The 72,026-nt window shown below is 35.8% G+C and overlaps 2 protein-coding genes and 1 long non-coding RNA gene across 6 annotated transcripts; 2 read left to right on the top strand and 1 right to left on the bottom strand.

The window, feature by feature from the left end:
• Positions 1–18,510: 18,510 nt before the first annotated feature.
• Positions 18,511–20,109, top strand: LOC120092029. The gene is made up of 3 exons (XR_005485885.1): positions 18,511–18,862; positions 19,260–19,329; positions 19,922–20,109. It is a non-coding gene; the product is annotated as an uncharacterized LOC120092029 (long non-coding RNA).
• A 4,777-nt stretch (positions 20,110–24,886) lies between these two features.
• On the top strand, positions 24,887–34,517 carry LOC120091028 (AT-rich interactive domain-containing protein 3-like). Of its 4 annotated transcripts, XM_039048819.1 has the most exons (14): positions 24,887–25,197; positions 25,713–26,068; positions 26,177–26,459; positions 26,553–26,592; positions 26,970–27,022; positions 27,462–27,507; positions 27,978–28,070; positions 32,827–32,934; positions 33,040–33,091; positions 33,193–33,265; positions 33,426–33,492; positions 33,580–33,630; positions 33,952–34,044; positions 34,132–34,517. In XM_039048819.1, exons 1-14 carry the CDS (start codon positions 25,133–25,135, stop codon positions 34,231–34,233), a joined length of 1,482 nt encoding a protein of 493 aa, XP_038904747.1. In that variant the 5' UTR covers positions 24,887–25,132; the 3' UTR covers positions 34,234–34,517. The 4 variants fall into 4 exon arrangements, with proteins under 4 accessions (XP_038904747.1, XP_038904745.1, XP_038904744.1 ...); XM_039048817.1 differs by having other exon boundaries at positions 24,888–25,197; positions 25,719–26,459; XM_039048816.1 differs by having other exon boundaries at positions 24,888–25,197; positions 25,713–26,459.
• A 251-nt stretch (positions 34,518–34,768) lies between these two features.
• Positions 34,769–65,693, bottom strand: LOC120091029 (serine/threonine-protein phosphatase 7). The gene is made up of 5 exons (XM_039048820.1): positions 64,916–65,693; positions 64,143–64,637; positions 60,586–60,732; positions 50,714–50,821; positions 34,769–35,144 (listed from the first exon to the last, which is right to left on the bottom strand). Exons 1-5 carry the CDS (start codon positions 65,477–65,479, stop codon positions 35,064–35,066), a joined length of 1,395 nt encoding a protein of 464 aa, XP_038904748.1. The 5' UTR covers positions 65,480–65,693; the 3' UTR covers positions 34,769–35,063.
• Positions 65,694–72,026: the final 6,333 nt, after the last annotated feature.

Genomic DNA, 72,026 nt, shown 5'->3' with positions numbered 1-72,026 from the left:
CCTGCCAAGTCCCTGGCAAGAGCTAAGGGGCTTCAATCTTTATTCCTTATCCCATCTTCGCCCAGGCTAACGGGGCCTTACGGGGAGAGTGGAGCCTCAGAAGCATTGTTGAGAGGAAGATGTTTGGCGCCCCTTTCATTTCTATCTACAGGGTTATCAAAACCTTTCTTCAACATAGGTGACAACAAGCGAGGCAGAGATGGAAGAGATCGAACACGGGAATAAGAAGTAAGCTCGCCTTTTTTTTTTTATTTTGATAGAGGGGATGGAGAAAGTGGACACAACAGACTCGCATTTTTTTATTTAAAATAAAAAAAAATATATTTAATATATATAAATATAAATATGATAACTAACTTATCATATATATATATTAATTATATGTTATATCAATATAACCTATAGATTTAATATTGTATCACATACAATATAATCTATAGTTTCTTTTATCTCTAATATGGTATTTAATATAAATCACATTTATATTAACTTTAACAACTATGAATCCAATTCATAGAATAATATTTGAATCATATTCAAAAATATTTATTTCCACTCACTAAACTATAATACATCAAATACATTATAATAATTATATCACATATAATTAAAACAACTTAATTATATGATATATAATTAAATCCCTTACTAATTTGAACAATTCAAATTAATCCAAAAACTGGTTCTCAATTAATCCTATTGAGCTATCAAGGGGACCTCATTGACCTATAGCTTGAAGCTCTAACGGTACATGAATAATTAATTAAACTCTTTAATTAAATTATTCACCATCTGTTAACTGTCGAGTACTTCACTAAAGACCGACAGCTGCCTCTTTCGTACTACATATAATTTCTGTGTCCATTGGAAATAACCAATCAACAGTACGATGACCCTTCATAAATTGCTCATAAGTACAGTTAGGCCAAAATAACCATTTTTCCCCTGTAGTTACATCTAACTCCTTAAGTACACTGATCCTTTTAATGAACAATAGATCATAGTCCAACTATGACTAAACCCTCTCGAGCTAGGAGAGGGTATGGCGCCACATTGTCAAGACCTGAAATCAACTCTTAAGGGAGCAATTTATCTACTTACCCGACCTCGGGGAAGGAGTGGATTCCTTCTTGTGTAGTTGTGTTCCCAGCTCCTCAATCAAACGAATCCCCAAAATGATAGGCTTGTTGAGTCGGCAATCTAGCACTCTCACCATACAAATTAAAAGACCGCTCTCATAAGCAGAAGTTCACAACTCACTTAAGATTCAGGGCCTGTTACCTATGGTTATTCTGGTGAAATTTAAGTATCTATGTTATATAATGAGACTAAACATTTCGTGGTCCGATCTTATACAAACTCTTTGTATAGAATATCCCCGCTCACATGTCTATACATGAATGATCAGGATCAGATCATTTGTAGCACTTTACAACAATTGTAACACCTACAAAGCGAGTCATACTCGTAATGTCACCAGGATAAGGTACCTAACCTTATCCATCTACTACAAACCATTTAGGTTATCACTTAAACATAATTCACCTGAATGTCTCTACATACATGTTTAAGTTACAAGATAACTTTGGATATTAGTTTATTGGTTTGTGGTTAATGCAACTAAAATATCACATATTTTATTAAATAGACAATGAGTTTGAATAAAATTTCATATATTTTATTAAATACACAATGAGTTTGTTCAATAATGTTTACATACTATAGAACCCTACGAGATTTAGGACATCAACCCCAACAACAACTTCCCTCCCCTTAACTCTCTCAACTCACGTAGTGAGTAGGTATATTAGTTGGAGTTTTTCTGGTTCTTCATAGTTTTTACAGAAAAAAAAAAAAGAAAAGTGGATTTTTTTTTCTGTGTGAATAGGAAAAACTCCCAAATTGTTTCTCCTTTCAAAAATTTTTCCCATCTCTTCTCCAAAAGTCACAGAGCCCACAAACTCCTGTGATTCTCATTCCAGAGAATACATAAGGCTCCAATTGGTGGTGGCCATCAGGATTTCGAGTTCGCTGCAGTACGTGGCCATTTCAAAGAAAAGGATTAGTGAAGAAGGTTATTCTTCAAAGGTAAGGGCTTTTTGTAACCCTAAATTTCCTTTTCTTATTCAATGTGCATGCTGTAAATTTAAGTTCGATGGCATAATTTTTTCTGTAAAATTCTTTGTTTTGTGAAAATAATTTTTGGAACTGATCCCTGATTCTGCACTGGACCTTCACCGGTTCTTTCATAGCTATGTTATGAACTCAAAGGAGGAAGTTGTTTCATGAAGAGGGAATAAAAACCAAGAAAGAATGAAATTGAGGAAAGTTGGATGCATAGGGGAAGAAGTGGACGCATGAAGTGGTCTAGGGAAAAATGTGATTAAGTATTGGGTAGCTTGTGGCACACCAAGTAATGAAACCCTGGAAGTTGGGCGCATAAGAGGGAAAATGAGTGCATAGTGGATGTATTTGCACACTTAATGTATAACTAAGGGAGGATATCATGCTACGAAAAGGAAGCTAGGGCTAAGAACGAGAAGATGGAGGGGAGTTGGACACATGGGATAATGGAACGAACATATGTGTAGCAGAAGAAAGATGGATATAAAGTACTCTAATTAGGTTAATTTCAAAGAATAAGCATGCAATTAAATTAAGAATAAAGAGAAAGAATTTATACAACCTTTGTAATCTCAAATATTCTCCAAATTAACTCCAATCTTCTCATGAATGGTTCGTAGACCATCAGGAGATTCTTCCTGACTATTCTCTGGCTTTAGAACGAGATGGTGGAATTCGGTGAATGACTAATTTAGAGAGGAAAATATTAAGGATTTTTGTGAGAAAATAGGTTTGAGATTATCAAATAGTCTCATAAAAATCCACTTGGCCAAGAGTTATAAAAATCATAAAACTCTTCTTTTATAGGCCATATCATGCAAAACATGCAAATTTGAGTTTGATGAGAATTTAACACTAGAAGATCCACTAACTCAAAGTGGGATTAATAGGGCAAGTGTCTTCAATTGAAGACAACATTTAGCAATGCCAATGTTGGAATTTTCTACTCACAATTGTTGGATCTTTCCACTAACTTGGTCAAAGGTCAAAGTTTGACTTTCAAAATCCAAAGTCAACAAATATGACTTGTTTTACTCTCAAAGTCAAAAGTCAACCTTTTGACTTTCATTGCATTTTTTACCTAGTCAACAATTTTAACTTCTATTGCAATTTTGACCAATTTCATTTACTTTTAAAATGAATTATAATAATTAATTTTAAAATTAAATTAATATTTAATATTTAATTAAACAATTTAATTAATTTAATTTAATATTAAATCCAACACTAATTTCAATTAATATGAATCCCTATTCATAATCTTGATATATTTAAATCTTATTTAAATATCTCATATTTTCTCTCTCTTTATGTTTAATTCACAATTAAATATTAGGTTAAATATATCGTATACATTTAACGCTTTGTTCCAAAACCCGAATTCAAACACTTCAAATTCGTTTGTCGCTCTGTTCTAAGGTTTAATCCAATATGAGCTAGTAGGGGGACCTCATGGACCTACAGATCATGGACTCCAATGATTCGAGATTAATCGACTAAACTCTTTAACCTAATTAACCACCATTTGTTAGCTACCGTGTCACTCCTCTAAAGCATAATAGTTGCACTCCCCTCACTGTAGATATATTGTGTCCACTCGATATAACCATGATTAGTAAGTTAACCCTTCACAGGTTGTTCATAATAACGGTTGGGTCAAAAGTTGTTTTACCCCCGAGATTACATCTTGCTCCTTAAGTCCCATCGATCCTCTAATGAACAATTGGTTTGTGATCTAATCACTAAATCGAGTCCCTCTCGAGGCAATGAGAGGGTGGGGCCCCTTGTTCAAGATCCGAAGTTAGCACTTAAGAGAACAACCTCTCTACTATCCCTAAAAGCGGGTAGGGGTGAATTTCGTCTTGCACCCTATGTCCCCAGCTATCTACCCGATCTTACCCCTAAATGAGAGGCTTATTAAGCCGACGTTGTTGAGCCAACCCTCACCCATGCAAATCTAAGGATAATCTCGAATAAACAAGAGTTCATAGTTAGCTTAGGATTAAGGTTAAGTGACCTAGGTCATCGCTTTGAAATAGTTAGTGTTAAATAGTAAACAGCGTTATAAAGTAAGAGTGACTTATTTCTTAGTCCGATCTTATGCAAACTCAATGCACAGGATGCCCTCACTCCTCATGTCACTACATGAACTAATCAAGATCACTTTGTTTGTAGCACTTTACAACAAATTGTAACAACGACAGAGTGGGTCGCATCTGAAAGTGTTACCAAAATAAGGCATCTAACCTTATTCATATACTATAGACCGTTTTGGCTATTTACTCGAACTTAATCCAAATTTATGTCACCACATAAAGTTCAAGTATTCATATAATAGTCATGGATCTTTAGTTTATTGGATTTAGTCTTTACAAGTGCAATTTACATATTTAACAACAGTTTTATTGAATAAATGTCAAAATAACATCTTTATTGATAATAGAATATGTTTAACATTATGAACTTCGAGTTTTAAGACATACAACCCGGAAAACTACCACTTGGACTAGATACCCAGTATTTCTCCCACTTGCCCTAGTTCTATCTATCTTGTAGTCCTGGTCCCATTAGGTAACCCTCGAACACTTTAGCCGAGAGGATCACTGTAAAATATCAGTATACAGTGGGCTTCCTAACTGTCAATATCAAATGTTAGTGGCTTGAGTTTCAACTAAACTCATGCTATGGGTAGTTTGTCACACAACCCTCCCACTACATCAAGGCACTCTCAACTCCTAAGAAAGATGCATTTGACTAGTTCTAACAACTCTTGTTATAGGACCAGCTAAATCAACAACACTTGTTGATTTCTGTCACTTCTATGGAAACTTTAACACAATACTAGCTTATCACAAGATTGTGATCTCTCATGTGATCTTCTTCAAGAAAAACAGCATTGGTAGATACAAATAATTTATTTTCTTTGAATAAGTATTCAACTTTTGGGTAGCCTACAGATAGGCATACTTTTGAACAGTGTTCCATTTACTTAAGGTTGTGCACCAACACATGTGTCGGTTGTCTCCAAATTCTAAAATAACGTAAACAACTTTTATGTGTCATAAACAACTTTTACAACCTCTCCATAACTCATATGGAGTTTTAGAAATCATCTTAATGGAAACTACGCTAAAAAAGTATATAGCAGTTTCTACTATATATCTCAAAACTAATTAGGCAACTGAGCATAGCTTACTTATCAACTGAATCATGTCTAACAGGGTTCTGTTTTTTCTTCCCAATAGTCTTACTGAGGCACCAGTGCAGAGAGTTGTGACTGGATTCCATGTTCTATCAAATAGTCCAGGAATCTAAGGTCTATGTACTCTCCACCTCAATCTGATCGAAGTGTCTTAAATGTTTTACCTAACAAGTTCTCGACTTCAGCTTATATACCTTGAACTTATCAAGTAGTTCAAACTTATGATGAGTTTAGGTAAACATAATTGTACCTTAAATAACCATCTGATAAAATATCCATACCCTCCTTATATTTTTTACAATTATCGAACCATAGAGGTCTAAATGCATAAGTTCTAAGGGTTCTTTGACTCTAAGACCAGTTGTCTTCTAACTAGTTTAGATGACCACTTTTAACCAATTTCTTAATCTCATTGAGACTAACGTGGTCAAGGTTTAAGTGCCAAAGATATGTACTTGAAGAAACATTTTGCCTTTTGTTTTGCATTTCAGCCGTTTTAAACATCTTGATATTTAAAATGGCATTTGCTTTGGTTGGTTTTAACATATAAGTTGTTTTCTAGTAGAACAAATAGAAATACTTCTTTTGCTAATGAACACTTCATTTATGTCAAAAGATAGATATAAGATATAACAAGAGATAGATATAAGATTTCTTTTCATTTTGAAAACAAAAAGTACATTGTCTTGTTGGGATTGGTGTCCTAATTCTCCCAAAGTCTCACTGTTTTGTAAAGATACACATTGTTTAATGAATAAAATAAGTGTTATTTAATTCTGGCATTTACTCATATCCAATAAACAAAGCTCCTTGGTTATCTTATGTGAACTTAAGCATGTATATGTGATATACAAGTGGATCATGCCTTGAGTGATAACCTAAATAGGTTTGTAGTATAAGGATTAAGGTGGGATACCTAATTTTGGTGACCCTACGGATATGGCCCGCTTTGTAGAGGTTTGCAAGTGTTGTAAACTACTACAGATGGTAGATCTTGACCATTCATGTGGAGACGTGCGAGCGGGGGTGTCCTATACAAAGAGTTTGTATAAGACCTGAACCACGAGATGACTAGACTTTGTATATAACGTCGTTGATACTAGAGACTTGCATCTCACCTAAACGATCATAGGTGACACGACCTTAATCCTGAGTGTTTTGAGAACTTCTGCCTTTGAGGGAGGTCTTTTGATTAGTATGGGTGAGAGTGGCCAGATTTCCAACTCAACATGCCTACCTTTTTGGGAATTTGTCTGATTTGAGAGCTAGGAACTTAATCCACAAGATGGAATTCACTCCTTTCCCGAAGTAGGGAAAAATATAGAGATTGCTCCTTTAAGGGCTGATTTCGGGGCTTGAACATAGTGGCCACAACTTCTCTTTAGAAGAGAAAGCTCAGTCATAGTAGGACTATGACTTATGTTCATTAGAGGGATCAATGGTACTTAAGGAGACAAATGTAACTACAGGGCATAACGGTTATTGGCCTAGCTGTACTTACGAGCGATCTGTGAAGGGTTTTCGTACTGCTAATTGGTTAAGATGGACACAAAATATATCTGTGGTAAGGAGAGTTCAATTGTCGGTCTTTAATGGAGTGTTTGGCAGTTAACGGATGGTGGATTCTGTAACTAAAGAGTTTAGTCAGTTATTCACGTACCGTTGGAGCTTTGAGCTATAAGTTCATAAGGTCCCCTTGGTAGCTCAATGGATTCAGTTGAGGATCAGTTCTTGGTGTTGATTTGAAATGTTCAAATTGACAAGAGGTATTTTGATTATATATGATATAATTGGTATGATGTATGAGATACATCTAGTGGAGGATTGATGTAAATGAGATTTACATTAAGTACCATGGACATCCAGAAAAAGAACTATGGTTTATATGTTTCATGAGATGAAATATTAAAACTATAGGTTATAAATATAATATGATAAGTTGGTTATCATTTATATTTATAATAATATTAATTATTGGATAATTAATTCTTTTTCTTTAATAACCAATTGAGTGGGTGGTTATTGTTGATTCATGGTAATCGTGAGTTAAAAGGAAAATTGTTTTCCTATTTTTAGGAAGTTTTTGAAAAACATTGCAAAATAGTTTTGAGTTTTTTCTCTCGCAAAAATAAAACTCACAGCGCTTGTAAAAAAAATACGGATTTGCTAAGCGACAGCGTGTTTTTAGTAAACGGTCATGTAGTGTCTGTAGGTGACAGACACTGAGCTATGCGATGAGCTAAACGATTGGACATCGACCTATGCGATAGGTTTCTGTCTTCTCCCACAGACACTGAGCTATGCGATGAGCTAAACGATTGGACATCGACCTATGCGATAGGTTCCTGTCTTCTCCCACTTGCCCAATTGTGTACACGATTGTTCTTTCCTTCTTCGTCTGCCTCATTCCAAGTCCAAACAGAGCCCACCCTTTGGATTCTCACACCGAGAATACCAAGGTAACCTTCTTGGTGGTGTCATACTCAACTCGACACCGTCGAGGTTCCGTGAAGGTCATTCGTGTTGCTGAAGAGTTCGTGACCAAGGCAATCGCTGAGGACGAGCGCGAAGTGTTCGTGCAGTGTTGTGATCGTGTTGTTCGAGCATTCGAGGTTTCTGAGTTCAAGCGTTCGTCAGCAAGGAGCGTGGAGACGAGTCTACAAATGTTTGTAGAGTTTTTTCCTTGTTCATTTGTAGTTGTTCATGCTGTAATTTCTGTAATAATTGCATAACTGCATATTTTATTTTATGACTGTAATTTGTATTGTTTATTCATGATTGTAATTTGAAATGATCTTATTTTCACTGCTCATGGAAATCTCGAGTTCGATTTCCTTCATATCTAATATAATGAATCTATCTCCGGATAACAACTTAAGAAACTCCCTGATTTTGCTGAGATAATCTTTCATGTTCAAAACTTGGAAAATTATCTCTTCTTCGGCAAGCAATCTTCAAGAACTAATTTCCTTGTTTTGCTTTCTCCGCTCTCTTCTCTGAAGGTACTTTGGGCAGTTTCTTTTCCAGTGCCCATCTTCGCTGCAGTAGAAACATTTTCCTTTATCTGCAACTTTGGCCTTGCCTTTGCGGTTAGTAGAAGCCTTTTTTTCCCTTTACTCTTCTTCACTAGAATACTTTTATTCTTGGATGAAAAAGTAGCGTCAAATTTATCTTAAAGGACAATCCTCTATTATCTGCAGTGGTAACATTTACCTCTACTTCTTGTTCCTTTGTTTTCATGAAGGACTGAAAAGCATGTAGCTCATGAGAAGAGTGGTCAAGTTGTATTCTATTTTATTCATCATCGCATTGGTGGGGAACTATAGGAAGCTCTTCGGAAGAGACTTTAAAATAAAACTGACCTAACTTTTCTCATTTATGACAGTTCTGTTTACTTCTACCATATTAAAATGGACCATCACGTACAAGACATGTTCTCTAACAGAAACTCCTTTCATATGACAGTTGTAAACATAATTGATGGCATCATGTCTAAGGGAGAAGGACGATTGTTCGAACATCCTCCGCAAAGATTCCATAATCTCTTTAGCGGTATGCATGCGATCGTGTTTCTTGGCCAAAACATCAGATATGCTGGCAAGAATGTGGGCTCGGGCTTTTTCATTTGCCTTTAGCCACTTTTCATATGCTTCCCGAACAGTTCAATTTGCATTTGAACCAGGGTTTGGAGGATATTCCTCAGTTGAAACAAACCTTAGATCATCTATCACCAGTATCATATTTAGATTCGATTTCCATGTAGCATAATTGTCCCCAGTAAGTTTATCAAAAGCTAATAACTGTATTAATGAGCTAGTCATTATGAAAAAGTAAACAAATTCTATTAGTGAATTGCTTTTAAACCCAATCAAATTTTTAGCCAAGTAATAATGTACCCAAATTTCATTATTTTATTTACAACGATACTATAGAGAATCAGAATAAGTGCTACCGAGGGGCAGTCAAATACTCTTTCACTAAAGTAAAACATTCTTGACTAAATACTATCTCCAGAATAACTCATATTCCAATAGTCGCTTAACCATCGTTTTCAATCAAGAACCTACTAACACTTAATAATTCTGTAAGTGTAACCCTTCATTTTCAGATCTCAGAGATTAGTAACCCCAATGATGCTATCGAATTGGAGAGTCAAGGTTGGGAAACGATCTAAGAAATCTTATCCATTTCTGGAGTTTGAGTTGTTCTAAATCCTATGTTACAACCCTCCGAGGGGATAGCCATGGTTAGCAACTAGCTAATGCCGCTCAAAAAATGACAACAAACATAACATAAGAATCTCACAGTCCAAACTAACGGAAGAGACCGCAGGACACATTGACACGTATCCTTCACCCACTTACTATGAACTACTTCCTCTATTCATCGTGCTATGAACAAATTTGGTCAAAGGTCAAAGTTTAACTTTCAAAGTCCAAAGTCAACAAATTTGACTTTTTTTAATTTCAAAGTCAAAAGTCAACATTTTGACTTTCATTGCATTTTTTACCTAGTCAACAATTTTGACTTCTATTGCAATTTTGACCAATTCCGTTTAATTTCAAAATTAATTCTAATAATTAATTTTAAAATTAAATTAATAATAAATAATTAATTAAACAATTTAATTAATTTAATCTAAAATTAAATCCAACATTAATCCTAATTAATATGAATTTGTATTTATAATCTTGATATTTAAATCTTATTTAAATATCTTCTATTTTCTCTTTCTCTGTATGTTTAATTCACAATTAAATATTAGGTTAAATATATCGTATATATTTAATGCTTTGCTCCAAAAATAAAATTCGAACACTTCAAATTCGTTCGTTACCCTGTTTTAAGGTTTAATCTGATATGAGCTAGTAGGAGGACCTCATGGACCTATAGATCATGAACTCCAACGATCCGAGATTAACCGACTAAACTAGTTAACTACCGGGTCACTCCTCTAAAGCCCAATAGTTGCACTTCCCTCACTATAGATATATTGTGTTCACTCGATATAACAATGATTAGTAAGTTAACCCTTCACAAGTTGTTCATAATAACGGCTGGGTCAAAAGCTATTTTACCTCCGAGATTACGTCTTGCTCCTTAAGTCCCACTGGTCCTCTAATGAACAATTGGTTTGTGATCCAATCACTAAATCGAGTCCCTTTCAGGCCAATAAGAGGGTGAGGCCCCTTGTTCAAGATCCAGAGTCAACACTTAAGGGAACAACCTCTCTACTATCCCTAAAAGCGGGTAGGGGTGAATTTCATCTTGCACCTTATGTCCCTAGCTATCTACCAGATCTTACCCCTGAATGGGAGGCTTATTGAGCCAACGCTGTTGAGCCAACCCTCACCCATGTAAATCTAAGGATAATCTTGAATAAACAAGAGTTCATAGTTAGCTTAGGATTAAGGTTAAGTGACCTAGGTCATCGCTTTGAAATAGTTAGTGTCAAATAGTAAACAGCGTTATAAAGTAAGTGTGGCTTATTTTTTATCCGATCTTATGCAAACCATTACATAGGACGCCCTCACTCCTTATGTCACTACATGAACGAATTAGGATCACTTTGTTTGTAGCACTTTACAACAAATTGTAACAGCTACAGAGTGGGTCGCATCTGATAGTGTTACCAGAATAATGCACCCAATCTTATTCATATACTATAGACTATTTTGGCTATTTATTCGAACTTGATCCATCTTTATGTCACCACATAAAGTTCAAGTATCCATATAATAGCCATGAATCTTTAGTTTATTGGATTTAGTCTTTACCAGTGCAATTTACATATTCAACAACAGTTTTATTAAATAAACATCAATACCATTTTTATTGATAATAGAATATGTTTAACATTACAAATTATGAGTTTTAGGACATACAACCCAACATGGGAAGGGACCTATGTGCCTAAGGTAAGTGCCTATGCATTGACTTGATGGATGGATTGCAAGGTGAGGAGCATGGCTCAATCGGGTGAAGTTTTGGTTAATCTAAGTAGGAAATGGAAGACGAGGATGCAAAGTTGAGCATGGAAAATGAGGGATGACCACTTCAAAGGGGGGCATACATTGGACATGATAAATGATGACACAACATGCTTAAATGCAAGTAGGTGGTGGCAAAAGCTATGTGTGGCTCAATTTTGGAAGGACACTTAGATTGTATGAAAGGAAGCGGTGTCATGCATTGAGGGTAGGAAAGGATAACGAGGATAGTTTACCGAATCCTATAAATACCCTCGGAGGATCTCATTTCATTCCACAACTCAAAAATCCTCTGAAAAAGACTCAAGGTGTATGTGATTGGAGAAAGTTGGGAATGACCATGCGTTAAAGAAGCCATCCTTACATTGAGGAGGATCATCTATGCGTTGAGTAGGAGCTGCCTTGCACCCAACATCAAGCTGTCCAACCTACCTTGCACCCAACTGTGTTGTGGAGACAAGACCCTGTGCCCACAGCTATTATTTTCCATCCAAAATTTTAAGATTCAGATAAAGTTAGGAGACCGAGGAACTTAGAAACCGGATTGGAGAACTGTGAGTGGTTTTACTTTCTATGTCTTTGTGAATTTATATGTTTATATCGTTATATATCTACATATCTATATATATATCTATATATCTATATATTTATGTATGTATGTATGTATGTATGTATGTATGTATGTATGTATGTATGTATGTATGTATACAAGTATAATTTGGAAATATGTGGCGTGATCGGAAAGTATGTTTTCTTCTTGTGATTTTCTGATACTTTGACTATTTTATGAAATTGTGTGGATGCATGTATTTTATTGGAAACTAGAACTGTATCCAGGAAATTTGTTAGCATATCTCGTGGACGTCTAGTTAGGATTGTCAGTGTACCCGGGTATGATTAGCGGGAATTGTTGACATGTGCACATTCAGCAGGTTGTATTGGGTACTAGAACTATTTCCTTGAATTTATGGTTGGTTGACATATTTCATTTATGAAGAAACATATGATCATGACAATGTCATCTCAATTACCAGACTGAGGTCATTCATACTTTAGTATGATCCTGTGATTGACTGCCTGTTCAAATGATTTCCAAAATAAATTTAAAAAACAAAACATATTTTCATACAAAACATACCACTCACTGAGCTTTCCCAGCTCATATTTTCCAAATGTTTTATTCCCCCCTAGGTAGCAGAAGAAGGATGTTCTGAAGTGCCACTAGAAGATAGAGTCTATCGACAAAATGATTAATGGAATCATTTCATCCTAGGGGTTAGGTTTGAAATTGAAATATGATTATACATGGTCTATAACCATGATCTTGTGTGAACATTAATATTCTAAATAAAATCACTTCTTTCAAAAACATTTTTGGCAAGATGTGATTGGTAAGAATAGGATAGTGAACAGCAAATAGTACAAAAGAGTAATGTTCGCTGTCTTCACACTTTCTTTTAGGTAAAAAGGTTAAGCTCGGGAGAGGGTGTGATATTGAGACTTTCTCTCACATATCCTTTGGCAAGCAACTCATCAACTTGCTTTTGAATTTATTTTGTCTCGGTGGGGTTAGCTCAATAAGTTGGCCTATTTGGAATGGTCGCTCTCGGAAGGAAGTCAATTTAGTGTTCAATCCCCCTAAGTGGTGCTAACCTACTTGGTAGATCTTCAGGATAAATGTCCTTAAATTTCTCCAACAATCTATGAAAAACATTAGGCAAAGAAGTTTTTTAGTCACTAGTTAGAAAACATGGTCCTTTGCACAAAAGTACAAAATTTAGTTTTATAGAAAACAAAGCTTTTCTAACCTTACTATTTCTAGCTATTTGACTATCCGTTCTTTCTTTTCTCTCGTTGGGATGTTTTTCTTTCTTTCTACTCCTTTCTTTTTCTTCACAATTATTTTTCTCACTCTCATCAGGAATTTTCTCTTTCTCTTTCAAATTCTTTTCTCTTTTGATTTTGGCACTCAAAGTATTTTTTTTTCCTCTTTCTCATTTTTTTCAACTTCCACTCTCATTTTCTCTAACTTGCATTGCTCATCATACACATCTCTGGTTGACAAAGGAAGAAAAATAGTTTTTCTTCCATCTTTAATGAAGTTGTAGCAGTTAAGATAGCCATCATGAATTGCTTTTCTATCAAACTGTCATGGCCTTCCCAATAAAATCTCTCCAACATGCATAGGTGCAACATCACATAAGATACTATCATTGTATCTTCCAATAGAAAAAGACACAAGACATTGTGTATTGACTCTCACTTCCCCACTGTTGTTCAACCACTGAATTTTGTATAGTCTAGGATGTGGTATCATGGTCAAACTCAATCTTTTGACAAGTAATGTATTAACAACATTAGTACAACTTTCACCGTCAATGATCACACAACAAGCCTTTCCATTTACATAGCATCGAGTATGAAACAATGTTTCCCTTTGCTCCTTCACTATATCTTCTTTATCTTAAGCACTTAAAGCTCTTCTAGTAACAAACACATCTCCTACAATTGGTTCTTCATAACTTCCATCACTAGTCTCTCCTTATTCCGCTATTTCTTCCTTATCCTCCTTATTTTCACTTCCCTCTCCCTCAGTCACTACCTCACCATTATGGATGATCATTGTCCTTTGTTTGGACAATCTCTACTAACATGTCCTAACCCTTGACATTTCCATCACTTAAATCTCTATCTCTCCTTAGGCTCTTCTAATTTAACCTTCCCTTTCATAGAAAACTCACATTTTCTTTGAATTTTCTTTCACAAACTTATCTCTACTTCTAAAATCACTTATATTCTCCATTTTTTCATGACGAGTTGAAAGAAGAAGAAGATTTAAAAGAAGTGTACCTTGTTCTTTTGGTACTCAATTGTTTTTCCATTTTGATGCCAAGATGCAACATCTCCTCTATGTAAAAGTACAACTGTAAATCACCTTGTCAACGATCTCTTTGTAGAGGTCATTCAAAAATCATGTCATGAGAGTCTCCATGTCTTCATCAAGATCAAGTCGATCCATCAAAGTGTGCATCTCTTTGTAATAGTCTTCCACACTTTTGTTACCTTGCCTCAATGCTTGAAGCCTTTGTGCCATATCTCTTTGGAAATGATTTGGAACAAAGCACTTCCTCATAAACTCTTTGAATTCATACCATGAATCAATTGGTGCCTCAAGATTTCTTCTCCTTCTTGACATTAACTTGTCCCACCAAGTTTGAGTGTAATCCTTAAATTTGACAACACAAAATCTAACCTCCTGCTCATCACTAAAATTATGGTAAGAAACATATTCTCCACCTCTTTCTCCATTTATTATACTCCTCTAGATCAATTTTGCCAAAAAAAAACTTTGGAATTTTAAATTTGATTCCACCCATAGTACGATCAACTAAAGCTGCTTCTCGTTGAGCTCACCTTTGGAAGTTTGATAACCTTTCCCTCGACCTCTTCCTCTAATTACTCAATGCTCAACACGTCTTTCTCATCCTCTTAGCGCCCCAAGTAATGTAACTTGGTCATCGTCTAACCCTGGAACCATCACCCTCATATTGGTCATCATTATGGTGAATTACCACAAGTTGTGGTGGAGGAGGCGACATTCTTTCCCTTGCCCGATGCTCAGTCTCCAACCTATCAAAACTAGTCAATGATTCCATAGTATGGATCATTCGCGCCATAAATCCTTATGGTGCCTCTCTCAAACATACTTCGTTAACTTCAATGTCATCTTGATTATCCATCTTGCAAAAGAAAAACAAAGTAAAAGAAAAATGGACCTCAATAGCACTCCCTAATGTGATTACTCTCAAGAAGATGAAAAGTCACTCGTATTTGCATTCAATATATATAGAGAATTACTCATAAGACTAGAAATATCTCAAACTTCAGCAAGTCTTATAGTATTCTTATGAGAATCATGCAAGAACAATGTCAATTTAGCTAGAAGGTGGAAAGTTACAAAAATCTCCAATTTAGAAACACGAGTGTGACGTAACGGAATGAATTTTTAAGAAGCAAATAAGTTATAGGAAGTTAAAAGAAAAATGAAGACAAAAGGATCACAAAAAATATAAGAATGGACAAAAGGTGTCAATGAAAAGATGGAAATGACAAAAAAGATGTAGATATGATTTTTTAACTCCTTTTAGATAATCACAATGCTTAAAAACTTGCTTGATATTTTTTAAAAAAATACATAAAACAAGTGACGTAGAATATGAAAAGTCACAATAAGATGATAAGTCACTTTTTTCCTTTTTTGCTATTTTTTTCACTTCTTCTTCTTTTTTTTTTTTTTTCTTTTGCAGTAAACACAAATAACGTATGAAGCAAGAAAGATGAGAAGATGAAGAGTTATAAGAAATATGGAAATAGATGAAATTAAAGAAAGAAAGATGACATAAAAAAATAAAACCAATAGGATATAATTTGTTTAGAGCCAAAGCTCTGATCCAAATGATAAAGCTGTTGGGATTGATGTCCTAAATCTCGTGGGTTCTGTAGTTTGTAATTGTAATGTGATTTATTTATTTAATAAAATATGTGATATTTTATTCGAAATTTAGTAGCATTAACCTACAAAACCAGTAAACTAACATCCAAAGTTATCTTCTGTAGCTTAAACATGTATGTAAAGACATACAGGTGGATCATGTTTAAGTGATAACCTAAACAGTCTGTAGTAGATGGATAAGGTTGGGTACCTTATCCTGGTAACACTATGAATACGACTCGCATTGTAGATGTTATAATTGTTGTAAAGTGTTATAAATGATCTGATCTTGATCATTCATGTGGGACATGTGAGCGAGGGTTGATACATTTTTACTATGCGATGAAATGAATGCTAAAATGTTGATTTATAACGCACTGTTTTATCTAGTCGAACTCAAGTGTAACAATTAGAGTCCTGGTGAGTCCAGAAGTCCAGGGTCAAACTCAAGGATTTCTTTGTAAGTGTGCATTCAAAACTACTGTTTCGATCTTGACGCGTCTAATTTACTAAATGAGTGATGAGTTGGTTTTATGCTATTCTAACACTAAGGTTGGTTAAATGACAAATGCGATGGACAATACAATCTATGTGAGACAGTATGTGCAATAAGTGTTAAATTTAAATGGATAGAAGTAGGGTTGAGAAGAATATTCATTAACATTCCTGAGTAAATGCATAAATTGTCGGAAATGTCCTAAAACTTGCAATTTGTAAACTTCAAACATATTATACTCACAATAAAGATATTATTGAGATTTCTTTCAATAAAGATGTTATTAAAGATGTTATTGAATTGCATTCATTACTAAATCTAATAAACTAACCCATGGTTATAACTTGAATACTTAAACTTTATGTAGAGACATAAAAGAGGATCAAGTTTTAATATATAGCCAAAAAGGTCTATAAATATATAGATAAGGTTGGGTACCTTATCCTAAGGACACTGTGGATGCGACCCGCTTTGTATATTGATATAAACGAAGTGATCCCAAAGTCGTTCATGTAGAGACATGTGAGTGGGGGCATCTTATGCAAAAGATGTTTGCATAAGACTGGACCACAGAATAATCATTTTTCTCTATAACAACTGTTTACTGTTAAAATTGACTATTTCAATTCGATGACCTAAGGTAACTCGATCTTAATCCTGAGCTACCTATGAACTCCTGTTTATTCGGGATCATCCTTTAATCTACATAGGTGAGAGTGGTTCAAAATCACCGCTCAATAAGCCTCCTATTTTAAGGGTAAGACCAGATAGATAACTGGGGACATAGTTCTGCAAGACGAAATTCACTCCTACCCGTTTAGGGTTAGCATATAGGTTGTTCCCTTAAGTACTAAGTCCTGAACTTGAATAAAGGGGCGCCACCCTCTCGTGGCTGAGAGAGATTCGGTTTATTGGTAGGACCATAAACCAATTGTTCATTAGAGGATCAGTGGAGACTTAAGAAGCAAGATGTATTATAGGGGTAAAACGATATTTTTGACCTAGCTGTAAATACGAACGACCTGTGAATGATTGACTTACTGATTATAATTTATCAAGTGGATAGAAATATATTTACAGTGAAGAGAGTGCAAATACTAAGCTATAGTGATATGTCTTTGTAGTTAACAAATATCGATTGATTCAGTTTAAAGAGTTTAGCCAAATAATCTCAAACCATTGGAGTTCATGATCTGTAGGTACATTAGGTCCCTCTACTAGCTCATAAAAGCTCATAAAAGAATTAAACCTTAGAATAGCATATTGAGAGAATTTGAAATGTTCAAACTCGATTTAGGGTTTGGATTATTATATTTGATATAATTAATATTTAATTAACGAATTAAACATTATGGTTTTTAGAGAGTTGATAATATTTAAATATGATTTAAATATTTGATGAGGTGTTTTAAATAATTTAATATTTGATACTATATTAAATTAATTAAATTGGTTTAATTAATTATCCTTTTTAATTTATTTTGAATTTGTGAATTTCAAAATTTGTGAAATTGGATTATTGATTTTTGAATTTTTGAAAATCAAAACTACAAATTAATTTAATCAAATTTTGATTTTGATAATTTAATTTTAGAATATTCCAATTTCAATAATAAAAATAGAAAAAAAATTGAAAGTGGGAAAATCCCATATATTTCCACTATTGGATAACATCTCATGCCACTTTGATTCAATGTAATTTGAAGTGACATTGTCTTAAGAAATCTGATATGCATGATTGACTATTATAAATTGATGTTTAGAAATTAATTTGACTCTCATGCAAACTGAATTCTGAGACTGAAATAAAGAAAAATCATATTTTTCCACCCCCTTCAAGCTCTCAAAACCAACACTCATTTCCTCTCAATTTGAGTTCCACAATTCAATCTAAGGCCTGGGGATAGTAGAGAATGTAATTATCTAAAATTGATGTAGTTAGAGTGCTTAGATCCTTAATCGCTTCCATTTATTGAATGTCAACTCTATCATAAATCATGTGTTCAAGTAGATCACCCGAAATTATAACCTACACCTTTCAGTGTACAGAGCCACAATATCCTACCTATGACACCCCAAAATATATATATATATATATATATANATCGTTTTGTTATTTTGGGAATTAGGGTTAGAAGAGGGAAAGTTTTTTTTAAAAAAATAGGCCTCTTTTCTCCTTGGTATGCATACAGGTCAAAAGAAAAAACAATAAATAAAATAAATAAAAATAAAAATAAAAAAAGGAATATTTTTCCTCTCCTTCTCCTTCACATCGCTAGCCACCCAAGATCGTCGCCGTCCAACCCAGGCACCCAAGACCAGTGCACCATCATCGTCCAACCCAATCGTCGACTTCCTCCGGACCAGCCGCGCCGCTCGACCCCGCCAACTGCCTCACCGTTCGCGTCATCACCGTACGAGCCGCCCACGCTGCCAGGAGAACCCACACATCTCCAAGGTTCCAGTTGTGCGTTAACGCCGTTTCAGTCGTGCCTCAGCTCGTTGTCGACACGTCCCTTCTGTCCAGCACCCCATTTGCCGGATTCTTGGATTTTTAGGTGAGATTTAAGGTTTATTTGGGTTTTTTTTTTTTTTTTGTATGTGGGTTTTAAAATGTCCATTTTGGTTTGGTCTAATTTGAACTATCCGCTATGTTGGAAAGGTTGAAGGTAGTTTTGGAAGCTACAAGCGTGCTGTCCAGTAGTGCCAAGGGCAATTCTTGGTCGTTTTCTTTTATAAGTTTTAAGGTGTTGCGACTTGTGGAGTTTGGAAAAAGGGTTATAAATGAATTATGAGTATTTGGTTCTTGTTTATGTTTATATTGGAGTACTTAGTGGAATTTTATGGTGTTTTGGAGTAAACCACGTCTTGGGTAGATGGACTACGTTTTGGTAATTTATGTATTTGAACTGAGCCTTAAAGTTGAAATTAAAGTTATTTATGTTTTATGTTTAGGGGCCTTGATTCAAGAATTTCATAGCCAAGAGGGAGGTGTAATTGCTTGATATTTGGGCTTAAAATCAAGGTAAGTGATTTACTACCGGTTCGCGCCCGAACCCAAACTGATTTGAGTTTGTGAATGCACTGATAACATGGTTATGTGTTGATCGATATAATTGCTATGACTTGCCACAGTGGGCTGTTGAGTGTGTTTGTGGAGACTGTGTTTATGTGACGGGAATTATGATATTATGTGAACGTTTTCTATGTTTGATTGATGAATAGATTTAGAGATTGTTTTGAAATATTTGAAGCATGAATTGAGACTATGCCTGTATGCTTATGATTATATTGGATTGATCATGGTTGTTAGCTTTTTTACCGGGCTACGCACTTTGCATGACTTGAGCCTTCGGGTTCATACCTTATACCTATGCTATAGTGTTCCATTGGGATCACCAATTATGCTTGTGGTTGTGCCCTCCAGGGTCACTACTTATGAAAGCGTGCTTTCGAGTTCGCCCCTCAAGCTTATGCCTATGCCTATGCCTATACCTACAATGCGTGATGTGCCTCTAGCCTCGATAGAGAGTCTAATAGTTCACTCAATGGGCCTAGTAGTGGGCCGCTTTCTAGGTATATCTATATACTCATTCTTTTCATTTCCTATTTTTCAGGTAAAAGTAAGGATAAACTGGCGAACGACATAAGAGATCTGTGACCCAGCCATTTGGATATGTCATCACTTCCGCACTTAGGTCACATTTGATAGGATCTGACTTAGAAGGCTAGCCATCGTAAAATTCATGATCATTTCAATTATCCATTGGTTAATTTGTTAAATTGTTATTTATTCTAAATTTTGGTCAGGGGTACCCCGAACAATATTTTCATAATTTTTATTATTTGAGTTTTATTTAATGAAATAAAAGTTTTATTTCTTTAATTAATTTTTTCTTCAAGAAATTTATTGACAAGCTTATGCATGCATATAGTAGAGACCTAGGGGTATAATGGAAAGTTGGGTTGGTACACTATCTCTAAGATGCATGCGATGAGTGTTCATTGCAAGGGATATTTCTTTATTTCTAAAAGAGCTCTCTTCTTGTTTTATGAAATCTAAACCCTTAGTTCTTCCAAACCTAGGTTTAATCTACTCGGAATAATCTTTCAATTTGTTCAAGTATTCAATAAGCATACTAAAATAAGTTGAACGCATAACTTTATGTTTTTACTTAGTTCATATTAGCTAAATGCTTCTCAACCCATAGGTGCTTTAGTTGCTCATGATGACAATAACAAAGATGTATAAATGATGAGCTAAATATGCATTCATATTGGTAAAAGATGTTTCTCAACGTTACACAATACAACTACAACTAAAATAAATGAAAAATAAAGAAAGAAGGTCAAGTCGTAGTATGTAATCTCTTGCTTCCTCCCACTTTTCAATGATTGCTTCGCTTAGATTGTGTTGAAGACAATGCTCCTCTTCTGCTTTCAAGGAAAACTTAAGCTCTCACTTCAGGTTCACAAATGGTTTGAAAGAGAAGTAAGGATTTTGACAAAGTTTCTTTCAATCTCTTTGTTCTCTCTCTCCTCCCTTCTTTTTTTGCATGGCATTCTTGTGGAGTATTTATAGGCATCCAGGAGCAGCTTTTTTTCTCTCACTAGATTGTGCTGATAAGGTACATTAAATGTTATACCCTGATGCACCACCAACTGCGCGTCAGAAGTTCATTGGTTCTTCTGTGAAGCTTTCTTATCAACTACCAACCATTTTTTTTATTTGACTTCCGTCGCCCGTGTCGCATCACTTTCCATCACAAGAATCCATTGAATTGGTTAACTATGCGATTTCCATTTTGGCGTTAAGACTTTCCACGTGATCGCATAAACAAACTTTCTGCACCAAACAAAGCATAATTTATAGCTTTTTGTATGCAAATAAGTTTTATGTGAGTGTGATTGCATGATATTATCATCTTTATGAATTTTTCTTTAAACTGTCACATTTTCAGCGCGTTTTCCTAATTGTTTTAGATAAAAGAGACAGAATAACTTATATTTCTACAAGTTATCAGGGGTGTTCTATACAAAAGGGTTTGTATAAGACCAGACCACGAAATGAAAAGTTTCTTTATATAACACCTTTAATAGTAGATACTTACATTTTACCAGGATGAACATATGTGACATGACCTGAATCCTGAGTGAGTTGTGAACTCTTGCCTGTGAAGACGGTCCTTTGATTTATATGGGTGAAAGTGGCTAGATTGTTGACTCAAGCCTACCATTTTGGGGATTCGTCTGATTGGGGAGCTGGGAACATAGCTACACCAGACAAAAATCACTTCTTCCCTAATGTCGGGATAAGTAGATAAATTTTTCCCTTAAGGGTTGATTCCGGGGCTTAAACAATGTGACACCACATCTTTTCTTGACCCGAGAGGGGTTTGGTTATAGTTGGACTATAACTTATTATTCATTAGAGGAATCAATGGTACTTAAGAAGTTAGATGTAATTTGACCCAGTTGTACTTACGAGCAATTTATGAAGGGTCATTGCACTGTTGACTAGTTATATCTAATGGACACAGAAATATATCTGTAGTGTGAAGAGTGCAGCTGTCGGTCTTTAAATGAGTGACCGAGAGTTAATAGATGTTGGATAATTTAATTAAAGGAGTGACCGAGAGTTAATGGATGTGGATAATTTAATTAAAGAAGTTTAATTAATTATTTGAGTACCATTAGAGCTTCACTTTACAAGTTCATAAAGTCTCCTCTATAACTCAATAGGGATTATTGAGAATTAATTTTGGATTAATTTGAATTGTTCAAATTAATTGAGGAAATTAATTATATGTGATATAGTTAATTTAACTTGATTTAACTTAATTATATATGATATAATTAATATAATATTTTTGATACATTATAATATAAAGTTTATTCAAGAGGAATTCAATTTTTTAATGTGATTCAAATACTAATTATATGGATGAGATTCATATAATTAAATTTAGAATAAATGTGATTTATATTAAATACCATGCATTATTGAGAGAAATAAAACTATAGGTTATATTGTATTTGATACAATATAAAAACTATAGGTTATGTGTTATATTTGATATAACATATAGTTATATATACATATAATAAGTTAGTTATATATATGTGTGTGTGTGTATACATATAATTATTATTTAATTTAAATTTAATTTCAAAATTAAAGAGAGGGAGTTACATCTTCCCTCCCTTTAATTTTCTCTCAGTTAGACGATCGTGGTAGAGGGGTTGTTCAGTTTTTACATTCTTCATCTTCTTCACAAAAGAATACAGTAGAGAGCTCTCTGGAAAAAAAAAAAAAAAAAATCTCTCTTCAACGGAACGTAATTCTCCCAAGAAAATTTCCTTCCTCTCAAATTATCTCTCTCTTCTCAAAAGGACATAGATCCCACACCTCTTGTGATTCTCATCTCCTACAGAGAATACAGAGGCTTGCCTTTTGGTGTTGTCCGTTTGGTTTGCTGTGATTTTTGGAAGATCGGTGTTTCGAAGTGATCGTGACCTTTTGGGAGGATTTTCATGAAGACAAATTATTTCTTCAAGGGTAAGTCGAATTCTAACCCTTCTTATTTTCCTCTTATTCTAAAGCATGTTGTAAATTATTCTGTGTATATGCATAATTTGTTTGTATTGCAATTTTAGTTATTGTGAAAAACAAAATTGGGAATGATCTGTGCTTCCGTATCAGACTTCACGGTTCATTCAAAAAGGAATTACCTCAATCAAGTTTAAGAACTCTCTTTATTTTGGGTAACAACAGTAATAAGAATAACTCCGACTAACTAATTGGTAAGTAACCCCAAGAAAGCTAAATAGTTTTTTGCTTGGAAGATTAAGTGATGATAAAAAAGAAATGAGAACTTATTCCTAACTTCAAGATTTCGAACTTTCCACTATCTAATTAATTAAACTAGACTGAAAGTCCTAAAACATTCATTCTAAACATAAGAATACAAAGAAAAAGCATAAAGCTCAAGAGAATAAACTAAAAAAATTTCATTCAAATTCAAAGTCTTGTTCAAATGACAAAAGTACATAGTTATTTATACTAATTGAAAAGACAACATGAAATGACACAACCTTTCGCCTAATTGACTATGTTCAACAAAAAATCTTCAACTACATATATGAATCTTCATAAATGTATTGAAATAAATTAATACATCAAGCATTAAATATCCATATGAATATGAATTTCCAGAATCATTATGACTTTTAGATGTCCAAGTGACTCTTAGAGCCTCAAGGGTTGCAACTCTTCATGATGGGCTGGAAATTTAGCTTGGAAGCAAGCATTTTAATCCATCTTGAAGTCTTCTAGCTCTAGCTTTTGTCATTAATCCTTGAGGCATAATGATTGTCACATATTGGATTGACTTGGAAAATTTTATCATGGATTTGCAATATGAGCTTCACTTGAGCTAGTTTGAGTTTGGTAAGCTTCATTTTCCTCTTCTTTTGAGTTGGTTTGAGTTTGTTGAGCCTCATTTTCCTCTTGGTTGGTCAGCTCCTTATCACATGGGCTACACTTTTTTTTTATTATTTAATTTAGAAAGTTTGCTGCTTAATTTCCAAACACCACCTCTAGTGATCTCTGTCGGCCAACTTCGACCAACACCTTCGATGACCGCTACCGGCCACCTCTGGTCTCAACTTCTAGCGACCCTGTAGGTGAACTTTCAGCCATCGACTTCAGCTAAACTTCGACTGATGTCGGTCAACTTCAATTGCCACCTCCGGCGACCGCAATCGACCAACTTCGACCACCACCTCCAATGACCATTGTCGATCAACTTCGACCGCGACAGCCACTTCCAGTGACCCCTGCCAAAGAACTTCTGACCACTGACTCTAGCCAAACTTCGTTCGCCATCGGCCACCTTTGGAAAATATTAATAAAAATACTTTACTAAACAAACTTGTATATAAAAATACTTTTAATAAAGAGTTGCCAAACACATGTATGTTTTTCTTTTAAGGAGTTCTTTTTAAATCAAATTTATTTGAATAAAAAACAATTTTTTCTAGGTCTTAAAGACCATTAGTTTAACAATACTGTTTTTTTTTTAAAATACACTTTCTTTTTTTTTCCTAATATTTTTTTATTTGAAGTTTTTTCTTGTTAATTATTATTATTTCTTAAATTATTTTTTTAATTCTCTATCCTTCTCTGTTTATATGTTTCCTTTATTTTAAGAGATTTCATTTATTTTCTTCTATTTTTCCTATAAATCCATCATTACGAAAAAAAAATCCCCTTATATGATTATTTTCTTGTTCTTATTATTATATAAACACATTTTTAATAAAAATTGAATAGTAAGGAGGACTAAAAATTAAATTGAACTAGATTTTTGTGTAAAATAATAGCCCATTAAACTGCAATTGTGCAATTAAGTATATTTATTTAAGCAACCTTAATTTAAATTAGTTTAGATGACAAAAGTATATATAATAATTTATTTCAAAACCTAGTAAAATTAAAATAATAAATTAAATAAAATGATAATTTTAGTCAAAATCACTATTTCAAAATTAAATATATAATTTGGCATGCGGTATTATTGCAAGCGTCCCCTCACAATTCCGAACCAAATAAAAGGCCATCGATGTTCCATAACCACTTGTGGAGGTCCAAGTTCTGATGGCGATTGCTCTCCTTCAAGGCGTGCAGCTCCTGCTCGAGAGAAAGTAGAAATAGACAACGTCGAATTCAAATTTCAGAACCACGTTGCTGAACGGACTATCCGATAGCAAAAAGAAGAGGAACGGTTACATGTAGGTGATCTTTTAGGGTTTCTTTCTTGGGTTGCATGTTCCTAAAATTACCACCAAAGATCAAAGCAGCAATTTCTATTTCCAGAGCTCGGTTTTCCAGGTATGAATCTCGAAGTATGCCCCTCCTTCTCTCTTCCAGATTAAGCCCATGAGCATTTCCCGTATCCTCCCCCTTCACCAACATCCTCAAAATGCCTTCTCTCTTCTCGTTACGCCATTTCATCTTTGAAGCCTTGATGTTTTATGCATTTCAGGAAAATGTGCATGCTATTCCGTTTACTTCATTCTCTTGATAGGGGTGGGCTGGGAGATTCGAATATTAGGGTTAGGTTTTTCCAGAAAAAATTAAGATGAGGATCATGGCTTCAGCGTTTTGGGTAGGAAGTTACTCCTATCTAGCGAGTTTTATTAGTCCTACCACTTTCATGTATTATTTCTCATAGACGCCCATTTTTTTTTTTTTTTTTCGGGATTTCTGGGTTGGGTTGAGTTTCCATTATATTCAATGTAGCATTCTTTCTTTCCCTTAACTGTTTTCTGAAAAACCTAAATTTCACAAGTTGCATTCTTTCCTTCTTTACTTAAACTTTCTTCTGAAAACCTAACTTCCATTAGTTGTAGGATTCTCCCTTTGGAACTGGAGATGTGTGACGCGATGGAGAAAGAGGAATCTGCACAAGATGTTTCAGTTGCATTAAGTGAAGGCGACCAAGTTAATGCAAAAGATGAGCTCCATGAATCTCTCTCTGTGCCAGCTGAGGCAACTCCAAACTCTTGTGAAAAAGGGTTTGGTTCACCTGAGACTCATGTACAGGAAGTAGATAAACCTACGATTCCTCAGCAATCAAATCAAAATTCTGCGCGCTCACTTCCCTTGGATCATGACCAAGAGTTGGACAAGCCTGATGCTGAACCTGCTTCTGATGTCAAGACTGGCCCTGATGAGATGCCCCCAAGGGAGCTAGATGCTGGTATTTCTAACTCTCCCCTAGAAACTGTTCAGTCCTCCATGGATGCCAAATCTGAGGCCGTTGATATGCCTGAAACTAAAACCGGTTCTCTTGATGATGCTTCAACAGCAAGTCCTGTAACTCCCCATCCAGTGTCATCTTGTGTTAAAGCTGAAACAGAGAATGCCATAGAATTGAAGGTCAATGAAGACAGTGTTACTACACCTCATAATGGGGATTCAAACATGAATCACTCGTTTATTTTTGATGAAAATCATATTGCTGAAGGTAGTGAATCAGGAACAGAAGAAGAGCAATCTGCTTTCATGAAGGAGCTTGAAAACTTCTTCAGAGAAAGAAGCCTGGAATTCAAACCTCCTAAGTTTTATGGAGAGGGTCTGAATTGCCTCAAGTAATATTTTTATTCTTTATTACTGCATCATGATTTACGTCATTCAATAGGAATTGGAGTTCTTAGCTCACATTTTAAACTTTTTATTATAAGGTTATGGAGGGCTGTTACTAGATTGGGAGGCTATGACAAGGTATTCTTTGTTCTTTCTGTAATGGCCATAGTGTTCTTGCTTCAATGAGAATGTGTTTGAATCACGTAAAATTTTGCTATATCTATTTCATAGTTCCCATATGATTATTTGTTAATGGGCTTAAGCAGCCTCATAAATATTGAGGCTAGAAAACACACTTGATATGTATAATTCCATATAAAGCGTTTTAACTGCTCCTCTTCCAACAACCTTAGCACATAGGTAGTAGGTAGTTGGGGTACAACATTACAGGTCTATTATTTATGTTTTTACTATGTTTTCTTCTCATGATATTTTTTGTTTCATTTGATTAAATTTGATTTTTGTGGCTCTGAGATCTTGTTGACACATCCATAACTGGCATCCTTTTTGGATAGGTGACTTCATGCAAGTTGTGGCGGCAAGTAGGCGAGTCTTTCAAGCCCCCAAAGTAAGGACACAATTGGTAGACTTACAATGTCAAAATTACATCTTCCTACGTGTGACATTGTTGGAGACAAGTTGTTGATTTGCCAATTTATATATTTTTTGAATTGTTAATTTGGTTTATGTTCTTTCATCTGTCTTTCTTTTGTTTGTTAAGAGTAAAAGCAATTTCTCATTAAAAACAAAAAAGAGTAAAAACAATTATAATGTCTGATATTATCGAACATTTTAGCTTAATGCCTAACCTGATTTTGGTTTACATTTATACGAAATCATTGCCAACGAATTCTTCACGAAGTTTGAAGAATAAATGGTCTCATAGTATCTAAGTTGTAACACCTCCATTTTAGGAGGAATTTTTTTATCTATTATATTGCCTCATCTTTCAGCCTAGATATGATAAGCTTTTCTCTCTTTTTTTTTTTTTTTTTTTTGTTCTGCAGGACATGCACAACTGTTTCATGGACATTTCGAGGATTTTATGAGAAGGTGATGGTGGAAAGATATTTTCTTTGAATATTGTGTATTTCCATTGATGTATTTATATCTATATTTTGTATGCGCTGATCACTTTGGTCATATGGGGAAGGCATCTTTTGAATTGATGGCTAATGTTATGGGATTTTTAGTCAAATGTTTCTTTTCTTACAAATACGATGTTATGGGATTGTTAAAACGGCTTGTGGGTCATTTAAATTTTTGTAATGAAGGTCATAAATCATAATCTATTACACTTGTTTCATATGGATGAAGTTTTAAGTCCATGTAATCTTTCTTACCATAGTAAGTATTATTTCAATTTATTATCTGAATTCTGTTGCATTTTTTTTAACGTTAGCTTTGTATCAAGACTCAAGTGGGTCCATCTACTGTTTACAAGATCATGGAAAAAGAAACATATATAGTTGTACAAGTTAGTAACACAATACTTTTGGTTGTAACTTCTTGAGTTTTTCTAGGCTCTCCTTGATTATGAGAGGCATAAAACCAACGGTGGCGAACTCAGTGTACCTATTGCTTCCAACTCAGAACCTATGAGTATTGAAAACCAGGTAATACAGAATTTCAAGCTGCTGAACTTACATTATTTTATTTCATCATGACAGATATAAGGCTATGGTCTTCTTGCTTCTAGGTGATAATTTTTAGGCAAACTTTGATTATGTTATAAGCTATTGTGATGTTTTTTGCTCACGAGATGAGTTAAGAAAGAGTTGAAGGTTACAAAGCACTTCAATCGTAGAATTCAGTGCTAGTGACTGTAGTTTCAACTATTATTTAGGAACTAGTACTTTGAAGATGTAGATCAAGAGGTGCTATTACTTTGACCAGGTTGGTCCTATTGCATTCAGTCTCATATTCTATTTGACTTACGTAGGACAATGCCCTTGCGTAAATTCTTCACCTCTGATTGAGAACTCTCGATGCTTGAAACTACTCTTTTCCTTTCCAGACAAATACTTGAATGAATTCCCAAACCAAGCAAATTGTTGTCAAAATCTTTTATCGGGAGCTAAGCTCAACAAAACTTTATTGATACGGCAGCTCTGTGGGGCAACACATGAAGAAAGGAAAGTCATGAACAATGTTTTAAAAACCTGTCGAGGCTTGTGCTCTTTGGCTTGCCTCGAGACTTATGCCTATGTTGAACCATTAGAGGCTTATGGCTTTGTGAAAACACATTGAGGCTTAAGATCTCTATGCCTCAAATGATTAAAAAAACTGATAGTGATGTGCCTAAGCCTAATTCTTCAAGAATATTAAAGTTTTAGTTGTGACAATTTGAATTAGGGCCACTTTTACTGCTGTAACATTCAAAACACCGAAGAAATTTATGGTATAAATCTATTCTATTAATGATAATAGTAGTGATGATAAAAGATACCCTTTTAGAGTTTTTGATTTAGCGAAAATTGCAGGGTTGAATTTTTTTTTTTCACACTTTTATATGACTATCATGTTTAGCAATGTTTGGCTATACCCAATTAGGATCTGTAAAATGGTTTTAATTCATTATGCCTTGGAGGAAAAGCCTGAATTTTTTTTTCACACTTACGCCCCATACTGCATCGAGGCTTATGCCTTGGAGGAAAAGCCTGAAGGCCGGCTTAAATATTTTACAACATTGGTCATGTCCCAAAATTTCCTCTGAAATTGTTTCAAGCCTAGGTAGGTGATTGATATCTTTAGAAGCTTACTTACGTAGAAGTACAACAGTTGATCAAAGAAAATTTGCCAGAGACATCTTTGTTTAATGAAATCATTTGTATTTAGTCCTGCCAATAGCCACAAGCTAAACAAAAAGTGTATTTTTCTTTGAATATTTTGACTTTAATAGCTTAAAAATATATTAAAGAAAAAGGAGTCTTATGATTGAGAGGGCATTGAGGGGCTAAACAAAGATTTGGAATAAGACAGTTCAAAAGACATCCAGTCGGAGGTCCAAACTTGAAAACCTCCAGTACCCCGATTGAGTAGTCCTTGTACATTCATAATTGCCTTCATCAACTGAATGTTTTGAAGAATCCGAGGAAGTATTGAAGACAATGAGAAGTGGTTTTTCCATTAAGTTTGAAGGAACCAATGGTTTACCATGTCTACCAAGTTGTCACACCCTCTCCTAGATTACCCTATCAACTTGGAAGAAGATGTGATGATAGCTGTTACTAGCCTTATCGCCAGCACTTACTCCCTTTACTTAACTCCTTTAGTGCCAACCTGATAAACCTTATTAACTTATACAATTAGCCCACATCAGGAAGGCTCAACATTAACCTCCATACAATCACATGCTTAACAAACCATAACACAATATCTAATGGGCCCAAAATGATATTAACAAGTCCCTGACATTCCTCACTAACATGTCCCTGACACTTCTCACAACAAGTGTACATATATACAATAGTTAACCTAGTTTCTCTTCAACTAGTCGGGTCTTGTGTGGCAAGTAGCAGCAGGATCAATCTCGAGGAATCTGACGCTACCCAGGGAAAGAAAAAAAAACATTTGAAAACCGTAAGTTATTCGCCTAGTGAGTGACTACTAGAAATCAGGACATACCATGCTTTTCATTAATATAAAACATGTAAACATACTGGAAAACATTTCAAGCAACTTCCTTTAAAACATGAACATAGTCATAACATCAAGCTTTTGAGAAGGAAACTCATTAAACATCATTAAACCTTAGTTGAGAACGAGCATACATCGTTCTAGCTCCCAACGTCTGTATCTGGCCAAGAGACCCATACTTCGGCCTCAGGGTGCTAGTATATGGCCTAGGAGACTCATACTTTGCCCTCTCATTCAGAATTACCTACGTGCACGTGGAGTTTCTAAGTACCGTCAACATCTTAGGTATTGGATACCTTCTATACCTTCAGTATCCGGCTTACTAAACATATCATGCTTAAGAAAAAAACATATACATTAAGAATCATTCAATCATAGCCCTTAGCATAGCATTTGTAGAAACATAGCTTTTATCTTAAAAACACATGCTTCATCATAGATACTTAGCTTTTATAATGAATTAACATATAACCTTGGCATGCACACGTCGGAGAAGAAATGCTATGCAATTCATAAAACTTGGTTGCTTGAAAACGTATAAACTTATCATCAAACATGATTGAAATCGCATGGTCATTTATGCACAAAACATTGAAAACATTACGTTTATTTTAGTCACTCACTACTCGTCTGGGCTCTTAACGGTTTATAGGCTTCTCCTAGCTCCTCTTGGCTTGAAGCAATATAATTCCTTGTTAGATTCCTTAGAATTCTCATCAAGATGCTTCAAATAATTTGCTTACTAGCGGGATCATCACTAGTAAGACCAACACTAGCGAGATTGTCACTAGTGGGATCTTCACCAATGAGATCATCAGTAGCGAGATCATCTTATGAATGAGACTTAGCATGAAAATCAGTGAGACTAGGCACAAAACTAGCGAGATTTTTCATTCTTAGCGAGACTTCCCATTATTAGCGAGACTTAGGCAGTAAATCAACGAGATTTGAGTGACTAGCGAGATTTACAAAATCCTTATCTCACTCTCATTCCCTTGGGTGAGCTACTTGCTTGATCTTCCCAATTAGCTGCCTGCTTACGCAACAAATTCCTGTTTCAACTTAAAAAAATTTATAACTTGAAATCCAAAACTCATTTCAAGAAACTTCTTTCTACAAACTTGTTTATAATTGAGTTAGCTATCTTACCTTAAAATGTCAGCTCCAAACTCGATATCTACAGCCTGTTATCCTTCGAACATCATATCCTGTCCAGATTACTCGAATTCCAGACCAGCTTCAATTCTTCTTCGAATTTCACATGTTTCCCTTCACATCTAGCTCAGGCATCCTTCACAGAAGTTGTTAAGAAATGAGTTAACTTACTAACCTCAAATATTCAGCTCCAAACTCCATCTCTACAGTTTGTTATCCTTCGAACATCATACCCTGTCCAGATTACTCGAATTCCAGACCAGCTTCAATTCTTCTTCGAATTTCACCTGTTTCCCTTCACATTTAGCTCAGGCATCCTTCATAGAAGTTGTTAAGAAATGAGTTAACTTACTAATCTCAAATATACAGCTCCAAACTCGGTCTCTACAGCTTGTTATCCTTCGAACATCATACCCTGTCCAGATTACTCGAATTTCAGACCAGCTTCAATCAATTCTTCTTCGAATTTCCCCAAGTTTTTCTTCAAATTCTACCCCACTCAACCCTAAACCACCTTCTTCTTCTCCAATTCGATGCCTAGCTGAAGTACCCTCACTTGTTTCGGTTTGGAGGAGGTATGTTGGCAGTAAAAATGGGGAAAGAGTGATCCCTCATCCCACTTAAACCTCCCCACCGACTTGCACCTTTTTCTCTTTTCCTTTCTTTCTTTCTTTTTTTTTTTCAAATAATCACAATTATTTAACTCCATACTTCCATTCAGCCTTTAGTAACAAAATAATGATAATACTAATGATAATAATAATAATCATATTATGCTTAATAGTATTCTTCCACCCTTGTTCAACATAAATCCCAAACTCAATATATCTCATAAAGATTTAGAATTTGGCTTACCAAAAGCACTCTCGGCTAAGTTCACAAGCCTACCCGAGGTGTTTCAACACAACACTTAGAGTTTTCCCTTCTACTTTTCCTTCATTCTTCAACTTTTCCCTACAATTTAACATTCCTCATAAGTAATCCTACTTAACATTGTAATCGGGAAAGTAGGATTCAGGGTTTACACAAGTAGTCATGGTTTATTATTGGGAGGGCATCACAGCGATTGTTGCAAAAGTGCTAATGTGTTGATCCAAACCTAATGAAAACGATAAATAAACTTCAAAAAACAATAAATATTAGAATTATATAAAATAAACTATACTTCTATTCAGCAGTATGGTCTACCAAGTTGTCAACTTGTCTGCCTGTTTAATTTTTGGAGCCTCTCTTTGCATCTAAAGGGAAGCTTCCAATTATTCTTTCTAGCCTCTTTCCAGTGTAGGGAAACAGGACAATTTGTGGGACCTTGATTTCTTGAAGTTCAATTTCCCAAGCTTTATTGTGTATTCAAAAATTAAAATGTAGCATCCATTAGATCATCTTATATGGTGGGTGCTGGTTTTAGGAAGGGTTGGTGTAAATAATGTTGGTGTTATTAATCATGCTCGTGTTAGTATTATATTGCCCGGGGAAATACCCAAGAGGTATAAACACGATAAAAAAATGTACTTGGTCAGATTAATTTCTATGTTGGTAAATCCTGGCATTCTCTCTCTCACACACGACTTTCATCAGGGATCAGGATCAGGTAGAGCACGAAGAGATGCTGCAGCACGTGCCATGCAGGGTTGGCACTCGCAACGTCTTTTGGGAAATGGTGAAGTTAGTGACCCCATTATCAAGGTCTGGTGAATGCTGAGAGTTTCATGGATTGATTTCTCTTGTGCATCCTCGATTTATTCCATTACTATCTTTTCCAATGGGGTACCATTTTAATAATTTCTGTAGGATAAGAACTCACTTTCAATGCAGAAAAGGGAAAAACAACTTAAAAGCATTGGTAAGCTTCTTTTGTGTTCTTTACAGTATGGATAACAAAATAGCTGCAATTTTTCCGTCATCTGATTATAATTATTATTATCAATTTTTTGGTTGATGTAGGCTTTAAACGTAAGAAACCCGCTTACATGGAACATGCCATGAAATCAACACGTACAAAATCACCAAAACCACAGTTAGTGACCTCACTTTATTTGGCTTTCTTTTTTGCGCATTTTTATACAGCTAAGTATTTTATGACAATTGTTGAACTTGCGTCGAGAACCATGTAAAAAAACATTAGATGGAATGTTGGAAAGGAATTTAGCATTTTGCTGATTTTTCTGTCTGGCTAGGTTGGATGTAGCAGTAGTTGATATTGGACAACCAGCTGACTGGGTCAAGGTCAATGTGCAGAAAACTGTAAGTTGTGGAGTATGTTTTAATGAAAAACACCTGTAATAATGATCATAGGACCAACTTACAGAGCAAGTTACATTCTTGTGGCAGAAAGATTGTTATGAGGTCTATGCATTAGTTCCCGGACTACTCCGTGAGGAGGTACATCATTTCTGTTCTGCACCTTGTCATTATTTGCAATGTGTATGGTTCTCATGAAGAATCTGGCTTCATTTTTTCTTTCATAGTACTTATTTCAATAAAAAAGAAGTATCTTTTTCAAAATTACTTTTAAGAAGCTCAATTGACAACGCTGCTTGGAAACTTTTTATTTCTTGCAATGGCTAAGAGATGAGCATTTTCCATCTGTTGGCTACTAGCAACCTTTAGCTCGTGAGGCCTTGGGGCTACGAACTCAAGGCATCTATACGACAGTTGAAACAAACTGTAAATATTCTCCCAAATTCCTGTCTGTATCTGCAGGTGCGTGTCCAGTCTGATCCAGCAGGACGCTTGGTCATTAGTGGTGAACCTGAACATCCTGATAATCCTTGGGGTGTCACACCCTTCAAAAAGGTTCTTACCCCCCTTAAGTTGATTCGGACTCGGTTTACTTGAGTAACCTTTCTTAGATGTAGAATAAATATTCAATTTGTGTGGCAGGTGGTTAGCTTACCGTCAAGGATTGATCCACATCAGACTTCTGCCGTTGTCACCTTACATGGGCAGTTGTTTGTTCGTGTTCCATTCGAACAGTCGGAATGAAGTTGCTACATACTCCACTCGAATCTCAATGTTCAGACCGATCTTGTAGTTTGATATGTTAGTCTGTTTTATAATGTTAATAACAGTGGCATAAACCGTTTAGCTAGGCAGGAAATATGATTTTGTTTTGTAAGATCTTTGGTAGTGGTTAGCTGGCATCGAAGAGCTATTATTGTATCTTATGTGGAAGCCTCTTCTAATCTAAGGTAGTTAGTTCACAAATCTGCCGTCTAATTAGCCCCTTACTGCTTATTTATAGTATAAAGTTCATTTATTCTTCGCAACAAGTGTGGTGCCCGTTATTCATTTTATCATTATGCGTATGTTTTTCAGAAGATAAAGTTGCAATTTTCATTTGCTAGCTTGTAAATGAAAATGAAGTGGGAAAAGTTAAAACACAAGGATAACTGAAAATTCTTGCAGAGTCGAGTTCCTGACAGGAAGGGAAGGTTCAAATCGACGGAGAGGATATCCCCACACCGTCCCTATCCCCGACCCCGATTATCTTTTTTTTAATATTTATTTATATAATTAATTTGTCTCCACTGTACCGTATAAATTTTATAAATATTTATATATATTACAAAAAGTGCCCAACCCTAGATAATAGGAAAAGGAATCTTTGACCTTCCTGAAACAAATTACAACGTACCAAAATATGGTGAAATTTTCATTTTCAACTTACCAAAAATTATAGTATGATTTTTTGTAATTTAAATAGAAATGTATAGATTTTATGATACGTGAATGAAATCAACCAGAAAAAGGATACTTCCTCTTGCAACGACATACATAATTTAATGATTCCAAAGATTGGATGCAATTTACATTCATGGATCAGTTGCCATTGAAGCCAAGTCTAATTCTTCGTCAGAATCAATTACATCCTCAAAATCATAATATGCATTGACCTGCATGTAAAGCAATAACAGTTAGCTCCATTTTCATAGTACGATACTCTTTTCCTTTCATTATAAAATAAGATAAAGGACTACAACTACAAATGCGAGGTGGAATGCTACAAATCACCCCTACCTCCAACTGAGGCATTCAGAGCCTCTTTAAAATGAAACCTGGAGGGATATTATTATGCTAAAAGATCTGATTGGCCATATCTGATTGGTCATCAGGCAGAAGAACAAAGGAAAAATGGTTTACATCTTTTCCATCTTTCATGCTGATGATTTAAAAAAAGAAAAAAACCAATACTATGAACGCGCAAGTTTTTCCATCAGAAAGTCCACCACCAAAACTAGAGGTATAGGGTACACTAAAGCAAAGTGGGAATGGAGATTTTGTCATGAACTATCTGATTCGTGGAGAACGTTGATGATTTAAGCCACCTTCTTATGACTCTCCCTTTGCTGCTACTACTATTTAAGTTTTCAACAAAACTAACTTCAAACTTCTTGAAACAACATTCTAACCACCGCTGCAAAAGGGACAGAATTGCACAAATAGGGTGATCAAGGTGTCCAACTTTTACTTGGATAAGGGTATATGTTCGCAATCTGAATTTTTTTTATGTTTTCAGATTCATTGAGTTAAGCAAATATATGTTTGATAGACAATCCTTCCATTTTTTAAAAGTGTTCTCAGATTTTGTGATTGATTCAAACAATACAAATTCTAAAAACAACAGTTTTATGTTTTCTTTTAATCAAGAATTTGAATTTTAAAATTTAAAATGTAAAATTATATTAAATAAAAATAAAAACATGAGAATTTGTAATGGATGACCTTTTTAAGATACTATATGACAGCCTATCACCCATTTTTATTATTTTATAAATATGACAAATTTTTTCCTTATTTCACGATAATCTCCTTTTTCCTCTCATGTTTCCCGTGTATCTCTCCTTACGATTTTTTTCTTATGCGATTGACGAGATTTTTCTTCATTTTTCTTCTATTTTTTCATCATCTGCAAAATCCTCCATCAATATTTAGAAGTTTTTTGTTTTTTTATTTGATTTCTATGATTTATTCTTCTTATTATTGCAAAACCCTCCAATTTCTTCGATTGTTTCAATTTATTTCCTTTCCTTTTTGCTTTGATTTCTTCGTCACCTTCACTATCTTGCTCTACATTCAATATTTTTTCCTTTTATATTTTTAGAATTGGGTGGTTGAACACACTTTGATATATTTTTCTCTGTTTTTCTTAAGATTTATTTTGTATTAAGTTAAGTTGTGAGGATCAACATCATAATGTGAAACGCAGTTTTTCGTTTTTTTTTTTAATGTTATTTTCTTTCTTATTATGTTACCATATATGGGAAAAAAAATATTTGGCAACAAATTGAATGTCTGGGTACAAATATGGTACAACAAATCAGGAGAGAAAAGATTATGGGTGTCGAGTAATATTATAATTTCCAGTAAACCAGATTTCATGTATTTTGATTTCCCTTATTGAAATTTAATGCGTTTTTGTTAGTTGATTGAAAAAGTAGAGTGGGGATTGTTAATTGAAGTAGAATAGTGGGAGTGCATTTTTCAAGACTTCTTAGATCATTTTTCAACATTTTGTATAAAATAACAATTGGATTCTTCCCCAACATTTTTTTTCCTATTTTCAAATCAACGGCCTTACCTGATTGTTGTAATCAGACAACAATTAGGTAGCAATTAGTATCATTCACAATTTGACAACCATTATTACATAGCAATCTGTATCATTGACAACCAATATTAGACAACAATCAGATGACAATTGGTATCATTGACAATAAAAAACATTTAATATCAATTAGCAATCAAACAACCATTAGACAGAAAATCAGTATAAGATAGCAATTAGATAGCAATCAGTATCAAATAGCAATCAAACAATAATCAGACAACAATCAATATCATTGACAATTGGTATATTATATAGTAATCATATAACAATAAATATCAAATGAAAATCAGATAGCAATCACATAACAATCATATAGAAATCAGATAACAATCAAATTCCAAGCGAGAGTTAGTGAACCATGACCGCATGGGTGGGATTTGCCATGTTTGCAAAAAAAAAAAACCATAAACCAAGGACACACTCCAAATTTTCAATTTGTTTTTTTTATTAAAGTTGCAATTGCCCCTAAAAACATTTAGAAATATAATATGTCATGTTATAAATCCAACTCATTTTTTTAAATTAAAATATCTATTATGTAATGTATTTTAAATTAAATTAGGTTAAATTCCAAATTTAGTCCCGTCTATATGATTTTAAAATTTAGAATTTAGTTCCTGGTTTGATAGTCCATATGGTTTGTTAACTCCTCTTAAATAGCCCCTACCATAGGAACTATTTATTATGAAACTTTTATCAAACAATAAGGGTAAATTCTAATTATAAACTATAAGGCTTAGATTTTAATTTACTCCAAACCATAAGGACCAAAATTTCAATTTTTTCTATAAATTATATAATATTATAAAACTATAATTATACATTTGTTTTAACATAAAACATGTTCATAAATAAATTAACAATAGTTTATTGTCAACTAATATTTAGTGGGTAACTACTAGGGTTGGCAAAAAACCCGACGGGGCGGGTCCCCGTCGGGACGGGGATTCCCCGATTTGACCGGAGATGGGGTCAAACCAGGGAATTTAATTGGGGCCCCGTCTGGGGACAGGGATAGTATCCCTGCCTCGACCCCGAATTTATACATATAAATTTTATAAACTTATATATAAAAAGACCCAAAACTCAAAAGCCTTTCCCTAAAATTAATTTCCTCCCCTCTCCTCTCTGTCGAGTCAACTGTCTCCTCAGTCTCTGTGTCATGTGTGAATTGTGAAGGTGAACTTGAAGTGTCTAGACTCTACACCACACCACGGCACCACCTACTCTACTGCCTTGCCTCAGCCTCACAGCGTTTACGTTCAGAACTTCAGTATCCCTTGCTCATAGTCTCTGCAGCCCTCTCGCTCGTCCATCCGATCTTGCTCTCACTCGTCCCTCCACTCTCGCTCTCGCTCGTCCCTCCCCTCTCGCNGACTCTACACCACACCACGGCACCACCTACTCTACTGCCTTGCCTCAGCCTCACAGCGTTTACGTTCAGAACTTCAGTATCCCTTTCTTCCATGCCGACCCTCTCGAGTCTCGCTCTCTGCCTGTCGAGTCCCCTCTCACCCAAATCCCTCCCCTCTCAGTCTTGCCCAAAATCAAATCCCTCCCGGCCTCTCGCAGTCTCGCCCAAATCCCTCCCCTCTCCCTCTTGCTCATAGTTTCGTCCATCCGCTCTCGCTCTTGCTCATAGTCTCTGCAGCCCTCTCGCTCGTCCATCCGATCTTGCTCTCACTCGTCCCTCCACTCTCGCTCTCGCTCGTCCCTCCCCTCTCGCTCATCCCACTCCATAAAACAGGCCCTCTCCACTCCATCCTTTGTTGAAGTTTGCCTCAGTTGAGAAGTCCGTCTGGCGACGTTTCAAGTGAAGATCTAACTTTTGTGTTTGGCCGTTTGATAATGAGTCTTTGTTTTTTTATACCTATTTGATTGTTCTGAGAAATATGTTTGTGTATGTTTGATATTTGAATGTTTTGAATTTTAGGCTTGAATATGTTTGGAAAATATGTTTGTGTATGTTTGATATTTGAATGTTTTGAATTTTAGGCTTGAATATGTTTGGAAAATATGTTTGTGTATGTTTGAAATTTGAATGTTGTTTTATGGTAGGTTGAAAATTTAAATTAAATTTTTGGTAGGTTGAAAACAATATCGTCATCACCTTCTACAAATAAAGATTCTTCAAATCCAATTCCAAGTCCAATCCCAAATCCAACCCAAGATTCAACCCCAAATTTAACTCCATGCTCATCGAATGATGATAATTTGAATGTTGATAATTGTGTTATTCTTGATGAGGATATTGAGAAGGGATCTTTAAAGAGGAGATTGACATCGATTGTTTAGAACCATTTTAAGAAACAAAAAATAGATGGAGTAGACAAGGTGATTTGTAATTACTGCAAACGAAAATTAGGAGGTGAAAGTAAAAATGGAACCAAACATTTGCATGAAAGTTTTAGGGAGTTTTGCAATGTCATCCAACCATTATTTAAGATGGTGTCAAGAAACACAATAAAGAAGGAGATTTTGAAAATTTATGAGACTGAAAAGTTGAAAACCATGGTATTGTTGAATGGGATCAAAGGGAAGATTGCCTTGACAACCGGACATGTGGACTTCCAACTACCAAATAAAAGGTTATATGGTCGTCATTGCTCATTTTGTTGATGATAGTTGGGTTTTGCAAAACAAAATAATCAGGTTAATATATGTTCCTTCTCCACACACTTCTGAGATGCTTCATGAAGAAATAATGGAATGTCTGTTAGATTGGAATATTGAACGAAAATTGTCATTAGTAACTGTAGATAATTGTAGTACCAATGACTCTATGGTTAATATGCTTGTTGATAGTTTGGGTGGACATTTAATATTGGATGAGAGTTTATTTCATATGCAGTGTTGTGCTCATATTCTGAACTTGATTGTGAAAGATGGGTTGGTAGTGATAGGAGATGGGATCAAAAGAGTACGTAGTAGTGTGTCTTTTTGGGTGCATACACAAAAAAAGAAAGAGAAATTTGAGGAAACTGCTCGACAATTGAATGTTTATGATGATCAGATGTTGAGTCTTGATTGTTGTACTAGGTGGAATTCTACCTATTTTATGTTAGCCACTGCATTAAAGTACAAAACGGTTTTTTATCGATTAAAACAACGAGAACCAAAGTATAAGTGTTTGCCTTTGGATCAAGATTGGGTATTAGCAAAAGAGATATGTGAGAAATTGAAAATATTTCATCACGTGACTGAAATATTTTCTGGATCCAAATATCCTACCGCTAACCTTTTTTTCCCAAAAATTTGTAAATTGAAATTGGCTATTTCTGAGTGGACTAATTCTAGTATTCAAGAGAACAGAGACATGGCTTCAAATATGATGTCAAAGTTTGATGAGTATTGAAAGACAATTCATGGGATAATGGCCATAACTGCAGTTTTAGATCCACGTTATAAATTAAAGTTGATTGAGTTTTACTTCCCTAGAATTTATGGAGATGGTTTTTTTCTTGAAGTGGAAAGGATTAAAAAAATTTGTTCAGATTTGGAAGCAGAATATCAGCTGAAGCATGAAGGTGAAAGTGATGATTATGTTAGAAATTTAGGTGGAACCTCACAGAATATCGAATTTGATGATTTTAATGATTATGACTTGTTTGTATTAAATTCCAATAATATGAATCAGAAGCAACAATTTAATGCATATTTGGATGAACCTGTCTTACCTCGAACATCCGATTTTGACATTTTGAGTTGGTGGAAATTGAATGGTGTCAAGTATCCAATTTTACAAGAAATTGCAAGAGACATATTAGCCATCCCATTATCTGATTGTAAGCCCACATCGTAACAAACTTCATCCAAAGACGATAGAGGCTTTGATGTGCGCTCAAAATTGGATTGCAACTGAAGTTTTGACAGGTTAGTTTGTTTATTTTGTTTTACATCTTTCTATCATTTAATATATTAATAAATATTTTCTTTTATTACAAATATTTTGACAATGTAAGGTACAAGCACGAGAAAAAGAAATGGTTACACATTTAGTAACTGTTCTAGAAGATGCAGACGATTTTGATGAAGATGGCGTGGTGACTAAGGTATATGTTCAAGGATTAACATTATTTCATGGCCTAGTTTTTATTTTTTTTTTTTTTTTTGTGACATTATTTGTTTATTACATTTAATTTTTAAATGTAGGAATGAATACAACTAAGGATGGGATGATGCCAAGAAAAGTGATGGTGAAAGATTTGATTGTGAAGTCGTTGAAGAGAGAAGGACGAGCTCACTTCAAGTTCACCCTCACAGTTCACACATGACACAGAGACTGAGAGACAGTCGACTCGACAGAGAGGGGAGGGGAGGGAGGAAATTAATTTTAGGAAAAGGCTTTTGAGTTTTGGCTTTTAAATTTTTGGGTCTTTTTATATATAAGTTTATAAATTTCTATATTATATATATATAAATTCGGGGTCAGGGCGAGGATACTGTCCCCGTCTTCGCCCCGTCCCCAGACGGGGCCCCGATTAAATTTCCTGGTTTGACCTCATCCTCGATCAAACCGGGGAATCCCCATCCCGAATGGGGCGGGTCCTCGTGGGGACCTGCCCCGTCGGGTTTTTTTGCCAACCCTACCACACATACATACATATATGTGTATAAATACTTGAGTAGGTTTTCTTTCTTTTTCTTTTTGGCATGAAGCTATGCTTTCATTGGGAAGGAGTGAAGGAATACAAAGGACGCACAAGAAGACAACCCAACAAAGAGTCAAACTAAAATGAAAAGAGACTTCAATATAACAAAATGAGACTTTAAGAAAATTATAAATGTACTCATGCACCAAAATCAAAGAGAAACTTAAAACCGTGCACGAGACCACACCTCCAATCAAAGGCCTCACAAGACAGCACAATTGCCTATTCTTTTTGTTTTTTTTTTTTTTTAAATACAAACATCTTTAATTGAGAAAAAAAAATGAAAGAATACAAGGACAACAAAAAAACAACTCTCAAAACTCCTCTAGAGAAAGGGTTTCCAACTAAGTAATATGCTACCGATAGGATAATTACGAAAAGTCTTCGAGATCGAAGCCCAAAGAGATACATGGAATCTAACCAAGAACCAAAAATCATCAAGGTCCTTTTCCACACCCTTAAATACTATGTTATTCCTCTCAATCCAAATATCCTGCAAAATAGCACAACCCCGACTAACCAAAGAAATTGACCTCTCTTTGAAAGGTAAATGGAGAAAGAACTCCTAGATTGTCTCCTGAACACATCTCTCTGGCAAGTAATCTCGAAACCAAACTCCTGAAAGACGCAACTCCACACCGATCTCGCAGATTGACAACATTAGAGAAACATTAGAGAAGGTGATCCATGTCTTCCTCTGTCTTTCGAAACAGAAAATACAGTAAAAAGGTCCCATAAGCGAAGATTTCTTCTGTAGAAGCCTATCCATAGTGTTCAAACAACCAAGTAAAATTTGTTGGGTAAAGAATTTAACTTTCTTAGAGATCTAATTCTCCAAAGTACACTAAAGACCAACTTACTATCAGGAGATGGATCTAATAACAACCCAAAAAAAACAAAAAAAACCCTTAAGAAGGTTAGGCTTCTAAATGCGAACATCTTCTCCCAAGCCTAAAATCGAACTCCTCAAGTAAGGACAACAAAGACAACCTCTAACGTTTCCCTATTGAACAAAAAATGATGGAAACCAGAGGAAAAAGACATCGAACTCCTTGACCAAACTAGGACGGTTTTTGTCGGAAGAAAGATGAGGAAATACAGGGCAGAGGGGTCTAACCCCCACCCACTAATCTTCCCAAAATTAAGTAGTCTTGCCTTCCCCCACCATACAAAGGATATGAAGGGAGAGGGAATGGAGCTAAAAAAAATATCTTTCCACAGGTTCCAGAATGTACCTTTAACCCCTTTGGACAACCATTCAAAGAAATGGGCTATGTTTACTAACAATAATCCTTGCCACAAAGATTCAGGCTCAGAGTAAAAGTGCCAAAGTCATTTAGCCAATAGAGCTTTTGTTGCGTAACCTTGATTTCTGAGCTCTAATCCCTGGTTAACGAATCTCTTTATAACCTCCAAATTAACCCAATGAAAGTCTTTCCCTTCATCTACCCCTTCCCAGAGAAAATCTCTCATAAGTTTCTCCATCCCTTGTACATAAACTAGGGGCATAGATAAGGGAGAGATAATAAATAGGAATGTCACTCAATGTCGACTTGAAAAGAAACTTTTCTTCCACGAAGCCAACATCTTCCTAATCTTCTCAAGGGGGAATTCTAGAAAAAGATAACCTTCGGATTCCTCTTAGGGTGGAGACCAAGGTAAAAAGAAGGAAAAGACCCCACCTCACGACCCGATCATACCAGCCCAACTCCTTAGTTCCTCTTGATAACAATTGATTCCTAGAATCTAACACTTGTTCGTGTTTTATATATATATATATATATATAAACAACTACTTGAAAAAAAAATGAAAGAATACAAGAGCATACAAAAGACCAAGCCTGAAGAGACTCCCTAGGTAAAAGGTTTCCAACTAAGGGAAATAATACCTAGAGGATAATTACAAAAGGTCTTCGAAATCGAAGCCCAAAGAGAAACATGAAACCACACTAAAGACCAAACATCACTATAGTCTCTCTCCACATCACGAAACACTATTGTTTCTCTCCCCCCTAAAGATCCCGCAATATTGCACATACACCCCCACAAGCCAAAGAAAGCAGTCTTTTACTTTGAAAGGCAGATGGGGGAGGAACTCCTTGATTATCAAACGAATATCCTTTGACGAGCAATCGCAAAACTGAACTCTTGAAAGAAATCATTCTACAACGATCTTGCAAAAGAAGGTGATCAAGGTTTTCCTCTGCCTCCCGACAAAGACTGCAACATCAAGGGCTCATTAACAAAGGCATTTTCTCATAAGCTCAGACACTTGTTCCTGTTGATTTTAAGCCTAGACATTTCCTCAAAGAACCCCAAGTAGTAATTAAGGATCCTAAAGGAGTCCTTGTTGCCGGAGCAAAAAATATAGTATCATCAACAAACTGAAGATGACACAAATTCATCTCCTCCAATTCAACCTTAAAAGGATCGATAATGTTACCTACCACTCCCTTCAGGATGAGTCTACTCAAAATGTCCACAAGTAGTAAGAACAAAAAGGAATAAAGAGGGTCTCCCTCGCTTAGCTCCTTGTGGAAGCCTTGATAGAGCCCTTCAGAGTACCATTCACAAGGGTTGCGTAACTCACATCCTAACACAGTTCCACATCCACATTTACATCCAAAACCTTTCTTATCCATCACCTTATCCAAAAATTTCCAATCAACATGGTCATGCGCCTTTTCGAAATCAATTTTTCAGATCACATCTTCCTCCTTTTTGGCTCTATAATCCTCAACAACTTCGTTGGGAATGAGGGCCTAGTCAAGAATCCTTCTTCTTGCTTATGCACCTTGTGAGTTAGAAATAGTTGAAGGAAGCACTTTGCAAGGATCTTAGCTAGAATCTTATAAATGCTAGTGATAAGAGTAATTGGTCTGAAATCCTTGACCCTATTAGCATTATCCTTCTTTGAGATGAGGCACACAAATGTTTCAAAAATAGATCTTCAAGATGCTCCTCTTAAAGAATTCTTTAAAGACACTTCCCAGCTCATCCTTGAAAAGGTCCCAATTATCTTTATACAACGCCATAGAAAAACCATCGGGACCCAGCGATTTGCTCAGTCCTTTGGGTTGGTTTTTTGCCTTCTAGACAGCTCATTAATTGCTAGAATTCTAAGAGTTCCTCATCCTTTAGAGGCCTTCGAAATAACAGATTCCAAGAACAAATTTCCAAGTCCCAATGTTCACTAATGTTAGCTCTAGGCATTCTAGCAACACGGTAGAGACGAGGGAAGCTTTCTTTGAAAGCAACGTGGGAACACCATGGGTCAAGCCAAAAATAAATGTCGGTTCCATTTCCCAATTTGAAAGTTGCAAATTCAAACTTGATACATGTCTTAGATGTGCTAATCCAAGGGCTCCTTAGACTCAAGCCATGTTTCCCCGAGGTATGCCAAAAATGAGGGTCAACTCCATGAATGCTCTTTACAACTTTGCACCATAATGAGTCATATTCTCTTAGAAAGCGCCAATTCCATTTAAATAATAATGCTAAGTTCCTGTTCTACAGGTCACCAATTCCAAGACCACCATCATGCAAGGCTATAGAGACTTTCTCCCATTTAACTAAATGATTTATTTTGCTACCCTTCTAACGTTCCTAGAAAAAATTGTTCATTATCATCTCAATTGTAGAAATTATGGAGCAAGACATTTGGAAAATGGACATGTGATAGGTTGGCAAATTTTTCAAGACTGCATTACATAAGGTTAATCTTCTCCCTCTAGATAGATTGTACCTCTTCCAACGATCAAGCTTCAGATGGATCTTGTCCGCAATTGGCTGCCAAAAAAAACTTTTGTTTCATATATCCACCAAGGGGTAATCCTAAGTAAATAAAAGGTAGTTTTCCAACTTTGCAATTGGGTCTTGTGGAAGTTGAAATCAGTGTATCTTCATCAATGTTGACTCCATACAAAGCGGATTTATCCCAGTTTACCTTTTGTCACGAACATCATTCAAAGAAACAATTGCTTGAATAAAAGTTTGTCCAACATGTTTCCATCATATTTGCAAAATAATAGTGTGTCATCCGTAATTTTTAAAATTGACAAATGAACCTTGTCTTTTCCTACCAAAAAAAGTCTTCAAACAAACCACTATCATGTACTCTATCAATAAGAGCATTAAGAACTTCACTTACTATGATGAATAAGGGTGATAAGGGGTCCCCTTGGCGAATTCCCCTTGTGGCAAGAATTCGACCTCTTGGTCTTCCATTAATAAAGACGGAGAATTTTGGGTTATTTATGCAACCCATAATCCATTCAACCCATTTTTCATGAAATCCCATTATAGCAAGGATTTTTTTCAAGAAATGACCAATCCACACGGTCAAATGCCCTTTCTAAATCCAGCTATAGAATCCAACCCTTCTTCTTTGCTCGATAGTCCTTTATGGCTTCGTTGGCAATGAAGACTAAGTCCAATATTTGTCTTTCTCCAATGAAAGCACTCTGTGCATTTGATATGATGTTGGACATTACCTCTTTTCATTCTCTCAATTAAGACTTTGGTTAGAATTTTGTAAAAGGACGTGGTTAGGCTTATTGGCCTAAAATCTTTAACATAAAGTAATTCTTCCTTCTTTGGGATGAGTCAAATAAAATTTTCCTTGTTACAAGCATTTATCTTCCCATTTTTGTGAAATTCCTCAAACATTTTCCGGAAGCCATTCTTGAAACTAGACTAAGGAAAATTCACCTGTATATCCATTAGGACCGAGGGTCTTGTTTTTTTCCAAGGACTGTTAAGGCATGTTTAGTTTCCTCATCTTTAAAATGAGTAATTAAAACTGCATTCTAGGCAGCTGAAACTTGCTTCAATCTGATTTCTGAAGGAAAAAATCTCGGGTCAAGTATTCTAGTGTATAAGGAAGAGAAAAAACTCAAAATTTTCGAATCTATCCCGAAAGGAATGTATGACTTCTCGGGCCAAGTATTCTAGTGTATAACGATGAGAAAAAACTCAAAATTTCTGACTCTATCCCGAAAGGAATGTATGACTTCCCTGATGTTTGATAATATTTCTGTAATCAGATTCCTTCTTCTTTTTGCTGACAGAAATCTGTGAAAAAAGTTGGTATTCTCATCTCCCAGTTTCAGCCAATTCAATTTACTTTTTTTAATTAGGTTTCTTTCTTAAAAAAAAATACAGGTTCATCAGATCCCCTTTGATAGCAATACGTATATCGGGCTCAAATGGTGCAAGAGCTTCTCTTTCAGCCTTTGAGTAAAAAAAATCTAGCTTTGAAAGAAAATCTTTCTCCTTACGATAATTGACCAAATCTTTCTCCTTTCTTCTTTATCCCATAATTAACGGAACAATCGAGCTTCTTCAACTCTCTCGCAAGTTTGTTGCTTCCTTTCCCCTTTTTTCTCTTGTCCAACGTCCCTTTTCCAATTGATTCTGAAACCCCCGAGGCTCTTTCGACCTCCACTAGATGGATACCCACAGAAGCTAAAGTAACCCACCCATGTGAACCAAAGTCCCAAGAACCTAGAGTAATGAGGGGCCCAACGAATTAGAACAGAACAAAGGCTGTCTCTTATACACATCTAGATGTGTATAAGAGACAGGGTAAAAAGAAGCCACCTCCCCCTTTCCTGTTCGTCGCGACACTAATCACCGAAGTGAGCAAAGTCTATCTCCTGTCTCTTATACACATCTAGATGTGTATAAGAGACAGGGTAAAAAGAAGCCACCTCCCCCTTTCCTGTTCGTCGCGACACTAATCACCGAAGTGAGCAAAGTCTATCTCTCTCCCAAAGAATAGACCGGTAAGGTACGTCCAAACATCGAAAAATAATCTAGGAAAAAAGGAGCCTGAATATTACTTTCGAAACAAAACCAACCCAACCCTCCTAAAAGATTAGAATTCAAGGCCAGAGAATGGGAGAAAAGAACCCACTCTCACCCTCAACTAGAACCAGACCATAAAGAGGATAAGAACCCAAAGGAAGAGGACTTACTTGGCAGGCAAAGTTATCTGTTTTGACCGCTTGAGAGGAATGAGGAAGTTGTCCGATACAAGAGCCAAAATGAGTATTCCTACGAAAACCGAAAACTGACTGTCCCTAATCTTAGTCGGATGCCTACCTGAATTATCTTGAAAAGTTAATGCTCCCCATGTTCTTAGCAACTCTCCTTTCCTTATCAAAATATATGCCAACGCATTAGCCTTTTCAACAGGAAGAAAGGAGCCACCGATAAAAGAGCCAAACCGAAGCTCTCTGTCCACCTCCAGGATCTTTGTCTACCAGCCTTGTAGACTACGAGCGATGGGCATCGGTCTCCCCTCGCAGTACTGCCACCAATTTCTCAACCTTTGTCGACTATCTCTCAACTAGAACAATCCCATCTTTACCTTCCCGACTACTCACCTTCACGATCCCCCTTCCTGAAATAACATCTCAGTATTACTCAAGGGATCGACTCTTGGATGACCAGTATAGATAAGGACTCATCTCAGAATAACTAAAGATAGAAGGGTCCGATCCAAAATCCTCATCATCAATTACACAATTTGTCGATCCAACACCCACGGCCATTTCCCACACTATACTCCTTCGACGAATCCAACCTACTCTAATCCACTACAGGCTCCTTTCTACTGGCCCTGGTCGAAGGAGGCCCACATATCAACTTTCCCTTCCTCATAACCTAGGAAACACGGACATAGACACGAGCCACGCGATACAAACACAACACAACATGGCAACACGCCAATTTCTAAAAATGTAGGACACGACATGTTGGGGATGCATTATTTATTGATTATTAAAGGTAACGATTTTTTAGAAAAATTAATAAAGAAAGAGAAAATGGGGCATTTACAAGAAAAAAAACAAATAACCCATTTAAGATAAAGAAACCCACAGCCACATCACATTGGAATGCATGTAATAAGGCCCAAAAGCTCAATTAAAAGTAAAAACCCTAACCCTAACTAGTTTCCTTTTTCCTATACTATTCTCTTCTCCCACGCACAACAACCCTTCTCCTCGATTCTGCCCTTCTCTTTCCTCCCCGATTATGCTCTCCCTTCGTCGCCGATGTCAAAGTTGCCGACACCGACCACGCATCTCTGCCATTGTCAAAGTTGTTCGATCTCCCTCCGTTTCCCGACCACCCTTATCCAACGCCATTTGTTGGTTTGAAAGATTTGGGTTTTTATGTCTTTGTATGTCTGGTGGCATGTCTATGCGTGTCATCACGTGTCCAAACTTAATAATAATAATAAATAAAAGGGGACACAGATTTTCGCATCTTTGACACTTGTCAGGAGTTGTCTGGACGTATCCATGTCCGACACTGACACTTCGCCAAAAGTGAGGTGATCGTGCTTCATAGCTCACAACACTACCATCAATAGGCTCTAAATACCCCTCTGAGATTTCGAACAAGGCATTAAAGGCCATGTAAGCCTTTGAAAGAGTGAGCCTATTACCACTAACGGACTCTGGGCTCCTAACTAAGAATTTGACCTGAACTTTTAAGGGCTCGTGGGCCTTCGAAGAAATGGGCCCACTAAAGGCCAACCCATCAACAACAAGCTTCTTTCCTAAAGTTTTTGTCGTTTTCCCCAGGATCTTCATGTGACCATCTAACCTTTACACAAACTGACTGGACATCATTCCCTTGGTCAAACTCAATGACACTTCCAGCTTTCTTCAAACCTCCCGAAAGACTAATCTGCTTCTCCTTGCTCCAACTCTGACCAACTAAGAATCTCGCCTAAAATGAGCAATTCTCATGATTAATGAACAATCCAATGGAATAACGCCTTTCTGATTTCCTTTTGCCTCAAAGCAAACTTCTTCGAGCCAATTATCTTCCCCTTAGATAAAAACATTCGATCAAACTTCTACATCACTCATCTAACGAATAAATTAGATGTCTAGTCCTAAGGAAAGGCATAATGTCCAACACCAAAACCCAACCACCATTGGATTCGAGCTTTCTTCCTTCCATTGCAGCTTTGAAAATCCCAACCCTAATGCTTAAAGCTTCCAGAACACCCTCTGCACTGCTTCTGATGAGATTCGCCACCTCTGCCTTCAAAGTGCAAAGACAAACCACGAAGTTTTCACATAAGGGGTTAAAAGACAAAACTCTGTTTTGGACGCTTCTACTAGCTAAATCTTAATGTCTTCCCAAGTCCTTCATGCTCTAAGTTTTTCAACCAAAACTACCAAATTACAGTTGAAAGCAAACTCACAATCCCAATAGTTAGCCTCCTCTTCCCTTTTCTAGACTCTACTCCCATCGTCTAATGCTTCCCAAACCCTTGGTTCTCTTACATTCCTCCTTATAAATCGAACACCCAAAAAACTCTCCTATTGAGAACCCTTACTCCTACCAGGGACAGGGGAGGGAAGAAGATTAGAAATTCCTTTAGCAATCGCACTCCAGCCCCTACCCTTAAGGCTTTCTAGAACAAAAATTCGAGATCTCCTACCTTTAAAAGAAGATTAGAAATTCCTTTAACAATCGCACTCCAGCCCCTACCCTTAAGTCTTTCTAGAACAAAAATTCAAGATCTCCTACCTTTAAAAGATTCTAGCAAGAAGAGAGCAAAATGGCCCCTTGTGCTAGAGAGAACATGAAAAAAAATTATCGCAAAATCTAATCTCCGTCTTTGCCAGAAACCCAAAGGATTGCTCAGCTCCTTAACAGCCACCAAACAATCTCTAACTAAAGCTGAAGTACCTAGCACTAGATAAATCTTTCCAACCTTAGCACCTCTCCGCTCTTCAATAAATATCCTCCTGCCTTTTCCACTCTTCCTGATAGAAAGCTCCTTCCAATCGACAGTGACTCTCCCCATCCCTTTAGACTTTTACATTTCAGAGAAACAAAATAGAGAAAATTTTAACCAACATGTTCTTTTAAGAATAATTCACATTTTTAGCACAAGTGCCCATTCTTGAACATGTTTTGGTCTACAGGTTATACCTTTGTGTCCTTAAGTTCTAAGGATCAAGGTGTTGACAAATTTGGAAATTTACATTATTTCAATTATTATAGAAATATTGAAAAGTTCACGTTCTGATAAGTTTTTTAAGCTATTGGACAATTGTGTTGAGCCATAATTCATAGGATACTACGCAAGCACCTGAATGGTTTTATATCGAAGTAGGAAAGATTCAACAACTTGAAAATAATCTTCTAAACAAAGATAATAGCTTCTTACCTTCGGTCGTGGAGTAATGGCTTCAAAACTATGAATGATTGGAACATCAAAATTCGGAGGTTCCAGAACAATATATGCACCTTTGTTTTTGTATCTCTCCTCAGTAGCCTGCAAGGGGAAAACAGAAAGGAAAAAATAGTTCTCTCACTTCAGGTAAATAAAAGGTAATATCAACTTTACTCATTTAACAAGACAACGAAATGCCTTTGTGTTGCATTATTTTGGCACAAATTATCTCCTACTTAAAATATTAAAATTGTCTCCTCTCAACCATCCTATCATGCCACCTAAGGTGAGAGGCACAAAAAGCATCGCCTAACTGAAGCGATGCACACTTAATAAAATAAAAGATAATATTATTATAGATAAGAAAATACTTAAGATTAGAAAAAAAAAAAAAATAAAAAAATAACTCAAATAATGTTGAGGAAAAAAATATTTGAACAAAATATTTGAAAAAAAAATATAAATAAATAAGCTTTTTAAATAGGTAAAAAGATAATGGACTGAGTAGTCTTTAATAGAGTAGAAATATTGTCATTTGGCAGTTTGGCTAGCACGCAGCTAGTAAATTCTCTGTTCCTATCAGTCACCTCTTTAATGCTAGTAGCCAACTGCTCAATCCTTCTAGGAATGTAGGACAGAAAAGAGAGCTTTTTCATCGATTTTTCTTCTTCCCTTTTGAATTTTAACCCCCCTTCTTCTTCTTCTTCTTCCTTTTCTTCTTTTTTGATAAACTTCTGATAAATGGCTAAACAAAAAAGAGAGAGAGAGAGAGAGCATGTTCAATTCTGTTTATACTCTTTGACTCTCTTTTTTCTTCAACTCTACTTCCTTTCTTCGAATTTTATTTAATTCTACCTTTACATACTTTGATACTTCTTAATCAAAGAATCAGAGAAGGAAATGTTGAATATAGAAAGTCTTCTTCTTTCCCGTCTCTTTAAAATATTATTTTGTAATTAGTATTCACTTCTTTCCTATAACATTTTTTTCTTATTTCCATTCATGTTACCGTTGATTATCTTTGCCATATTTGGCTCTCATCATTGTATATATATTAGGACAATACCCATTTGTAAAGATATAAGAAAAATTCCGAAGATTCAAATATTCAACTTGGTATCAGAGCATCTCGGTGAATTTTCATAGGTTTCACGTTTGAAACCCTAGTAAAGAAAAATAGAAGCATTGAAGCATCAACATATTGATTCGTTTAAACCGTGCATCAGAAAACCGCTATCTATGACCGGGAGCTTCACGTCCGAAGCAAATCCGTGAGGAATCATCCAAAAAGAAGTAAATCGAAGTCAAGCTTCACGTCAGAAGCAAATCGGAGCCAATCAAAATCTTCTTAAACAAATCGGCCAAGAATTGTGGATTGAAGTCGCGGCTGAGCAATGAAAAGCAAGGGTTTTTCATCGTGGGACAATCGGGTCGCGTGTATCCAACAGGTTCGGACATATCCGGTCGTAGGCTGAATCCATGCCGTTGCTTATTCGGGTCATAGGGCCAACCGGGTCGCCTCGTTGCTGAATCGGGTTCACATGTTTGAGCGCGGGCATTCCAGGTCTGGGCATATCGTTTTCCCTATTTTTTTCTTCTTCCACAGTTGTTACGTTATCCAAGCATTTGTCTGTATTGTGTTCCTATTTTTATTATTTCGGATCATTTTTCATCAAGCTTCGGGTTTGAGAACGTATTTTTCTGTTTTTCTTTTGTTACAAGGAATATTTGGGTAAGTGATAAATGTCTTCCTCTATAGAATTTAACATTCTAATATGACATCTATGAATACTATCAGTACAGAAAGGACCACTCTTCCAATTACTAATCACAAACTAAATGGAAGGAATTATCTCCCTTGGTCACAATCTGTTATGATGTTTATATATGGAAAAGGAAAGGAAGATTATCTATCAAGCGAAAATCTCATTCCAGACCAAGTTGATCCGAAATACAAGACATGGAAAGCTGAAAATAGTATGGTTATGCCATGGCTAATTAACTCCATGACGACAGAAATTAGTGAAGGATTTCTACTCTTCTCGACTGCAAGCAACATCTGGGAAGCAGCTCGTGAAACCTATTCCAACCAAGAAAATATAGCGGAATCATTTGAAATTGAAGGCAAAATTCACGAGATACTGCAAAGGTATATGCAAGTTACTCCCTATTTCACCCAACTGTCTCATCTTTGTCAACAAGTTGATGTATTTGAAAGCCACAAATGGGAATGCACTATAGATGGAGCCATATACAAAAAGATAGTTGAGAAGAAACGAGTGTTCAAATTTCTTCTCGACCTTAATAAAGAACTAGATGAAGTACGTGGTAGAATCTTAGCTATTAAACCTTTACCTAACATCAGAGAAGTTTTTGCATTAGTAAGAAGAGAAGAAAGTAGGAAGAAACTAATGTTAGGAGTGTCAGCAAGCTATGAATCTGAAGGATTGGCTTTAATTGCTCGAAATCTTGGTAATGAGGTACGTATAAATACTCATGATAATCATTACAATCAAAATCAGAGCTACATAGGAACTGATAATCGGCAATGGAAACCAAGACCATGGTGTGAGCATTGAAGAAAGCCAAGACATACTAAAGAAGTGTGTTGGGATATTCATGGCAAACCTCCAGATTGGAAGCCAAACAAGAGAATGGGCGATAGACGTGGAAAGGCCTACCAAACAAGTGCAACAACTGAAGGTAACATTACCCCTGAAAATAATGTGTTTACTAAGGAGTAGTTGGATCTTCTCCAAAAACTCTTTGGTCAACCCAAATCTACCCAAAAAGCATCAGAAACAAATGTGGCTACAGTTGCACAATCAAGTAACTTCCTTTATGCCCTTAATGCAACTAAAGAAAATTGTAGTACTTGGATTATTGATTCTAGAAGTTTTATGTCCACTATCATATTTGTTCAAGATCATCGGCCCATGACAGGTGATATCTCACTTTTAACTAATTATATCCACTGTAGCAGTCAAACCATTGTAAAAATTGCTGATGGTACCTATTCCAAAGTGATGGGAACTAGCAATGTTTTTATCTCTAAAGACTTTATGATAGAAAATGTATTACATGTTCCTAAACTTAGATGCAATCTTCTTTCCATAAGCAAACTAACACTTACAAAAAGGTGCATTGCGACTTTCCACTCACATAATTGCATATTTCAGGATTTGAATTCGGGAAAACAATTGGTAATGCTAAGGAATCCTCGGGTCTCTACATACTAAATGCTTCCAATTCTTATGTCAAGGAGTTAGGTCTTAGCAAATATACTTTTGTTGTTTCTAAAGACAATTATAATAGTACAATAATATTATGGCATATCGCTTAGGACATCCCAATTTTCTCTATTTGAAACGAATTTTTTCAGATATTTTTAATAAAAGTTCTCAGGTTTTTCAATGTGAATTTTTTGAAATGACAAAGTTGGCTCAAACTTCATATCCGATAAGCGCTTATAAACCCTCTCATCCTTTTTCTATAATGCATAGTGATGTTTGGGGATCTAGTAGTGTTCAGAATATAACAAGAGCTAAATGGTTTGTTTCTTTTATTGATGATCATACCAAAACTTACTTGGGTCTTTTTAATGAAAGAAAAATCTGAGGTTACTGTCATATTTAAAAATATGTATGCCATGATTCTCAATCTCTTTAACACAAAAATTCAAATCCTTCACACTGATAATGCTAAGGATTATTTTAACACTTCCTTAGGGAACTTTCTAAAAGAAAAAGGTAGCCCACCTAAGTACATGCCCTAACACTCCCTAGCAATATGGAATTGCAAAGAGGAAAAATAGACATCTCTTAAAAATTTCTAAAGCTTTAATATTTTTCGCTAACACCCCCCATCGTTTTTGGGGAGAAGCTATTCTGACCGCCACATACCTTACTAATCAAATGCCCTCTCGAACATTAGGCTTCAAAACTCCCATACAAAAACTTAAGGAAGTATTTCCACATAATAGATTATTCTCTCAAGTTCCCTTAAAATTATTTGGTTGTACCATTTTTGTTCAAGATCATCAGCCCAATAGGAGTAAACTAGATCTTAAGGCAATCAAATGTATATTTCTAGGTTATGCTCCAAGCCAAAAAGGATACAAATGCTATTCACCAACCACAAGAAAATTTTATACCTCCATGAATGTAACCTTCTTTGAAACACAACCTTATTTTCAAAAGCAAGACCTTGAACCTTCCATTCTTGTTGAAAACAAAGGAACCCCAATAACAACCTTCATGGAAGAAAGTGCTCCCTTCCTACATGAAAATGATATTTCCAACCAAAGCACACTCGAATGTAGGAAAGATCTCATAGTCTATAATGAAACTGATATTTCCAACCAAAACACACTCGAATGTAGGAAAGATCCCGTGGTATATACTCATAGGAAAACAAGCGCCCTTGGACATAAACCAATACTTAGTCAAAATCCGATAGAAATACATGAAAATCATGTCCCCAACTCCACAATAGAAACTCTTACGAAAGACCTCAATCTTCCCATTGCAAAACGAAAAGGCGTAAGAACTCGTACGATGCATCCTATTCAAAACTATCTTTCTTATAAACATCTCTCTCCCAAGTTCAAAGCATTCACAACTATCCTATCCAACATATGCACTCCTAACAACGTCTATGAAGCTCTTAAAGACCCCAATTGGAAGCAAGTTGTATTAAACGAAATAAATGCCTTGGAAAAGAACAACACATGGGAAATAACAAACCTACCTCTAGAGAAAAACACAGTAGGATGTAAATGGATCTTCACCATCAAATACAAAGCTAATAGAGAAATCGATAGGCTCAAAGCTAGACTGGTTGCCAAAGGATTCACCCAGTCCTACGGCATTGGCTACCAAGAAACATTTGCCCCAGTAGCAAAATTAAATACTATCCGTATCCTTTCTCTAGCAGTGAATAATGATTAGATCCTTCACCAATTAAATTTAGAGAATGCCTTCCTTGATGGAGACTTAGAAGAAGTTTATATGGATATATCCACTGGTATAGAATCAATTAAAACCATGAATAAATGCCTTGGAAAAGAACAACGTCTATGAAGCTCTTAAAGACCCCAATTGGAAGCAAGTTGTATTAAACGAAATAAATGCCTTGGAAAAGAACAACACATGGGAAATAACAAACCTACCTCTAGAGAAAAACACAGTAGGATGTAAATGGATCTTCACCATCAAATACAAAGCTAATAGAGAAATCGATAGGCTCAAAGCTAGACCTGTCTCTTATACACATCTAGATGTGTATAAGAGACAGATCTACTGGTATAGAATCAATTAAAACCATGAATAAGGTATACAAACTCAAGAAATCCCTTTATGGCTTAAACAATCCCCTAGAGCCTGATTTGAAAAGTTTTCCAAAGTAGTAAAGAACAATGGGTACTTGCAATGTCAATCTGACCATACCCTCTTCATCAAACATCCTTGCAAAGGTAAAATAGCAATTATCATCGTTTATGTAGATGACATTATCCTTTCAGGAGACCATGAAGAAGAAATAAGAAAAGTAAAACTACTCTTAGCCAAGGAATTTAAAGTAAAAGACTTAGACAACTTTAAATACATTCTAGGAATGGAAGTGGCCCGCTCAAAGAAAGGTTTGAGTATTTCTCAACGAAAATATGTCCTTGATCTCTTAAAGGAAACTGGTATGCTTGCATGTAAGCCCGCTAATACTCCTAGACACGAATCATCACATAAGCAAAGAAAACAAAATGGTTAACAAAGATCAGTATCAAAGACTAGTTAGAAAACTAATTTACCTAACTCACACCAAAACTGATATCTGTTTTGCAGTAAGCATTGTAAGTCAGTTTATGAATAATCCAACTGAAAAAAACATGCAAGCCATTTATAGAATACTCAGGTACTTGAAAAGAACTCCAGGAGAAGGACTGTACTTCAAGAAATCCAAAAAAAGAAACATTGAAGTATTTACAGATGTTGATTGAGCAAGCTCAAAAATAGACAGAAGATCAACAACTGGATACTGTACCTTTGTTTGGGGAAACCTAGTTACTTGGCGGAGCAAGAAACAAGAAGTCGTATCTAGGAGTAGTATTGAAGCTGAACTAAGGGCACTAGCTCAAGGAATATGTGAAGGAATCTGGCTCAAAAGCATCCTATCAGAACTTAAAATCACATCAGAAGAACCAATGGAGGTATATTGTGACAATCAGGCTACTATAAGTATTGCCAAAGGCTCGGTCCATCATGTTCGCATAAAACATGTGGATATTGATCGACACTTTATTAAAGAGAAAATAGAAAACAAAAGTATCTCCATTAACTACATACCCACCAAGATGCAGATTGCTGACATTCTTACAAAAGCTATATTCAAGTTGAAATCTTGAAAGTCAAGCTGGAATTAATCAACATATACACTCTAGCTTGAGGGGGGGTGTTGAATATAGAAAGTCTTCTCCTTTCTGCCGTCTCTTTGGGATATTATTTTGTAATTAGTATTTATTCCTTTCCTATAATATTTTTTTCCTTATTTCCATTCATGTTACCATTGATTATCTTTGCCATATTTGGCTCTCATCATTGTATATGTTAGGACAATACCCATTTATAAAGATGTAAGAAAAAAATCAGAGTATTCAAATATTCAACTGAAAAAAAGGGTTGAGCAATTGAAGAAGGCTAGTGCCAAGGTCACCTTGGAACATATGTTCAAGGTGAGACGGGAAGGCAAAAAAGGCGAGTGCCTTGCTAAAGGTGCTTGCGTTGGGTACTTGCAAGGGGTTAACGTCTCGCCTCTCGCCTTAGCTAAGGGCCCAGTTGGAACATATGTTCAATTGAAGAAGGCGAGTGCCAAGGTCACCTTGGAACATATGTTCAAGGTAAGACTAGAAGGCGTAAAAGGCGAGCGCCTTACTAAAGGTGCTTGCCATGGGCACTTGCAAGAGGTTAACGTCTCACCTCTTGCCTTAGCTAAGGGCCCAATTGCGCCTCAACAACACTGTTTTCAATATATTTGGATTCTATCAATATGGTAATGAAGTTGTTCGATTATGGCCATGGAGTTAGATACAAACATTCAAGTAGGGATGGAGCCTTTAATTTTGATTCTCAGTTTGTTCCTAGATCCAAGAAAGAAGAGTTTTCTTGATTCCCTTCTAGATGAAACAAAGCATAGTTTCAAAGAAATTAAAGAACATATGGCAGAGGAGCTTATATCAGTGTCTTCTAGGTGGCAAACAGAGAAGGAAAGAATGGAGGTTGATTCTAAGCAAAAAGTGACAGAATCAATTGATAGTTCCCAAATTATTAATAAAAGAACTTGATAGTTCCCAAATTTATTTATAAGGAAGCTCAAGATCTCCCTCCTTTCCTCAATGCTCAAAGAGCAAATTTCTTTATAAGGAAGCTCAAGATCTCCCTCCTTTCCTCAATGCTCAAAAAGCTACAGAAAATATATGTCAAAAGATGAAAAATGAACTCTACCTCCCAACCTCCCTTAAGGAAAAAAACTCAGCTAACGGAATCCCTAGGGCCCACACAATCATACAATTTCCACTCACACGTAACAACTTCCTCATTCCTTACTAATTACATCATTCTGCCCACTTTTCCCTGCTTTCTTATCTTTCTTAAAAGTGATATTATAGCACACTCGATCCAAGCATCTCTTTTGGAAAACTAGGATATGAGATTAGTTAGCATGAAAGTGGAGGAAAAGATCAAGAAAGACATTAACAAAATTCAACAGGTGGTTGTTTAATAAACAAGAACAAATAAGCCAATTAGCACTCGCAACGAACGCACAAAAATGAAAGAGTTGCCGGGAAAAATCAAAACCTTCGAAGTTGTGGAAATTATAGAGATGTTGGGGGGAATTGAAATTTACAAGAAAATCAAGAAACCAGCCCAGTGATAATTTATCTACTCTTGAGCCCCTATGTTCCTCTATGGAGAATTGATGTAAGGAGAAATCTAAAATTGTTCTTGGTAGAATATTTTGAAGGTTGCAGGGTCTTTCAAACACCACCAGTGAGCTTGATTTTTTTTTTTTTTTTTTGGGGGGGGGAAACATTTTTGGTCCCTGAATTTTCAAGAATAGGTGCATTTGGTCTTTAATGTTTCAAATTGGCCAATTTGGTCCCTAAGTTTTCAAGAATAGGTTTAAAAGGTCTCTCTACTCAATAAAACTATCAAATCTAAATTAAATTGACTAAATGCTGAAAGATAATATGGAAAAAAATATATTTTTAATATTTTATTTCTCTCTTCTCCTCGATCTCTCCTTTCCCTCCTCTCATCTTCTCTATCTAATTTAAACAAAATTCGTCCATCTCGGTCCAAAACCTCTATTTTCTTCATCTAGTTCTCAAACACATGGCCCCCTTTACTTGTTGCTTAGTAACAACCCCTTCTTCTTTCCACAAACCAAGTAGGAGCTCAAAGCCACAAACTATCAAGCTTTGACCTCACTGAGTATAGTATGGCAATTTGAATCCCACATTCACCGATTTTTAACATTTGGCTCCAAAAAACAATTCCAGATTCACCATCTTATTCATAATTGAAACAGACCCTGAACAAATTTTGTACACAGCAAAAAACAAATCAATGCACTTGCATTCCAACTAGATGTAAATTGCATAATACTCCAAATTGACTCTATACAAGAAGGAAATATGAACTAATAGCAGCATGACTAAACTAAATGGAAAAACAAGTTCACAATCAAAATTCAAAGAAATGGAGCTACACCCATCAAAAAATATTTAAAATATTTTTTAATTAGCATCAAAGTAAGAGAGAAATTGATGGGATTGCTTGATATTTTGGTTGTGAATCGGAGAGAGAAGATGAGAGGAGAGAGAAAGAGAGGAGAAGGGAGAGGGAAAACATTAAAAATATATTTTTTTCTATGTCATATTGTCATGTTAACATTTGGTCAATTTAATGATTAAATTTAATAGTTTTATTAAGTAGAGGGACTTTTAAACCTATTCTTGAAAACTCAAGACCAAAAAGGTATTTTTCCCTTGTTTTTCTTTCTTACGATATTTAGTTTATATTGCAAAAATTAGGAAATAAAATTAACATATTGTTGACCCGTCACAAACAAAGAAAAAATTATGAATAAACTATTGAATGCTATTAAATTTCTATTTTATAAGTTTCAAAAAAAAAAAAAACTAATGATAACTGTCTTTCTACTACTTATCCAAACTTGTGCTCACCAAACATACATGATACCATTATGTTTAAAAGGTTATAGAAGTTCAAATATAAGAGCTTCCAAATCGAGAAGAAGATCCAAACACCTTCAAAATAATTGCTTGACTTGGCTAAAAATACATATAGCACAAATAGTTTTCTAATGGAAACAAAAATGGTGCACGGATTGCAATTTTTTTTACTAGGCTACATGTAATATTCTACAAATATTTTTTTTTTTTTTGAGAAACAGAAACAATACTTTTCATTAATGAAATGAAAAGAGACTATTGCTCGAATTACAAAGAGACTAAGTAAATACAATACTAATATTCTACAATTCAAGTTCTTCCCTTTTATCTATTGAAACTCAGCTTGAAGGGATAAGTTTTCTATCCATTAACTTGGCTGATAAAAAATCAGATAGAATATTTGTAGAATATTCTACAAACATTATTGCCCAGATTTTTAGAGCAAAACACCACACAAGGCTGACATTGATTTTCTATCTGCCAAGTTGATGGATAGAAAACCTATCCCTTCAAGCTGAGTTTCAATAGAAAAAAGGGAAGAAATTGAAAAGAAATACAAAGATTAAAAACAAATCAATTCCACCTGCTAGATAAAGAGATAAAGAGATTCAGTCCATACCTGAAATTGTGGATAGTCTGGAGCACTAAACAAAGTAATCAGTTTCCCTGAATCTACAACGTGATCTATCGTGTAACCCTGATCCATTCCTGCAAGACCGGATCTCTTTTCTCTAGCATCAGGACCTTCATGGGATCTAATAATTAGCTGGACGCAACCAAAAAGAAAAGGTTACAATCACTGATTGGTCTAGAAAGTTTGCTTTATGGCATAAAATACATCTAGAGTTGAGTAATGTTGGCAGTGTCCAACAGTATATGCCAAGTTAGTTGACAGATGGAGAATTAGGAAGTTGGACAGGTTTATATTTGTTAGTTAGTGAGTTCAGGTCTACGACATTAAAGGTACATCCCAGCATCGGAAAAGAATTCAGGAAAAAAGGAATGATATTAAAGGAGAGGAAGAAGAGGAAGCAAATCAGGAATTCAAGAACAGAAAAAGCCTCTCAAACACATTACCTGTTTCGTTCCTTGTTTTCTTCTCTATTTCTGTTGACTTTAGAATTAAAGCACCAAAATCACCATGTTGAAGGGAAGCAACATGAAAGGGAAATCTACGAGGGATAGAGTAAAGCCAGCTGTGGCAGAGATGAAAGAAGACAAAATACGGAAAATTTTGGAAATAGAGAGGAGGATTGGGATACTCTTAGAATGACGGAGAAGGAAAACCAGCAAGCAACCAAACATCCTAGAACCATATCATGAGACTTGATCTATACATTAAGTTTCTACATCTATAAGAACAGGAGAAGAAAGCAGAACATATTTCTGAAAATATATTTATTAGGAAAATAAAATAATTGACTTTAGAGGGAGGAAAAAAAAAAGAGAGACACGGGCATACCAAAAAAACCTACAAAAAGGAGCCAAACTATTAGAAGGGGCTCCAAGGAAGAGAAAGAAGACCAAGCAAATAGTCACAAAAGAGCCTAGAAATAGAGGCCCAAAGAAAAACATAGAATTTAACAAGGAACCAAATATCATCAAAAGAACTATCAGGCCCTCTGAAGATTCTATTATTTCATCCCAAGTTCCAATTTCCACAAAAACCGCCCTTCATCGCAAAAAGGCAGAAGAAGGAAAATCTCCTTAAACAACTCCTTGCACTACGATGATTGTTACCATTGGATGAAAGTTGTTGAGTGAGAGATTTTACCATGGATCCTTTGGTATCAACTGTCCACCACCAATGGTCTTTGGGGTGGGAGAAGGATGGTGGATAGGTTGGCCCATTCATCAATCTCATCTTCAGTAAGGCAGCATTTTCCCATCTTGCTTAAGTTATCACAAATTAAATATTGGAGGGATCGCAATGCCAGAGGGAATACTATTAGGTGAATATATCTTACCAATAATGCGTTGGGTGAATTCCAACAACTTTTTGAAGCTTTTCATTGGGGTAAATCTCAATGGAAGAGAATGTAAAAGGTAGTAGGTATTGCATCTAACAAGCTCAAGCACATTCGCATAAGATCCTTCTTCTTTAGATTAACAAACACGATTGATTTTGAACCCCAAAAGGAAAAATAGCAAATGTAATATGGAAAGGCAACTAGAAAAGGAATTTTTTACTTGAATTGTTCACCATGGAAGTGTAACATGGCATTAAGGTTACAATAAAGAAGATGAAGCTTCAATCTTGGTCCATCTCGGAGTGTCTTTTGCATGAGGGAGGAGGAACAGAGGAAGGTATTGGGAATGTGTTTCCTCCCAGTGCAACTAGGACAGGTTGTTGGCAATCATTAAGGCATCATCCTTGCCTCTCCTGGGTCATTGATAGAAAAGTAAGAGACAATATCCTTTAACTGATGTTGAGTTGACACCTTCCAATTGGGGTATAGTAAAGAGACAACAAAAACAGGGACAACAAAAACAATTACCAAGTGGAAGAATTCTTTACTTTCTATATGTGGGAGGCTAACCTTGGTTGGTTTGGTTCTAAAACGAGCTCCCCCTATATTATTTTTCCATCCTCAAAGCACCGGCTGGAGTTATTAGAAGAATGGAGAAAATTGCCAGAGACTTCCTTTGGAATGGAGGAGATTATAAGGCTGGCAGTCATCTTGTTAAGTGTGAAATTACATCCTTCCTGTGTATCTTGGTGGCTTGGGGTTGGGTTCTTTTTAAAAACAGAAATGTTTCCATCCCAGTTGCGGCATTTTGCAACTGAAGAAAATGCCCTCCGAATTTTGATGGTGTGCAGTCTGTATGGGAAGAAGCCCCTTGGGTGGACCTCCTCTCAGCCCAAAGGTTGCCCAAAAACAGACCTTGGTTTGACATTGCTTGTTTGGCCCCCTTGTTTGTTAAGTTTGTTAATTTTAAAGATGGGAGGACAGAGAATTAGATTTTCGAAAGATTAGCTTAGTGATGTCCCACTCCGAGAAGCTTATCCTGAGATTTAAAACATCTCCCTCAAAAAAGATGCTACATGGCTGCTTGTTGGATGACGTTTCTGGAAACTGGAATTTGGGTATCAAAAGGGGAGCTTTTGATAGGGAAATCCTTGCACGGGGTGGTCATTTAGAGTGGCTGGAGTCTTTTGCTTGGGCAGGATGGCATTAGGTGTTATCTGGAGCCCATTGGAGCCTTTTCCACTAAATTCCTCTCCATCAGCCTAGCTGCAAAAAGACCTAGCCTTAAATGCAAACTGTCAAGGTTAATTTTGAAGTTTAAAATCCCTGAGGAAGTGAAGATTTTCTCATGGTTGGTGGCACAGAAGTATTAATTTCCATGATAAGATGCAAAGAAAAAGTCTTGGGACCACCCTTAGTCCCTCGGCCTGCCCCCCGTGTATTGGCGACAATGAATCCTTTAGACCATCTCCATTTCTGCACTCTTTAGTGGCAGGGGCTCCAATTACACATGCAAGTAGTTTGACTATCATCGAGGACAAATAAAGGAATGGGCATACAATAAAGGAAAAACCCACAAAAAATAGCTAAATTACAAGAAGGGCTCCAGTCAAGAGAAATAAGACCAAGGAATGGTTATTAAAGAATCTAGAAATAAGGACCCAATGAAAAACAAAGAATCTAACAAGTGATCAAACATCAAAATAAGAACTCGTGCCTCTAGATTTTGATGTTTCTCTCTCTCCAAAGCCCCACAAAATAGCACACACCCCATATTAATACAGATGGTTTAGTAGTTGATGTCACTTATAATCTACTTGTATAATACAAAATTCATGCTTCTGTTCAAATAAAGATAGGTTTATAAACCTGAGCCCATTCATTACTCCAGAACATTATGCAGTTGAGTGATTTTAAACTTTTATTTAACATTTCAAACAAGTTTTGGACTGATTGACCACCACCACCAGTAAAACTTGTATACTTTATTAGCTAAAATTGGCATTAAAAATGTATAATAAGAAATACTTTGATAGATGATAGGAAATAAAAAAGGGGGAAGAAATTCAAGCCCCAAACCAAGGGAGGGTTGTGTTAAATATATCTTTTAATAAATAAACGTAGATATTGTAATCCAAACACACGCACATTTTAAGTTTTTAACATCTCAAATAAACAGACAAAGCGATGTATTTGTTAAAATTACCTTCAGATTGAACTTTTTCAAGAATTCTTCAGTGCAATCAGGACCCCACAAGAGACCTATGCCTCTCTCTCTATTTGGGGAGAGACCAGGATTCATCGAGGGATCAGACCACAACACATCGCCCGGAATTAAATTCAAGCCTTCCCATGGGGGATCAAGAACCGATCTTCTGGCTTTGGATAGTTCCTCCAAAGAACCAAGAGATAACCCGTTGGCTTCAGGATTAAAGATTATCCTACGATTTTTTTTCCCTTTCGACCTTTTAGACGGAGGAACTGATATGCTGCGGAAAAGTCCTCCATGAGCCGTATATACACATCCAGCAATAATGGAGGCTAAAGGCAGCCCTTCGAAACACCCCAAACACTTCCGATAGACATGCTTACCTTTGTCTCCGTACTTGGTTAGCACCTCCTTCTCAAAACCATAAACGGACGTGCAGTACTTGGACTCGTGGTTTCCACGAAGAAGAAATACTCGATGTGGCATAAACACCTTTAGACATTATCCAGCAGAATTTAATCAAATGAAAACACCCTGTTCAAGTCAAAGAAACACTACAAAGTAGCAAGGATATACGTGATGATAGAGATTGAACAGAGACTAGATAGAGAGAATTAAGCAGCAGGCCACATGCTACTGTACGAATAACATAAAATCCCGGACAATGCACGGAGAATGATTACATGAAAGATTAATAAAAGTAAAATTGATGTTAATTTCGGTTTGAAGCGAAGGTGCAAGAGAGAGAATTAAATTCAGACCAAAAATACCTTCCAAGCCAATAAGAGCAAAAAAGTTTCAAGACCCCAAGCCCCTCTGTCGACGTAATCCCCGTTGAAGACAAAGAAACGGTTCTCAGAAGGAAAACCAGCATCCTGCAGAAGAAAGAGGAGATCATGAAATTGGCCGTGGATGTCTCCAACAACGACTACAGTGGAGTCGCTGCTGGCGGCTGAGTCTTCGAGGATTCTGAGGCAATTGGGTTCTTTGTGGAGGATTTTAGAAGCGGTGAGGATTAGAGTGTCGAAAACGGAGACGGGAAGGACGAAAGGAAACTCGGATGGAGGTAAATTTTTGGAAGACCAGTCGAAGGCGGCCACGAGATGGTGTATCCATTGGAGGGAAAGGGTAGCATCGAGAGGCCAAGAGAGAGGTAAGTGAACGGGAGGTGGAGCGGAGGAAGGTGAAGATGATGTGCAGGGATTTTCTTCGGATTCAGAGAGGGTGGAGGAGGTGGAGGGGGGATGATCCAAGGGAGCCGGAGCGGGAATCGGATTGGACGAAGTTTGAGTATCGAAAGCTGAAGAATCCAAATCCGAATACTTCGACGACATTGTTATCGTCTTCGGTGGATGAAGAGAGATCTAGCAAGGAACCAAAGCCCTAGCAATGGCAGGGGCTCCATTTCTATACTCTTTTAATTATTTTACTCTCAACGACTGCGATCCGCCAGCTGCTTTTTCCACTTCACTGTCCGATTCCATCAGCCATCAGCATTGCAATAATGGGGTGACCAAAAGTTTCCGTTAAACCGAACTCATCCATCGAAACCACCCGAACCAACTTCATATGTCGGTTTTATGGCCATTTTGCGGTCGATATCGGTTGGTCAATGAGCCCAGAAAGGGCTCCGCTCAACCGACCGGATCTTTGAAAACAAAAATTTACATCTTTAGTCCTAACCTTTTATAAATAGATCCACAGTGTTAATTTGACCAATTTTGTCCTCACTTTTTTAAAAATATAAGATCATTGTCCCTTTTTAATTAGATATTTATTATTATTCTTTTAAATATTTTTAAATAAAAAATATTAAAACTATTTTTATCTCTCCTCTCCAATTCTCACGGGACCTTCCTCATTTTCTTTCACGCAATTCTACTATTTTTCACGGATCCTTCTTAATTTTCTCTCAAGTAACTCTACTATTTTTCTTTTATTTCTTTCGTGCTTTTTTTATGGGATGCGTCAAATGGAATTAAATTAAAATTATTTTCTAAATTTTAATAAGTTTTTATATCAATACGCACCAAAAATGTTGAATTTTGGAGCCACAGAAATGTATAGTTTTAATGGATGAATTTGGAATGATTAGGAAATGTTTGATTTCAAATGGAGAAAAATGCCACAAATTTTGAAATTTGGAGCGAAGAGCAAAAACATCTTTATAGTAAGGAAAAATATTTTTTTATCCCTAGGTTTTATATTTTAGGTCTAGTTTTTATTTAGTCTGGTTTCAAAATATTATACGTTTAGTCAAGTTTTGAACATGATTTCAATTTAGTACCTAAGTTTCAAATTGCTACAATTTTATCCTTGACATTTGATTTTTGTTTCAATTTGGCCTCTATATTTTAAAATTTACACTTTTAACCTCGAATTTTCATTAAATATCTAATTAATTTAAAATCTCACTTCATAAAAATTTAACGTCAATGATTGAAAGTTGATATTTAATGAAAAATTGAGGTAATAAATGTAAAATCTTAAAATCAGGGACCAAATTGAAACAAAACTCAAATCTATAAGATAAAATTGTAACATTTTAAAATTTATAGACTAAATTGAAACAAGGTTCAAAATTAAAGAATTAAATGTATAAATATCTTAAATGTTAGAGATTAAATAGAAATTAGGGTCAAAAGGTAGCGACGAAAAGTTGTTATTCCCTTATAATAAACCAGCGAAGTGACTATTTTCTCAAGAAAATGTTTGATATTCTTGAGAGAAAACACGGTGTCAATAATAATAGATTGAGTCCATGTTCAGCAATCGTTAATGAGGGAGGCGAATGAATTGATCGACGCCATTGACGATTTTTTGGGTTTCAAAATAAATAATCAAATGAGTATTTGAATTTAGTTGGGAGGTTGAAGATGTGTTGTGCCGTTGTTGGAGATTTATGGAGAATCGACTAATATCCATTATAACATGTCTTTACTTTAGTTTGTTGAGAACTCTATACTAAAAAGTTTTAAGACCTCACACTCTTTATAAGATAGATGAATTATTCTTCTCATTGTCATATTATTTAATATGGTATTAGAATATGAAAGCTAAGATTTGATACCACAATTAAATCTTATGGCTTTAATCAAAATGTTGATGAGTTTAGGGTTTAGGGTTTATGACTTTAATCAAAATATTGATGAGTCTCGTGTCTATAAGAAAATCATCAATAGTTAAGTAGTTTTCTTAGTGTTGTATGTAACGACCCAAATTTCTAATATATTTCTAGGACGCTACTTTATGTATGCATAGGCTCGACAATACATTTTCTCGAAGAATAGTTACATAAAAGAGATAAGATTTTTATTTCACAAAATAATGCTCAAATAAGCAAAGAAGAGAAAATCTAAAAATATTGTTCGGGGTACCCCTAACCCAACTTTAAAATAAATTACAATTAAATAAATCAAGGAATATTTCATAAGATTTTTAAAATGCCTGAACTCCTAAACCAGACTCTAGTACATGAAACCTAAGTGCGAAAGCAGTAATTCGTCCAAATGGCCAGGTCACGGATCTCTTATCATGCGTCGGTCTATCTTTATTCTTACATGAAAAACATGAAAGGAAAATAATGAGTATAAAAGTATACTCAGTAAGCGACCCACTACTGGGCCCATTCAATGATATGTTAACTTTCCATTGGGACAGAAGTGCACAAGGGCATCATAGGCGTAGGCATGGGCATAAGGGGCGAACCCGAAGGCACGCTTTCATAAGTAGTGACCCTAGATGGCACAAACATAAACATAACTGGTGGTCCCAAAAGGACACCGTACATAAGTATAGGGTGTGGGCCCGAAGGCTCACAACATGCGATGTGCATAGCCCAATGGCAACACTAACAGTCACTATAATCTCATACAAACATAAGCATTCATCCAACATCATAAAACATGCTAAGACTACATAGCCGTTCACAATTCATCCATCCATATACAAACATTCCAAGATATTTCATTCCAAATAGAACCAGTGGTAAGCATAAGGTCAAGGGCAACCGTTAGTAGACCGCTTACCTTGGGTTTAGGTCCACGCAAAAGAAAACGAATACCTGAAACTCCCTCCTAAAATAGCAAAGGCTTGAGTCAAAGCCCCTGACACCAACCACAAACACACAGTTCAATTTGTAGGGTGAATCCCCAAAATCTAAACAAATTAATTCATCAATTCTCACACAGCTTACCCTTAAAAAATAACCAAACCCTTAACCCCACTTCTTTTTAGGAAAAGGCAAAACAAACAAAAATAAATAAATATAAACAAAGTAAATAAATAAATATAACAACCCTCAATCCCTTTTCCCAAAAAAAAAACACAAATCACTAATAAAATATTTAATTCCTAAACTTTGGTCTTTAATTAAAAGAAACGATTAATTCCACGAATTAATTTAAATCTTACCTAGATTTCGGGACGTTACATTGTATGTGAACGATATCCTACTTATTGGGAATGATGAAATATTTAGGAGACGCGTAGTTTCTCCTAAGCATCAGCTGCTAGATATCAGTCTCAACCAAGATTAGATCAGTGGACAGTATTTGTATGGAGCTAAGGATTTAATCCTTACAGGATATATTGGTTCTGATTTTTAGATTGATACGGATTCTAGGAAATCTATATCAGGGTCAATGCTCATTCTTAACAAAGATCTGTAGTCTGGAGAAGCATAAAGAAAGGTTGAATTACTGACTCTATCATAGAGACAGAGTATGTAGCGGTTTGTGAAGCTACCAAAAAGGTTGTATAGCTCGGGAATTTTTTGACAAATTTGGAAGTTGTTTCTGACATGTCAAAATCTATTACTCTTTTGTGATAATAGTGGTGTCATGGCTAATTCCATGGAGCCTATAAGTCACAAGAGAGGGAAGCTCATTGAGCGCAAATACCATCTCACCTAGGAGATTGTGTATCGAAGGGATGTGATTGTCATGAAGATCCCTTTGAGGCACAATATTGTCGATCCATTTACAAAGGTTCTCATGGCTAAAGTATTTGAGGGTCACCTGGAATGTCTGGGTCTACGAGACATGCATCATCTTGTCTAGGACAAGTGGGAGATAATATTGTGCACGTAGTATATGCCCTAGTTTATTGTTTTGAGTATTGTGCTTTGTTTTTACTTTGTATTTGCATACCCCACTAGCATTAGGACAAGTGGGAGATTGTTGGGGTTGATGTCCTAAATCTCGTAGGTTTCGTGGTTTGTAAATTATTTGTACACAAATTATTTATTTAATAAAATAAAGTGTTATTTTATTTGATATTTAGTATGCATTAACCCATATCCAATAAACTAAGATCCACGATTATTTAATGTAGCTTAAACATGTATGTGGTGACATACAAGTGGATCGTGTTTAAGTAGTAACCTGAATGGTCTGTAGTATATGGATAAGGTTAGGTACCTTATCCTAGTGACACTACGGATATGGTCCACTTTGTAATTGTTACAATTGTTGTAAAGTGTTACAAATGATCCAATCTTGATCATTCATATGGAGACATGTGAATGGAGGTATCCTATACAAAGAGTTTGTATAAGGCTAGATCACAAAATGATTAGTCTCTTTTTATAACACCATTACTTGAAGAGATTTATATTTCACTAGGATGACCATAGGTAACTTATATTTCGCTTTGATGACCTGGGTAACTCAATCTTAATCCTAAGCTAACTATGAACTCCTATTGATTTGGGATTATCTTTAGATTTGCATGGATGAGGGTTGACTCAACAACGCCGACTCAATAAGCCTCCCATTTCAGGAGTAAGACCGGGTAGATAGCTGGGGACATAGGGTGCAAGATGGAATTCATGCCTACCCGATTTAAGGATAGAAGAAAGATTGTTCTCTTGAGTATTGTATCCATGTCTTGAATAAGGGCCCTACCTTCTCTCTGGCACAAGAAGGATTCAGTTTAGTGATTAGATCATAAACCAATTGTTCATTAGATGATCAGTTGGAACTTAAGGAACAAGGTGTTATATCGAGGGTAAAATAACATATTGACCCAGTCGTTATTATGAACAACTTGTGAAAGGTCGACTTACTGGTTATGGTTAAATAACATGGACACAAGTATATCAACAACGAGGAGAGTGCAACTATCAAGCTATAGTGGTGTGACTCGATAGTTAACAAATACTTATTAATTTGGTCTAAAGAGTTTTAGCCAATTAATCTTAAACCGTTGGAGCTCATGATTGAAAGATCTCTCAACGAAGAGTATCCCATGAGCGCGTTGGATCTTTCCAATTTCACCATGACCGAAATACACCATATACATTCAAAATACAGTTGTACAAATAAATAGTAATTAACAGCATGCTTTAAACACTAAAAAGTAAGGGAAAGGGTTCTCATTCCAGTTGAAGACGCTCTTCAAGCTTTGGAACTTAACGCAGCAGAAGACCTCTACCCGATCAAAAATGCCCAGCAAATGCGTCGGCTTTAGTAGCACGAACAACCGCAAACAAATGAACACAACGGGGACGACACCACCAGAAAGGAGCCCTTGGTATTCTCGAAGTGAGAACCCAAAGCGTGTTCTTCGTTGAGTTTGGTAGAGGTAGGAGAAAGAACTGATCGTGTAGACAATAAGCAAGTGGGAGAGAATAGAAAGCTATCGCATAGCTAGATGCTTATCGTTTAGAAGAAACTACACGATCGTGTAGGTTTTACTGAAGGATCGTTTAGGAAAAGGTATACAATCGTTTAGCAAACACGACACACTATACGATCGTTTAGGAAAGCTATCTGAACGTTTAGGAACTAATGTGCGATTGTTTAGGCGCGAGGTATATGATCGTTTAGGCGCTGAGCGACTATCGTATAAGATATCGACTTAAGCGATCGTTTACGTTTCCACACCAACGAAAAAACTTTCGAACTTTTTCGAACTTTCAAAATAAAACAAAATTTCATTTTTATTCTTTGGTTACAATAACCGACGTGGTTTTCCCAGTAACGCACGTCTGAGAGAGTTTTTAGGTTAATTATCATATAATTAACCAATTAAATTATTAATAAATATAATCATATTATATTTTCATCCTATAGTTTGATATCACATATCTACTATAATAATTTCTCCTCTACTTGATATAAATCATATTTATATCTAATTTCCTCTAAAATAATGTATCTCATACTTTAGCCAATTATATCATATATAATCAAACTTCCTCTTGTCAATTTGAACATTTCAAATTAACTCAAACACCAATTATCGACTTTATCCAAGCTACCCAGGGGACCTAATGAACCTGTGGCTCGAAGCTCCAACGGTCCGTGAATAGCTGACTAAACTCTTTAGATACGAGATCCACCATCCGTGAACTGTCAGACATTCCACTAAAGACCAATAGCTGAACTCTTCTTACCACTGATATATTTTTGTGTCCATCGGATATAACCAATCATGAGTACGATGACCCTTCACAGATGCTCGTAAGTACAGTTGGGCCAATGTACCGTTTTGCCTCTGTAGTTACATCTCACTTCTTGAGTACCACTAATTTCTCTAATGAACAATACAACATAGTCCAACTATGTGTGAACACCTCTCGGGCCAAGAGAATGTGTGTAGCACCACATCGTTCAAGCACCGGAATCAACCCTTAAGTGAGCTATCTATCTACTTACCCCTATCTCGGGGAATGAGTGAATTTCATCTTGTGTAACCGAGTTCCCAGCTCCCAAATCAGAAGAATCCCCAAAATGGTAAGTTTGAATAGGCGATCTGGCCACTCGCACCCATACAAATCAAAGACCGCCTTAATGGCAGGAGTTCCCAACTCACTCAGGATTGAGGTCATGTTACCTATGGTCATCCTAGTGAAGTGAAGTCTCTGTCATGAACAGT

The sequence above is a fragment of the Benincasa hispida genome, chromosome 11, assembly GCF_009727055.1.
Source record: "Benincasa hispida cultivar B227 chromosome 11, ASM972705v1, whole genome shotgun sequence".
In the NCBI taxonomy this organism is placed as follows: Eukaryota; Viridiplantae; Streptophyta; class Magnoliopsida; order Cucurbitales; family Cucurbitaceae; genus Benincasa; species Benincasa hispida.
This window is presented reverse-complemented; position numbering and strand designations above follow the sequence as displayed.

Excerpts from the sequence above, each read along its gene's own strand:
- LOC120091028 (XM_039048816.1), top strand. The coding sequence starts at position 25,133 with ATGTTCCTAAAATTACCACCAAAGATCAAAGCAGCAATTTCTATTTCC. Across the intron at positions 25,198-25,712 it reads TCCAGAGCTCGGTTTTCCAG|TTGTAGGATTCTCCCTTTGG; the intron begins GTATGAATCTCG and ends AACTTCCATTAG. Across the intron at positions 26,460-26,552 it reads GAGGGTCTGAATTGCCTCAA|GTTATGGAGGGCTGTTACTA; the intron begins GTAATATTTTTA and ends TTTTATTATAAG.
- LOC120091029 (XM_039048820.1), bottom strand. The coding sequence starts at position 65,479 with ATGTCGTCGAAGTATTCGGATTTGGATTCTTCAGCTTTCGATACTCAA. Across the intron at positions 50,822-60,585 it reads CAGACTATCCACAATTTCAG|GCTACTGAGGAGAGATACAA; the intron begins GTATGGACTGAA and ends TTCCCCTTGCAG. Across the intron at positions 35,145-50,713 it reads CCATTACTCCACGACCGAAG|GTCAATGCATATTATGATTT; the intron begins GTAAGAAGCTAT and ends CTTTACATGCAG.